Here is a 72,089-nt window from a genome sequence, read left to right as displayed (position 1 = left end):
GTAGTCAAAGATATCTTGAGATTTTGAAAGCTCTCCTCACACTCCTCGGTCCATGTGAACGAAGCACCCTTATGGGTCAATTTAATCATAGGTGCAGCAATAGAAGAAAAGCCCTCTACAAATTAGCGATAATACCTTGCCAAACCAAGGAAACTTCGGATCTCAGTAGCTGATGACGGTCTGGGCCAACTCTGCACTGCTTCAATTTTCTTTAGATCTACCTTGATCTCTTCGTACGAAACTATATGACCCAAATATTCCACTGAATCAAGCCAGAATTCACTCTTTGAAAATTTTGCATATAACTTATGTTCTCTCAAAATTTGATGCACAGTACTCAGGTGTTGCTCATGATCTTCTCGGCTTCGGGAATACACTAGAATGTCGTCAATAAACACAATGATAAAAGAATCAAGATAGTGCTGAAATACACTATTCATTAAGTGAATAAACGATGTTGGGGCATTGGTCAGCCTAAAAGACATCACAATGAACTTGTAATGACCATACCGAGTCCTGAAAGCAGTCTTTGGGATATCTGGATCCTGAATCTTCAACTATTGATAGCCTGAACGTAAGTCGATCTTAGAGAACACTCTGGCATCTTGAAGCTAATCAAATAGGTCATCAATACGTGGCAATGGATACATGTTCTTCACTGTAACATTGTTCAACTAGCGGTAATCAATACATATCCGCATTGAACCATTCTTCTTCTTCACAAATAAGACAGGAGCACCCCAAGGCGATATACTGGGCCAAACAAAACCCTTATCAAGCAGCTACTGTAACTACTCCTTTAATTCTTTCAATTCTGCTGGGGCTATACGATATGGTGGAATAGAAGTGGGCTGAGTGCCCGGTAACAAATCAATGCCAAAGTCAATATCCTTGTCGGGTGGCATACCCAGAAGATCCGATGAAAATACATCAGGAAAATCCCTTACTACAGGAACTGACTCCACGGTATGAGTATCAACACTAACATCTCTCACATAGGCCAGATACACATCATACCCCTTCTCAACCATTCATTGAGACTTAAGAAATAAAATAACTATGCTAGGAATATAATCTAAGGTACCTCTCAACTGTAGCCGCGGTAGACCTGGCATAGCCAACGTCACCGTCTTGGCGTAACATTCAAGGATAGCGTGATAGGGCAACAACCAGTCCATGTCCAAAATAATATTGAAATCCACCATACTGAGTAATAATAAATCAGCTCTGGTCTCAAAACCACTGATAACAATCAAACACGATGATACACGCTATCAACAATAATAGAATCACACATGGGTGTAGATACATCAGAATAAGTGGAGTCTGGATAAAATAAAACTAATGCATCTCTATGACAGACATGAACAATACCTGTGATAACAGAATCAGATGCAACTATCTCCGTCCTAGCAGGAAGGGCATAATATCTGGCCTGGCGTCCCACTCTAGGGCGATATCTACATGTCCGACCTCCACCTTTAGCTGGTTATGCATGTGGAGTGGCAACTGGAGCAGTAATCATGGCCTGTGAAGCTTGAGGGCCCTTTGGAATAGGTGGGGTCTATGAAGTATGTGGAGGTGCCCCCCTCCTGAATCTGGGGCAATCCCTAACCTTATGACGAGTGTCACCACACTCAAAATAAGCTCTCTGAGTACGTGGTTGATGTGATTGGCTCAGGCCTGATCGACTGGACTAGCCGTTAGAAGCACTCCGTACAGGAGGTATACTAGACACTGGCGGTGCATAATAGGGATCTTGGGGCCTAGGAATGGCCGGAGTACTGATGACATCTAGAATTGCTAAATGAACAGGATGACTCCCATAACCCCTACCCCGACGAGTTGTAGAAAGGGCACGAGAACTGTTATACGTGCCAAAATCTTGGGGTCTCTTAGTGTCACAACCCAAACTAACCCTTGTCGTGATGGCGCCTATAGTGGAACTAGGCAAGCCGACTCATTTCCAAAACATACTGATTTTTTCATTTCAAACATAATTTCAATGTTATTTAACATAAAAACCTTCGTAATGGAGTTCAAATAAAAAGAAAAGTGCGGAAGCAAAAGTCCGGCATCAGGGTGTCACTAGTCATGAGCATCTACTATTATCTGTCTAATAATATCAAGCCTAACTCGGCCTGGAAAATGCTAAATACCACTAGAGGAAGATAAGAGGGAGAAGAGCAGGGGCTGCGATCGCCAAACAGCTACTTTGCTATCTCCAAGAAAATCTGCCACTAGAACAATCAATAATCGCTACCGTGTCCAGCTACACCTGAATCTCCACACAAGGTGCAGGGAGTAATGTGAGTACGCCAACTCAGTAAGTAACAACAACAAATAAAGACTGAGCAGTAGTGACGAGCAATAAAGCATATAACGTTCATATAAGGAAATCTCAGTAAAATACCACATGCTTTTTAAAAAATTAGGATTTGAATCAAACATCTCGTTTAAACCCAGTTCCAGTAAAAATTATTTAAAGATGTTTTTCAACAGTTTTCAAACAGAGAGAAATGCAAAGGTGAGCAAAATGATGAAATCATAAACAGCCCTCGGGCAAAACATCACTCATATACAGCCCCTCGGGCAAACCTCACAGTCACTCGTGCCACTCGGGCATACCTCACAATCACTCTTGCCTCCCAGTCACTCAGCACTCGGCACTCAGTACTCGCACTCAGTAGGTACCTGCGCTCACTGGGGGTGTGTACAAACTCTGGAGGGGCTTCTTCAGCACAAGCGCTATAATCTGCACGGACAACTCACGTGCTATAATAATAAAGTATGTTACAGGCGGGCATCCCCGATCCACACTCATCCTCACAAATCAGGCCCTCGGCCTCACTCAGTCATAAACCTCTCAAGCCACTCGGGCATTTTAGTAAAAACAGGGCATTTGGCCCAAAACATTTATATGAATCAACATAGAGTCATAAAACTAAGTTATGCGGTAAAGAAGTATAAACATGATTGAGTATAGATTTTCAATCGAAAATAATGAGAGGATGGTAAGAAATTGCCCCTAAGGGTCCAAACAGCAATGGCGCAAGGCCCAAACATGGCATTTAGCCCAATTTACAGAAATTCTTTCTAAAACATATAAGTATCATATGGTTCAACAAAGAATGCAACTTTACAGTTGCTACGGGACGGACCAAGTCACAAATCCCCAACAGTGCACGCCCACATACTTGTCACCTAGTATGTGCGTCACTAAAAATAGTAGAATGATACAAAATCCGGGGTTTCGTACTCTCAGGACTAGATTTACAAACGTTACTTACCTCAAACCGGTCAAATCTCTACCCCGCAATGCTCTTGCCTCTGGACTCGGCCTCCAAATGCTCCGAATCTATTCACAATTAGTACAATACCATCAATACGTGCTAATGTAATGAATTCCATAAGAAAAGCTACAAAATTAGACCAAAACCCAAAATTGGCTCAAATCCGGCCCCCAGGCCCACGTATCGAAATCCAAAAAAATTTACAAAACTAGAAAGCTCATTCACTCACGAGTCTAACCATACCAAATTCATCAAAGTCCGACATCGTTTGGTCCTTCAAATCCTTAAATTACTCTCCAAATATTTCAAGCCTTAACCCCTCATTTTCACTAATTATAATGATTAAACAACGGAAAATCACCATATATACAAGTATTAAGACTCAAGTAACTTACCTCAACGAAATCCCCTTGATTCCCTCTTCAAATCTCTCCCAACAGCTCCAAAAACCGAATAGAAATGGTGAAGAATGCACCAAAATTCGCGAAGTGTGCAATATGTACCCTCTGCCGAGGCTTCTCGCACCTGCGGCCATTTTATCGCACCCGCGCTACCGCACCTGCGCAAATTACTTACGTGCCCAGGCTCCACATTTTCGAAAAAACCGTCGCACCTGCGAAGGCGCACCTGCGCGTTTTCTCCGCTTCTGCGAAGCCTGCCCTGCATTGCCTTTTTCCGCATCTGCGCCCCAGGTTTTGCACCTACGGGCTCGCAGATACGACCTCTAACTCGCACCTGTGCATCTTGCCTAGCCCAGCGTTGCCCGCACCTGCGCACTCCCCACGCGCACCAGCGGCCTTGCACTTGCGAGGCTTTCTTCCGCAGGTGCGAAAATAGCAGTAGCAGCAGATCCAGCTGCAAATTCCAACTTCGACAAATCCGTTAACCACCCGAAATCAACCCGAGGCCCTCGGGACCTCAATCAAAAATACCAACAAGTCATATATGAACATACAAACTTAGTCGAACCTTCGAATCACTCAAAACAACATCCAATTATCAAATTACCCTCGGATTCAAGCCTAAGAACTTCTAAATTTCCAAATTCGGCAACCGATGCCCAAACCAACCAAACCACGTCCAAATGACCTCAAATTTGGAAAACACATCACAAATGACACTATGAACCTACTCCCACATCCAGAATTCCATTCCGACCCCGATATCAAATTTTTCACTGCTGACCGAAATCGCCAAATTTCCAATTTCGCTAATTCAAGCCTAATTCTACCACGGACCTCCAAATCACATTCCGGACGCACTCCTAAGTCCAAATTCACCTAACGGAGCTAACGGAACCATCAGAATTCAAATTCGAGATTGTTTACACATAGGTCAACATCCGGTTGACTTTTCCAACTTAAGTTTCTACTTAAGAGACTAAGTGTCTCAATTCAGTCTGGTCTCGAACCAACTAACCCGATATAATATAATATAGATGAATAATACAAAAAAAAGTAGAAATGGGGAAAACGGGGCTATAACTCTCGAAATGACCGGCCGAGTCGTTACATCCTCCCCCTCTTAAAAATCCGTTCGTCCTCAAACGGGTCTAGAAACATACATGGAGTCTCGAATAGGCATGGATATCTGCTCCGCATCTCCCGCTTGGTCTCCCAGGTGGCCTCCTCCATAGGCTGACCTCTCCATTTTACCTTCACTGAAGCTATATCCTTTGACCTTAACCTTCGAACCTGCTGATCCAAAATAGCCGCCGGCTTCACATCATAAGTCATATCACCCTCCAACTAGACCGTGATGAAATCCAAAACATGGGACGTATCTCCAATATACTTCCGGAGCATGGAAACATGAAACACTAGATGCACACTAGACAAGCTGGGTGGCAAGGCAAGCTTATAAGCCACCTCCCCTATCCTCTGAAGTACCTCGAAAGGCCCAATGAACCGGGGGATCAACTTGTCCCTTTTCCCAAACCTCATAACACCCTTCATGGGTGATACCTTCAGCAAAACCTTCTCCCCAACCATAAAAGACACATCACAGACCTTCCTATCCGCGTAGCTCTCCTGCCTAGACTATGTCGTGCGAAGCCGCTCCTGAATCAATTTCACCTTATCTAATGCGTCTTGGACCAAGTCTGTACCTAAGAGCCTAGCCTCACCCGGCTCAAACCATCCAACCGGAGATCTACACCTCCTCCCATATAAAGCCTCGTACAGAGCCATCTGAATACTCGACTGATAACTGTTGTTATATGCAAACTCCGCGAGTGGCAGAAACTGGTCCCATGAACCCCCCCAAAGTCAATGACACAAGCACGCAACATGTCCTCCAATATCTGAATAGTGCGCTCGGACTGCCCGTCTGTCTAAGGGTGAAAAGTTATGCTCAACTCAACCTGATTACCTAACTTTCATTGCACGACCCTCCAAAACCGTGACGAGAACTGAGTACCCCTATCTGAAAAGATGGAAACTGGGACACCATGGAGGCGAACGATCTCTCGGATGTAAATCTTAGCCAACCGCTCTGAAGAGTAAGTAGTACCAACTGGAATGAAGTGCGCGAACTTGGTCAGCCGATCCACAATAACCCAAATAGCATCGAACTTCCTCGAAGTCCATGGGAGCCCAACTACAAAGTCCATGGTGATCCGCTCCCACTTCCACTCTGGGATCTCTAATCTCTGAAGCAAGCCACCCGGTCTCTGATGCTCATACTTAACATGCTGACAGTTGAGACACTAAGCCACAAACCCAACTATATCCTTCTTCATCCGCCTTCACCAATAGTGCCACCTCAAATCCTGGTACATCTTTGCGGCACCCGGATGGATGGAATACCGCGAGCTGTGGGCCTCCTTAAGAATCAACTCTCGAAGCCCATCTACATTAGGCACCCATATCCGGCCCTGCATTCTCAGCACACCGTCATCACCAATAGTAACATCCCTAGCATCACCTCTCCGAACCCTGTCCTGAAGAACGAGCAAGTGAGGGTCATCGTACTGACGCTCCCTGATATGGTCATAAAGAGAAGACCTGGAGACCATACAAGGCAATACCCGACTAGGCTCCGAAATATCCAATCCGACAAGCTGGCCCGCTAAGGCCTGAACATCCAATGCCAAAGGTCTCTTTGCTGCTGGAAGATATGCTAAACTCCCCAAACTCTCTGCCCGACGACTCAAAGCATCGGCCACCACATTGGCCTTCCCCGGATGGTACAAAATAGTGATATCATAGTCTTAAAGAAGCTCCAACCATCTCCGATGATGCAAATTAAGATCCTTCTGCTTTAACATATACTGAAGACTCCGGTGATCAGTATAGATCTCACAATGAACCCCATATAAATAATGACGCCAAATCTTCAAGGCGTGAACAATGGCTGCTAAATCAAGATCATGGACATGATAGTTCTTCTCATGGGTCTTCAACTGGCGCGAGGCATAGGAAATCAACCTACCCTCCTGCATCAGAATACAACCAATGCCTATCCTCGAGGCATCACAATACACGGTGTAAGAACCTGAAGCTGATGGCAGAACTAACATTGGAGCTATGGTCAAAGCAGTCTTGAGCTTCTGAAAGCTCTCCTCACACTCATCCGACCACCTGAATGGAGCACTCTTTTGGGTCAATTTGGTCAAGGGCGATGCAATAGATGAAAATTCCTCCACAAAGCGATGATAATAACCCGCCAGACCAAGAAAGCTCCCAATCTCCGTGGTTGAGTACGGTCTAGGCCAATTTTGCACCGCCTTTATCTTCTTCGGATCCACCTGAATACCCTCGCCAGACACCACGTGTCCCAAGAATGCTACTGAACTAAGCCAAAACTCAAACTTGGAGAACTTTGCTTAAAGCTTCTCCTCCCTCAATCTCTGTAATACAATCCTCAAATGCTGAGCATGCTCCTCCTGGCTACGAGAGTACACCAGGATGTCATCAATGAATACAACGACGAATGAGTCCAAATAGGGCTGGAATACACTGTTCATCAAATGCATGAACGCTGCTGGGGCATTGGTCAGCCCAAAAGACATCACCAGGAACTCATAATGGCCATATCGGGTCCTGAAAGCTGTCTTAAGAATATCTGAATCCCGAATCTTCAGCTGGTGATAACCGGACCTCAAATCAATCTTGGACAATATCCTCGCTCCCTGAAGCTGGTCGAATAAATCATCAATACGAGGCAAAGGATACTTGTTCTTGACTGTGACCTTGTTCAACTACCTGTAATCAATACACATTCTCATGGAACCATCCTTCTTTTTCACAAATAGAACCGGTGCACCCCAAGGTGACACACTAGGCTGAATAAACCCCTTATCAAGGAGTTCCTGAAGTTGTTCTTTCAATTCCTTCAACTCCGCCGGTGCCATACGATACGGTGGAATATAAATAGGTTGAGTTCCTGGCACCAAATCAATACCAAAGTCAATATCCCTGTCAGGCGGCATGCCCGGCAGGTCTGCAGGAAACACATCCGGAAAATCATGTACCACCGGAACAGAATCAATGACAGGAGTCTCTGCACTAACATCCCTCAACCCTCAGAATTCCCGGCATAGTCAACGTCAACCCTCAGAATTCCCGGCATAGTCAACGTCACTGTCTTAGCGTGACAATCCAGAACATCATGACATTGAGATAACTAATCCATACCCAATATCACATCAAAGTCGACCATACTGAGCAGCAAAAGGTCCACTTGGGTCTCCAGACCCCCAATAGTCACCACACATGACCGATATACGCGGTCCACAATAATAGTATCACCGACAGGAGTAGATACATGTACAGATGAAACTAAAGACTCACGGGGCATATCTAAAATATGGGCGAAATACGAGGAAACATATGAGTACATGGAACCAGGGTCAAATAATATTGAGGCATCTCTGTGACAAACTGAGACAATACTTGTAATCACAGCATCAGAAGCAATAGCATCTGGTATGGCAGGGAGGGCATAGAAACGGGCATGACCACCCCCTGATCTGCCTCCCCCTCTAGGGTAACCCCTAGCTGACTGACCTCTATCCCGAGCTGACTGGACGGGTGGTGAGGTAACTAGTGCTGTAGTCGAAAGATAACTCCTTTGTTGAGATAGACCTTCATGACGACGAGGACACTGCCTCCATATATGCCCAAGCTCCTCACACTCAAAATAATTCCCTGGTGCTGGTGGCAGAAACTGAAGGGAACTCCTGGCACCGGGATAACTGGTAGAAGAACTTAGCATGGAAGAGCCATGAACAGGTGGAGCACGGGACAAACTCTGAACTGGAAGGGCACTAAGTGATGAGTGGCCCTGATGAGAACTGTAAGAACCATGGTCAGATGATGCACCCCGATGAAATGGCCGAGCTGACCGAGCCTGTCTGAAATGACCACCTCTGCCGTGCTGGAACTGACCCCCAAAAGGAGCAACGCTGAATCCACCCTGACCACGAGGCCTCTTGGCCTCCCTCTCAACCTTCTCCTGACCGCGAACCATCTCAATCTGCCGAGCAATGTCAACAACCTCATCAAAGGTAGCACCCGAAACCCGCTCCCTGGTTATGAGCAACTGTAGTTGATTAGTGAGGCCATCAATAAACCTCATGATCCTCTCTCTGTTCATGGGAACCAACTAGATAACATGACGGGCCAACTCAGAGAATCGCATCTCATACTGTGTCACAGACATATCACCCTGGCGAAGCCGCTCAAACTATCTGCGCAACTCCTCTCTGCGGGATTGAGGCACGAACTTCTCCCAAAAGACCACGGAGATCTGCTGCCAAGTAAGGGGTGTCGTGCCATCAATCCTACGCCTCTCGTAAGTCTCCCACTATCTGAGTGCAGCCCCAGAGAACTGAAAGGTAGTGAATGAGACCCCACAAGTCTCCAGAATACTAGCCGTACAGAGTATCCTCTGACACCTATCCAAAAAGTCCTGAGTATCCTCTCTCTATGTGCCACTGAAAGGTGGTGGCTGGAGTCTCCCAAACCTCTCTAACCTACACTGATCATCCTTAGGCATAGCAGGAACCACATAATCCTGAGAAACTACAACCGGCTGGGCTGGTGGTGGCTCCGGCGTCTGAAGTCCCTGAACAACCTGCTCGGGTGTGCGAGCGACGGGAGTTTGAGTGCCTCCTCTGGCCTGAGAAGTGGTTGCGGCCGTCGAGATAGAGACCATCTGAGCAAGGCCAGTACACGCTGTCAGAATCTGAGCTAGGGCCTTCTGAAGGCCTGGAATCACAATAGGCACAGGTGGTGCCTGAGCTGGTGTATCAACAACTGGAACCTGGTCTTGATCTGGGACATCCGGAGGATCTGCAGGTACTTCCCCAGCTGTTGTACGGGCTGCACCTCTGCCCCTACCACGACCTCTACCACGGCCTCGACCTCTCGCGGTCCTGGCTGGTGGTACTAATGGATGACCCTCTTGACCGGTAGTACGAGTCCTCACCATCTGTGAGAGAATGAAACAACATACGTTTAGTTACTAGAATCAAGAGATTCACACGACAAGAATTCAAGAATGTGGAGTTTCCTAAAGGTTCTGCAGCCTCCTGAAGATAAGTACAGACGTCTTCGTACCAATCCGCAAGACTATGCTAAACCCGCTCATGACTCGTGAGATCTATAAAACCTAGGCTCTCATACCAATCTGTCACGACCCAAACTAACCCCTGTCGTGATGGCACCTATCGTGGAACTAGGCAAGCCGACTCATTTCTAAAACAAACAGATGTTTTCATTTCAAAGATAATTTTAATGTTATTTAACATAAAAACCTTCGTAATGGAGTTCAAATAAAAATAAAAGTGCGGAAGGAAAAGCCCGACATCAGGGTGTCACTAGTCATGAGCATCTACTACAATTTGTCTAACAATATCAAGGCTAACTCAACCTGGAAAATAGCTAAATACCACTAGAGGAAGATAAGAGGAGAAGAGCAGAGGCTGCGATGGCCAAACAGCTACCTTGCTATCTCCAAGAAAATCTGCCACTAGAACAATCAATAACCGCTACCGTGTCCAGCTATACCTGAATCTGCACACAAGGTGTAGGGAGTAACGTGAGTACGCCAACTCAGTAAGTAACAACAATAAATAAAGACTGAGCAGTAGTGACGAGTAATAAAGCATATAACGTTCATATAAGGAAATCTCAGTAAAATACCACGTGCTTTTAAAATAAATCAGGATTTGAATCAAACATCTCGTTTAAACCTAGTTCCAGTAAAAAATCATTTAAAGATGTTTTTCAACAGTTTTCAAACAGAGAAAAATGCAAAGGTGAGCAAAATGATGAAATCATAAACAGCCCCTCGAGCAAAATATCACTCATATACAGCCCCTCGGGAAAACCTCACAATCACTCGTGCCACTCGGGCAAACCTTACAATCACTCTTGCCTCCCAGTCACTCAGCACTCGGCACTCACACTCAGCAGGTACCTGCACTCACTGCGGGTGTGTACAGACTCCGGAGAGGCTCCTTCAGCCCAAGCGCTATAATCTGCACGGACAACTCACGTGCTATAATAATAAAGTATGCTGCAGTTGGGCAGCCCCGATCCACACTCATCCTCACAAATCAGGTCCTCGGCCTCACTTAGTCATAAACCTCTCAAGCCACTCGGGCATTTCAGTAAAAACAGGGCATTCGGCCTAAAACATTTATATGCATCAAAATAGAGTCATAAAACTGAGTTATGTGGTAAACAAGTATAGACATGACTGAGTATAGATTTTCAATCGAAAACAATGAGAGAATAGTAAGAAACAACCCCTAAGGGTCCAAACAACATTGGCGCATGGCCCAAACATGGAATTCAGCCCAATTTACGGAAATTCATTCTAAAACATATAAGTATCATATGGTTTCAACAAAGTATGCAACTTTACAGTTGCTACGGGATGGACCAAGTCACAAATCTCCAACAGTGCACGCCCACACGCCAATCATCTAGCATGTGCGTCACTAAAAATAGTAGAATGATATAAAATTCGGGGTTTCGTACCCTCAGGACTAGATTTACAATCGTTACTTACCTCAAGCCGGTAAAATCTCTACCCCGCAATGCTCTTACCTATGGACTCGGCCTCCAAATGCTCCGAATCTATTCACAATCAGTACAATACCATCAATACGCGCTAATGGAATGAATTCCATAAGAAAAGCTACAAAATTAGATCAAAACCCGAAATTGGCTCAAACCCGCCCCCGGGCCTACATATCGAATTCCGACAAAATTTACAAAACTTGAAAGCTCATTCACTCACGAGTCTAACCATACCAAATTCATCAAAATCTGACATCATTTGGTCTTTCAAATCCTTAAATTACTCTCCAAAAATTCCAAGCCCTAACCCCTCATTTTCACTAATTACAATGATTAAACAACGGAAAATTACCATATATACAAGTATTAGGGCTCAAGTAACTTACCTCAACGAAATCCCCTTGATTCTCTCTTCAAATCTCTCCCAAAAAGCTCAAAAAACTTAATAGAAATGATGAAGAATGCACCAAAATTCGCGAAGTGTGCAATATGTACCCTCTGCCTAGGTTTCTCGCACCTGCGGCCATATTCTCGCACCCGCGCTACCGCACCTGCGCAACTCACTTATGCGCCAAGGCTCTGCATCTGAGGCAAAACTGTCGCACCTGTGCGTTTTCTCCGCTTCTGCGAAGCCTGCCTAACATTGCCCTTTTCCGCATCTGCACCCCAGGTTTCGCACCTGCGGGCTCGCAGATGCGACCTCCAACTCCCACCTGCGCATCTTGCCTAGACCAGCGTTGCCCGCACCTGCGCACTCCCCATGCGCACTAGCGGCCTCGCACCTGTGAGGCTTTCTTCTGTAGGTGCAAAAATAGCAGTATCAGCAGCTCCAGCTGCAAATTCCAACTTCATCAAATCCGTTAACCACCCTGAATCACCCCGAGGCCCTCGAGACCTCAACCAAAAATACCAACAAGTCATATATCAACATACAAACTTAGTCGAACCTTCGAATCACTCAAAACAATATCCAATCATCAAATTACCCTCGGATTCAAGCCTATGAACTTCTAAATTTCCAAATTCGGCAACCGATGCCGAAACCAACCAAACCACGTCCGAATGACCTAAAATTTTGCACACACATCACAAATGACACTACGAACCTACTCCAACTTCTGGAATTCCATTCCGACCCCGATATCAAATTTTTCACTACCGACCGAAATCGCCAAATTTCTAATTTTGCCAATTCAAGCCTAATTCTACCACGGAACTCCAAATCACATTCCAGACACACTCCTAAGTCCAAAATAACCTAACGGAGCTAACGAAACCATCAGATCTCAAATCCGAGATTGTTTACACATAGGTCAACATCCGGTTGACCTTTCCAACTTAAGTTTCTACTTAAAAGACTAAGTGTTTCAATTCACTCTGAAACTACTCCGGTCTCGAACCAACTAACCCGATATAACATAATATAGCTTAATAACATAAAAAGAAGTAAAAATGGGGAAAATGGGGCTATAACTCTCGAAACGACCGGTCGGGTCGTTACACTTAGCTTCCCTCTCCTCTCTCTCCCGGATTCGCATACCCTCCAATCTCCTAGCAATATACACCACCTTATGGTATGCGATGTCCATCTACAACTCTCGGGCCATACTGAATCTGATACTAGGGTGGATCCCCTTAATAAATCGACGAACCCGCTCTCGAACAGTAGCAACCAAGGTTGGTGCATGCCTAGCAAAATCGCTGACTCAGACCGCATACTCTAACACGGTCATAGAACCCTGGCGCATCTGCTCAAACTCTGCGTGCCATTCATCTATAAGACTCTAAGGAACATACTCCCTCAAGAACATATCTGAAAACTGAGTCCAATTGAGTGAATCTGCCTCAACCGAACTATCAAACTCGTATGCCGACACCACTGGTAGGCCGCTCCTCTAAGATGGAATGCCATGAAAAAATCCCCACTGGAATCCACAATACTCATAGTATGGAGGATATAGTGACATTCCTCAAGAAAACCCTGAGCATCCTCTGAAGCTAAACCGCTCTCGAGCCTGTGTTGCTCCCCCTCTGAGACTACTGCCCTAACTTCGGGCCAAACTTGGACAACTGGATGCACTGGTATAACCTCGGGACATGATCAAATTGGGCATGATGCTTTGGGGTACTGGCGGCAGGAGTCTGTGCTCCTCCCCCCGCATGAGATGTGGCAGGGGCAAGTGGAATCAACCCTACCTGAGCTAGAGTGACAAACATGCTCAGAAACTGGGCAAGAGTCTCCTGAAGTACAGGGGTAGTAACTGGCGTCTCATGTGCCTGCTCTCCAACTGGAGCTACTGGTGGCTCTGCTGCAGCAGCTCGTGTAGGTGCTCTAACTGCACCACTTGGTCTCGGCCTCTGCCCCGACCCCGGCCTCTTGCGGCTCCAACATGGGGCATGGGTGTCTGATCATCGGATCCATTTGTGCGTGTCCTCACCATCCGTTAGATAATAGGAAGACAATGGTTTAGAACTTCGAAGTCAACAAATGCGCACGATAAGGAATCTAAGAAGTGAACCTTTTCCTAACAGTTCCATAGCCTCCCGAAGATAAGTACAGACGCCTTCATATCGATCCGCGAGACTCTACTGAACCTACTTGTGATTTATAACACATATGAACCTAGATCTCTGATACCAACTTTTCACGAACCCAATTCACCCTCCGTAGGATATCGTGATGGCACCTAGTCTCTAAGACTAGGTAAGACTAACAAATTGCGGAATAACATAATAAGAGTCTGAAACTCAAACCTCAATAATTGTAATAGATGAAAACTACAAGTCAAAGAACTACAATCTCCCAAAACCCGATAAAAATAAGTCACAAGCTTCTAAGAGAAATACTATGTGTCTCGATACATGGAAGTCTAAAGAAAATAAGGAAGACAACATAATAAGGATAGAAGGGGACTCTGAGGTCTGTGGACGCTGGAATATATACCTTGAAGTCTCCGCGAACGGACTAGCTCACTGATACCTGGTCTGGTAGGAAGTACCTGGATCTGCACAAAAAAATATACAGAAGTGTAGTATGAGTACACAACAGCGGTACCCGGTAAGTGTCAAGCCTAACCTCGGTAGAGTAGTGACGAGATTAGGTCAGGCCCAACTGAAAATAATAGGAAAATTTAAGACAAAGGATATAATAATATAATGAAATAATTGAGGAGATAACAACACAACAAATAGAGGTAATTAACAGGGGGCGCTCTCGAGATACCGTCTCATAGTCCCAAAAGTAAATGCTCAACAGGGGATCTCCCGAAATACCGTCTCGTAGTTCCAAAAATAAATATGTAAGGGGATCTCCTGATGAACTGTCTCGTAGTCCCAAAGTAAATATGCAGTACAAGAGGATCTCCTGAGGAACCGCCTCGTAGTCCCAAAATAAATATGCAGTACAAGGGGATTTCCCATGGAACCGCCTCGTAGTCCCAAAATAAATATGCAGTACATGGGGATCTCTCGAGAAACTGCCTCGTAGTCCCAAAATAAATATGCACTACAGGGGAATCTCCCGAGGAGCCACCTAATAGTCCCAAAATAAATATGCAGCAGGTAATCGGAGGAACAACAAAATTTTCAGCCAGAAATCTTACAGTTAAAGATTTAAATCAAATCGAGAAAAGCAGGTAATTCAGCTAAGAATATTGCACATATTACAAGTAAGAGTTAAGACACGTATACATGTGATAGTAGGCTATTCATGATCACTACATATACTAAGGAAACTCAGTTAAAGAATTTAAAAGAAGATTACTCAGCAAGAACCGATATTTCCAAATTTAGCCCGTGTACGCACTCGTCACCTCGCGTACACGACACTCATATATCACAAAATGTTACAACAATATCAAATCCTAGGAAAATTTCTCCCACATAGGGTTAGACAAGCCACTTACCTCGAATCACGCTTAATCTGTTACACCACATATTTTTATACGTAAAAGTACGCCATAAATAAATTGATGAAAGTTTGAAAATGAAATGTTATATCCCGCATTTTTGTACGTTAGAGTTTCGTCGTAAGTTAATCGACATAAGTTAAGGAATGAGATTATTTTGGGATTATAAGTATAATGCTATTTAAAATAAGTGATGAGTAAATTCGTGAAGGTGAGAGGGTAAGCAAATCGAAGAAAATAAATTTCGTCGAAGTTTGATATTTTGGGATAGAATGCGGCCCGAGCTAAAATACCCGGTATTTATGGATTAATTACATACAAGGTACCACATGACCATAATAGCAAAGTGTATAAAGTGTGTTAAAAGTGAGTAGCATTTTAAATAATTTGAGAGAATTCTTAATTATGTGGATAATTATGTAATTATCGGTCAGTGGGAGATTAATAAGATAATCAAGAAGATTAGTAAATAATTATGATTATGGGATAAGGCCTAAAAGGCCCAAAACGTGGAAGCCACTATTCAATTAGTGATTCATGAATTGAATTGCACCTTTAGAGGGCCTCTTAGCTAAGCCATAAAAGGCTTCTTAAATTCAACAAAAGATATGTAAGAGTTTGGTAAAAAATTCACCAAATAAGAGATGCTCACCTCCTCCCCTCTCCAAGTAATGATCTCCATAGAAATATACATTGCTTCAGCAAAATAAAATGTTAGTAACGTGAGTCACTTCACAAAAGAGAGGTGCTTAATCTAATCTACAAAGTGACGAATTTCCCGCCAAGAAATTCATACGAAGTTATACTATGTAATAGCAACGAAATTTATAATTTTAAGGGAGTACGGTGTAATCTTTATCAAGAATATCACACGAATTTTTTCCTATTTCGATCTGTCGTTACGTGTTGTCGCAATCAACGGGTGTTAAAGGGATTGTCAAAAGAATCGGCTCAGGTATGTTAACGCTAAGCCCTTCCTTCATGTTGGCATGATCTCGTAATTACATGTGTTTGATAACGAGGCATAAAGAGAAGTTCATACTCCTGAATTTATATACATTATCCTAGTCTCATAAATTACAGTATTCTCCTTATCAGGACTTCATATTTAAAGATTATTTTTTATTGATTGTTAATTACAGTATTCTTCTGAATTTATTTCTTTTAAGTTAATATAAATTACATAATTAAAGATTAATTTTTATTGATTGTTACCACACAAACAACTGAAGAACAAGACACCTTAAGATTTGTACTGTAGTTGTAATTGCTAAACATCAATACTTTGAGAACTTGTGTGTATATTGAGTCGCAAGTTAATTAGGGCTCTCGGAAATCTGCGAAGAAAGTTTTAGGTGATTTGCCTATGTGAGCACCTAATTTTTTTATTTATCATAATTGAATTTTTATCACTTTTTAGTATTTAAATAGTTTTTATGTTTAATCTTAATAGTTTAGGTCTTTTTGTAAGAGGGGAAACTCGCAGCCGCTACAACCTCTACCACAGCCTCTGCCCTTCGGATGAGTATTCTGTGGTGATCATTTTGTGCGCACTAGGTAAACTCCCCGTGTAATAACCTGCAAACCACACATATGATGAAAACCGCACTAGACAAGCCCCGTGCGACAAATTCAACCCAAAAGGCATTGAGCGGAAAATCGATCCCAGGTCATCTGTAATATTTTAGTTTTATTTCACCCTTTTATAGGTTTATTTTAGATAAATTGAAAACAACAAAATTAGTCACAATTTTACATATTAATTGTGTTCTCGTTTTCAAAAGAAAGAAAAGGTTCCAAAAAATATGTTTTTAACGGGTCTACTCTATTTTTTTTTTCAAGTTAAGGATTTTAATAAATGAATTTTGAGTAGTTAGCAACTTTTTATGTTTCTATATTAATAAAGTAAGAGTAATATTTTATTTTATTAACTAAAAAGAAAGAAAAAAAATGAAAATCAACAAAAAAGGAAATCAAACAAGAATTGTCCCATGTCAAAGATTTTCTTTTATGCTTAATAAGAAACTTTGGCACAATTCCTCACTTCACCTGCACATACACACGTGACGGGGCCATTCAATTTCTTAGAATCCGCAAGGAAAAGGGCATTCTTAGAGCCAAAACGGGGAACAAAAAGATAAAGGACGGGAAAAGTTCTATAGCCTCTCTTCTCGAGCCATTAACCACCAATGAAACTACACTCATCCCCTCCATTTTAACTTCCAAAAAACCAGCTCGAAAAGCCATGAAACTGTCCCAAACCCAGCTGAAATTCTGCCACTAAACAGCCCTGAAACGAGCTGAAGATTACACCAAAATCTACCCCAAAACACCTCAAAAACTGTCCCAAAACATCACTTAAAAAGAACCCCAAAATCTGCTCAGAAATTAGCCACGAAACAGGTCGAAACTAACTGTTTTTCTCCATAATTAAACCCAGCAAGGTCCGACTTTGTCACCTCATCTTGGTCGAGTTAGAAGAGGTTGTTCCGAGGTCGCCGTTGGTTCTGTTCGAGTTCCAGCGAAAGTCCTTTGTTTTTTTCCCCAAGTTTTTGGACGTCGATCTCATTAGAACGACACAATTGCTGTACAACTTTACACGGAGATTATATTATTCAATCAAAGTCTTTGGCTCTGTTTTGAGGTTCCTCTCTTACCTCGTCTCTGATTTTTCATTATCAGTCTAGATGTGCTTTTATTGAATTTTGTTTAGTTATTTTTTAGCTGATCTTTATTGATTTTCACAGCCTTCTATTAAGTTTAGTTTCAAATGGACATTTAAGTAAATATGTGTGATATTTGTGCTTTATTTAATCATCTTCGTAGTCTCGTGCTTAGTTCTAATGTTACTTTGTATTTCTGAGATTTTGGATAATCTTGGTGATGGAAGGAAAAATGAGATAAGTTGTGTTCGTTCACTCTTGCTTTGCCAGTTACATTTTCATGTGTAATTTTGTTTGTTTCTTGTAACCAACTCCCACAAATTTCCTTGAAACTGAATTCACGGTCCACTGTGTATATGAAAGACTTTGTGGGAGTTGGTTAAATTGATCTATTACAGAATGGACCATCTTACATAGAGTGGACTACTTGGTTTGAAGTATGAATGGGCTGTGGGAGATTTCTTTTGGAAAATAACTAACAAATAGCTAGTATGATTTAGGCGCGTATTAATAAATAATAAATAAATTATCGTGATTATGTACACGCTCGCGTGACATAGTTACTATTTCTAAAATTAAAATAAAGGTATGCTTTCGCGCAACTTTGGGCGAAACAATCTTAATAATAATAAAAGTGTTATCAATTGTGTACACGCACACGTGACATGATATTTAATGTGCCAAACAAAATGAGTACACGTACGCGTGACTCGTTTCAAGATAATTCCATAATTACGAATAATCAAGCAATTAAAAGCGGTTTAAGATAAAATTGCAAAAATTTTCCTAGAACACAAAATGTTTAGAATTAGTAAAGCCAGGTATAATTATTAAAGTGGTCATGCTAGAACCACAGAACTCGGGAGTGCCTCACACCTTCTCCGGAGTTAACAAAATTTCTTACCTGGTCTTCTGCGGCCGCGGACCATAATTCGGAGTCAAAAATTTCCTTGAATTGAGATTTAAATAAAATCGGTGACTTGGAATACCAGAAACAAATAATTCCAAGTGGCGGCTCTTTAAATAAATAAAGGTATGCGTTCGCGCAACTTTGGACGAAACAATCTTAATAATAATAAAAGTGTTATCAATTGTGTACACGCATGCGTGACATGATTTTTAATGCGCCAAACAAAATGAGTACACGTACACGTGACTCGTTTCAAGATAATTCCATAATTACGAATAATCAAGCAATTTAAAGTGGTTTAAGGCAAAAGTGCATAAATTTCCCTAGAACACAAAATGTTTAGAATTAGTAAAGCCAGGTATAATTATTAAAGCGGCTGTGCTAGAACCACGGAACTCAGGAATGCCTCACACCTTCTCCCGAGTAAACTAAATTTCTTACTTGGTCTTCTGTGTTTGCGAACCATAATTCGTAGTCAAAACTTTCCTTGAATTGGGATTTAAATAAAATCGGTGACTTAGAATACCGGAAACATATAATTTCAAGTGGCGACTCTTTAAATAAATAAATAATCTCATTTCAAATAATGTCACTTTAATCATAAAAATCTTCTTTCCCCGTAAAAAGGATGTGTGACAGCCTATATTAATTGTTTATACATGTAAATGCATAGCTAAAATGCAACAATTGCCAATGCGTTATCCTATTTTGATAATTATTTGTGTTTCCTCTTTTAGTCAAAAAATTTTAATCAAAAAACTGAAAAGAAACAAGCAGTGTTGCCGGCGAATGAAGTAGATCTAACGGTAGTCAATTGCTATGTGAGAGAAAAATCAAAGGTTAAATTTATTCATCTCTTTTGATGATTTAACTTCAATACCACACAAGAGGGGTGATTTGTGTGGTGTTTAATTTTTTACGTGCACTGATTATAGAAGGACCTGATTCTTCTATGTGTTTCTTATACTATTGTTGCGGAATAATAAATGCAAAAATTAAAGAACACAAGGATTTTTACGTGGAAAACACCTTACTCAAAAGGTGAATAAAACCACGACCTACTTTCCAGTAGGATTTTTTCAAAACTCTTCACTAAATCAACGAGCCAAAAACTGCATTTACAAAATACTTTTGTAAACCTAGGATTAACTCTAATCACGTTGTGGCACACAACCTCTAACTGTTGCGACAACTTCAAGTTAACTTTAACTTGAATACTCTGAGTACCTATTACAATTCCCTCTAGATAAAGCTGAAAGGTACACTATGAAAACACCTACTACAATTGAACTAGAATAAAAGACAGACACTTGGAACTGGTTCTTCTATCTGGTTCATGTAGCTTCAGGTTCGCACACTTGAATCACACACGAACTGCTTGCAAAATGCCTTGCTATTTTGCACTCAATTCACGTTTAACTTTTGCTTTTGTGCGTTTTTATAGAATGAGAACATCCTGTGATTTATAGAGTTAATAGAGTAGAAAATAACTAGAGTTCTAATGCTACTCTTCCTTGGTAGAAGAGTTCTAGTTGATCTCAACCTCTAACTCTTTCCTTTATCTTGGATAGTGTTCTCTTTGATTAATGAGTCATTATCCTTATCAATTATGCAACCCTTTTCGATCAGGAGATATTAATTAGACCAAGTTAAGTTTATCTCCTTCACGTGCATCCCACATGCTCGAATCTGTCGGTGTCTATGCACACAATGGATGGACCTGGTTCATGCCTGAGCTTCCTTTGTCAATCTTCAAAACTAACCTTCACTTAGGCCAACAAATTCTCCCTTTTTGATGATGACAAACTATGTGCTTTTTATAAGCTTAGGCCCTGTTTCAACTTAGCTCAACATCAACACAATGTTAGAAATATTTTTCCTTTTATCACTTATCATCAAGGGCCAGGTTCATTAGGTTATAAACAACATTGTTCAAGCACAACCTGTACCTGTACCTTTTCCCCCTTTTGGAATCATCGAAAAGTTGCATAAAAAATGTGTGATTCCCAGATTTTAAAACTTACTCATGGGCTACTTCAAATGCATTCATGAATTAATCATCAATAATCAAGCTAAGAATTTAAACTATCAGAGAAATATAAACAGGCAGTTGGAGCAAAAACCAACAAATTTCATTGATAGTTGATATGATTCTTCCACAAAACACAAAAAGAAATAAAAATACTGAAAACATGAGCAAACAAGAAACATCCCAAACTGGGTCACTGAAAGGTCTACACTGGGCTAGGAGTTTAAGGCTTGGAAGAACTAGAGGCTTGGTTTTTGGCTTGGAGAAGTTTCAGCATGTCTTAAAGAATTCCATCATTTTTCTCCTTTTCCCTTGCTAGTTCAGTTCCGAGAGCATCTCTCTCAGACTCTACCTCAGCCAACCGTGTCTTCAGCCTTGCTATCTCAGCCTCCTTTACCCCACTCATCTGCACCAAGGCTCTAACCTTGCTATTAACTGGTGCCTTTTTGGATGAACCGGGTTCATTTGGAGTGGCATGGACCTCATAATCACAAGCAATCAGAGTGTTAGCCCCAAAGTGATCTTTGCTTGTAGCCATTTCCCACTTCTTCAGTGGCACCTTATAGTGTGCAAGCACAGATGTGAGAATGAAACCATAGGGAATGGCATGAGCCTTGAAGCCATTGATAACCCTATCAAGAAGCTCGACTATAAATCCAGGCCAGTTAATCTGCCTCCCACTATCCAAGCATTCCATCAAAACCAAGTCCATGAAGTTGGCAATGTGCCTCATTTCCTACCTTGGAAAAACACACTTGTTGATGAATTCAAATAGCACCTTGTGGGGTGGCTTCATTTCACTCTTGTACACAGCCTTAGGCTCACGTTCCTCCTCATTGTCACTGAATTTTCTGGAAGGGCAGTGGGAAGGTTTTCTAGACTTGGCCATTTCAACTTTGTGTAATCATTGTACCCCTCAGCCAGAACACATAGAATTTCATCCAGCTCCTTTTTATCGAAAAAGAAATTTGCACCCCTTTCAATGTGAAGAATAGAGAAGAAGACATAGGGATTCGATGTTAAGAATATGCAAAGCACAAACGAGTGATCTCTTGTCCTTATTTATAAGTGTTCAAGTGTTAGGACCAAGAAATCAGGCCATCATTATCCAGCGCAGGTATCGAAATGGCAAAGGCACGCGAAACGATGCAAAGCATCGGGCAAACACTCCATAATGACGCATGATGTTATGACATCATTCTGAAACAATGCGACCCCAAAGGTTGCGGCTCACGAAATGTCATGTTGTCACCTCGTCCGAAACGTAACTGCTCGACTTGTTCGCCCAATTTTGCCAACCACGATAAACAGAGTCTGCTCATCAAGGTCGTCTGGGGTCGGCCTTAATAAGTGGAGGGACTAAATGTATATGCCAAAATCTGCCCTAAGGATATTTAGCGTAATATGATATTAAGGAAAGAGTCGGTCGAGGTCGACTAGGATGCAACCAGATTCATGGTCGAGATGTCAACCATGACCGAGGTTGAGTATTGTGTAAAGAACAACAATGACTAGTTTTCGAAATAGAATATTAGAGAGAATATTCTATTGAATATTCTTTGCACTTGTACTATTAGGGTTTGCTAGGGATATGTGTCTGATATATAAGGGAAAAAGAAAAAGGAAGAGGGGCATGTAATATTCATTTGATAAAAACACTTTTCAGAAGAAGATTCTCTCTCTTGTAAAAATATAAAGATTACCTTTTTATCAAAATTCTTGCTCGTATTAATCTACACCTTTCCACTAGATCCGAGGATTGGTCAAGCAAATCTTGGATCTATCTGTCAATCATCATTGTTAGGAGCAGTGTTTAAAAAAGCGCCTGCTTCCTCGCTTTAAGCGAGAAGCGAGGCGAAGCGTGAAGGGCAGCGCTTCAGCAAGGTGAAGCGACTCAGGTCAGTAAAAGCGACCGCTTCTCTGTAAAAAGCGAGAAGCGGGGAAAGCGAAGCGAAGCGAAGAAGCATCCGCTTCTCTGTTTTAAACTACCCAACCATATTTTATTAAAAACGAATTTTTTGGATTAAACACTGGTCTGGACTTCTTCAACAGCAGTGACTAGGGTTCTTCAACTTCCAACAGCAGCGACTTCTTCTTCTTCATCTTCTTCTAATTTCTGAAAGAATCTCAAAGCATCAACTAGGGTTGTTGTTCTTCTTCAACTTCAAGTTCAAGACTTCAAGACTTCAATAGGTATGTTCTGAACTTCTGATTTTCCTTCTTCTTTTTTTTTTCTTTTTCTTTTTCTTTTTCTTTTTCTTTCTGAACTTCCAAAAAGCGGCGAAATGCTAGCGAATTTTTTCCAGAAAATTACTACCCAATTTTTCTAGTTTTTAACAGAGAATTCCTTTAATTTTTTATATTATTTATTCTTAGTTCTTATTGCCTTTCTTATGTGTTATGTAGTTGTTCTTTTAATGGCATCAAAAGAAGATAGGAAAGACCCGACTTGGGCTTACTCTGAAAGAGTTAGCGAGACCAACAAGATGGCCATTAGATATCTTTTTTGTGATAAGATTTCAAATGGGGGAATCTATCGTCAAAAAACACATCTAATCGGTGGTGATCCAAATGTCGCATCTTGTCCTAAAGTTCCATCGCATGTGTGATTCCCAGATTTTAAAACTTACTCATGGGCTACTTCAAATGCATTCATGAATTAATCATCAATAATCAAGCTAAGAATTTAAACTATCAGAGAAATATAAACAGGCAGTTGGAGCAAAAACCAACAAATTTCATTGATAGTTGATATGATTCTTCCACAAAATACAAAAAGAAATAAAAATACTGAAAATATGAGCAAACAAGAAACATCCCAAACTGGGTCACTGAAAGGTCTACACTGGGCTAGGAGTTTAAGGCTTGGAAGAACTAGAGGCTTGGTTTTTGGCTTGGAGAAGTTTCAGCATGTCTTGAAGAATTCCATCATTCTTCTCCTTTTCCCTTGCTAGTTCAGTTCCGAGAGCATCTCTCTCAGACTCTACCTCAGCCAACCGTGTCTTCAGCCTTGCTATCTCAGCCTCCTTTACCCCACTCATCTGCACCAAGGCTCTAACCTTGCTATTAACTGGTGCCTTTTTGGATGAACCGGGTTCATTTGGAGTGGCATGGACCTCATAATCACAAGTAATCGGAGTGTTAGCCCTAAAGTGATCTTTGCTTGTAGCCATTTCCCACTTCTTCAGTGGCACCTTATAGTGTGCAAGCACAGATGTGAGAATGAAACCATAGGGAATGGCATGAGCCTTGAAGCCATTGATAACCCTATCAAGAAGCTCGACTATAAATCCAGGCCAGTTAATCTGCCTCCCACTATCCAAGCATTCCATCAAAACCAAGTCCATGAAGTTGGCAATGTGCCTCATTTCCTACCTTGGAAAAACACACTTGTTGATGAATTCAAATAGCACCTTGTGGGGTGGCTTCATTTCACTCTTGTACACAGCCTTAGGCTCACGTTCCTCCTCATTGTCACTGAATTTTCTGGAAGGGCAGTGGGAAGGTTTTCTAGACTTGGCCATTTCAACTTTGTGTAATCATTGTACCCCTCAGTCGGAACACCTAAAATTTCACCCAGCTCCTTTTTATCGAAAAAGAAATTTGCACCCCTTTCAATGTGAAGAATAGAGAAGAAGACATAGGGATTCGATGTTAAGAATATGCAAAGCACAAACGAGTGATCTCTTGTCCTTATTTATAAGTGTTCAAGCGTTAGGACCAAGAAATCAGGCCATCATTATCCAGCGCAGGTATCGAAATGGAAGAGGCACGCGAAACGACGCAAAGCATCGGGCAAACACGCCATAATGACGCATGATGTTATGACATCATTCTGAAACGATGCGACCCCAAAGGTTGCGGCTCACGAAATGTCATGTTGTCACCTCGTCCGAAACGTAACTGCTCGACTTGTTCGCCCAATTTTGCCAACCACGATAAACAAAGTCTGCTCATCAAGGCCGTCTGGGGTCGGCCTTAATAAGTGGAGGGACTAATTGTATATGCCAAAATCTGCCCTAAAGATATTTAGCGTAATACGACAATAAGGAAAGAGTCGGTCGATGTCGACTAGGATGCAACCAGATTCATGGTCGAGATGTCAACCATGACCGAGGTTGAGTATTGTGTAAAGAACAACAACGACTAGTTTTCGAAATAGAATATTAGAGAGAATATTCTATTGAATATTCTTTGCACTTGTACTATTAGGGTTTGCTAGGGATATGTGTCTGATATATAAGGGAAAAAGAAAAGGAAGAGGGGCATGTAATATTCATTTGATAAGAACACTTTTCAGAAGAAGATTCTCTCTCTTGTAAAAATATAAAGATTACCTTTTTATCAAGATTCTTGCTCGTATTAATCTACACCTTTCCACCAGATCCGAGGATTGGTCAAGCAAATCTTGGATCTATCTGTCAATCATCATTGTTAGGAACAGTGTTTAGAAAAGCGCCTACTTCCTCGCTTTAAGCGAGAAGCGAGGCGAAGCGTGAAGGGCAGCGCTTCAGTAAGGTGAAGCGACTCAGGTCAGTAAAAGCGACCGCTTCTCTGTAAAAAGCGAGAAGCGGGGAAAGCAAAGCGAAGCGAAGAAGCGTCCGCTTCTCTGTTTTAAACTATCTAACCATATTTTATTAAAAACGAGTTTTTTGGATTAAACATTGGTCTGGACTTCTTCAACAGCAGCGACTAGGGTTCTTCAACTTCCAACAGCAGCGACTTCTTCTAATTTCTGAAAGAATCTCAAAGCATCAACTAGGGTTGTTGTTCTTCTTCAATTTCAAGTTCAAGACTTCAAGACTTCAACAGGTATGTTCTGAACTTCTGATTTTCCTTCTTTTTTTTTTCTTTTTCTTTCTGAACTTCCAAAAAGCGGCGAAATGCTGGCGAATTTTTTCCAGAAAATTACTACCCAAATTTTCCAGTTTTTAACAGAGAATTCCTTTGATTTTTTATATTATTTATTCTTAGTTCTTATTGCCTTTCTTATGTGTTATGTAGTTGTTCTTTTAATGGCGCCAAAAGAAGATAGGAAAGACCCGACTTGGGCTTACTCTGAAAGAGTTAGCGAGACCAACAAGATGGCCATTAGATGTCTTTTTTGTGATAAGATTTCAAATGGGGGAATCTATCGTCAAAAAACGCATCTAATCGGTGGTGATCCAAATGTCGCATCTTGTCCTAAAGTTCCGTCGCATGTGAAGGAAGAATTGAAAGCATTCTTTCAAAACAGTATTTATTTTAATTTTTTTTTAAGATTTTCGTTTCACTTCAAAAAAGCGAGCGCTTCGCTTCTCGGTTCTCGTGAAATGGGGGTTGTCGCTTTTCCTCGCTTCACGCTCTTCACAACACTGGTTAGGAGAAACATTCGTTCAATCCATCCATTATTGGGTGAATCATTCCTCCTATTTACTTAAATATCATTTATTGTTATTTATTGCTAGTTACACCTCCATTATTACCAACCCTTTACGGGACCTGTTCTCATCTCCCACACATTTTCAAGATTTGCATCTAGAGTTGTTACCTTTAACTAGATTTAACTCATTATTACTTAAATTTAATAGTTAGCCGAAAATTACACTTTTTGGTTAAACACGACTTACAACTTACTGCTCTTTGCAGATACTACAATTGATAGCATCGCAGACGCTTGAGGATTGAAGAGTACGTATTGTACTCACGGTTTCGACCGCTCGTTGTTATTTTCATTATAGAGAGACAGGGGTCCAGGTAACAAGCACATGAGCTAGAGATCATCTTCTCCATCCATGATGTTTTTGATCGCACTGAGCACCACTATATGTTCGGTGGGCATATATAGTTTATTAGATTCTTTTGCACATTTGGGTTCGGTGGGCATATATAGTTTATTAGATTCTTTTGCACATTTGGGCGACGTCCCTAGGATTTTTATCTCACTTGTGAATTTACCGCACTTCGCACGATCATATTTAAAATACAACGATATTTACTTCTAACTTTACATATACAAACATTTAGTGACAAACATTTTTCTTTTGTAAAAGTAACAAACATTAATCACTAAAAATATTATATAATTAAGTTTGTTTGTCATTCGCCCTCAATAAAATTGTGTTGTCATCATAGTGAGAAAATTATGAACTCCTATTCCTTCTGTAAAATTAATTAACCTCTAAATCACAATAAAAATTTCAAATATCCAACATGTATCATTATACTTCTCCATTGAAGCACCATTAATAATTTTATCCAATAAAAGTTTTTCACTTCTCCATTACTAAAAGGGAAAAAAAGAATTTACCCACTTTGATCACTTTTTATATGCACCTAGTTATTCATATATATAATCGAGGATATGAATTAGGACAATGTAACACCCCCAACTTTTATAAAATATTATATACATTATTTGGCAATATTTTTATTTAAAATAAAATAAAATAATAATAATTCATTCTCTTTGTTTAATTCATATGTATATGTGTAGACACTTTGATTTAGTGAGTTGTAGAGATTTCTAATAGCCAAATAAGAAGTTTGAAAAAATTATCTTGTGGTACTATTGTGTAATTAAGAGACTAATGACTATTCTTTGCACATTCTAGATAATTTGGGTTTATAGTGTAAATTTACAATATTCTTCTATCCTACCTTTTAGGTTTGACAACCTTTTCTTTTTCCCCAAAGCCTACCTTTTTTATTCTTTCCTCTAACTCTCCATTGAAGAAGCTCAATACCCGTACTCAGATTGTAGTGCTTCAAAATTCTGTAGAAAAATAAGACATAGACCTACAATTATTATGAATACCAAAATGTCCAGTTCTGCTGTCTACTATATCAAAAGAAGGCTAAAATACAGTGCAAGATTATTTTTATTAGAATAGTTGTAATCCATTTAATCCCCTTTTGATAATCATCATGATTTGCTTTAAACATCTTTAAATTTCAGACCTTAAGTGAGTGTTGATTACATGTTTAAGATACAAGAGACATTTGTTCAAGCTAAGCAGCACACCTTAGGAAAATAGCTCTTTTCTTGGCTTAGAAGATCTTAAATCCCTTATTGACGTTTGAGCTTTAGAAACACTAAAACTCAAAGGTTTGCACATAAACTTGAGTGTTCCTTTCAATTTAGTTTGTTGAGATATTGTGAGTGATTAAGGTTTGGTAAAATTTTATCTTATTTAAATTTGTTGTCATATTGACTTTGTCGCTACTTTAATAGTTTACTTGATTTGTTGCTTGAGAAAGAATATCTTGAGACACCTTGATATATTAGTTGTCATTGAGGGTATAATTTTGTAATTGAGTTATAAATATGTTAAAATCAAATGGGTGTCATATAAAGTAATTTTGAAAGATAATTTAACTCCCCCATATATACGGATTACTTGAGCATCATTGCATTCTTGTTGGAATTTTGTCCCTCTTATGATGGTGACGTTGTCACTTATATTGGCATGGATTTTGTTTGGATATTGATCCATCTTGACTTTGGATTCACATTCCATCTTAATCATGGACTTTGTCCATTTTGAGTATGGATGGGAAAATCACTTTCAATATGGCTCTTGATTCTCTTGATAATTGGGTGACGACCTACTTGATCTACGACTCCGGTCCTTCTTGTTACTTGATTATGCTTTGATTTAATTGCATGACATATGTGTTGGGTGAATCAACTAATCGGTGGACTTTCTTGGATTATATTTTGAAGTCTTCTTGACATTTAAGATTTTGAATAATGGTATCTTGAACTATTTTGTGATTTGATATTTAGCCCCCTTGAAATAATTGTACCTTCATTAAGTACTTGATGTTGATTTTGATAAGCTCATATCTAGAATTTATTCCATGTATTCATTACATAGTTTACCTTTCTTTTATTATGAAATGTTAGTTACGTTTATGTGCCACTAAGCTTTATGCTTAGCGATAGTTTGTTATTATTGTAGGCGATGTGCGGGGAGATGCTTGAGGATATTATTTGAAGCAGACTCTTTGAAAGATTAGATGAAGATCAAACTTGCATAAACATATGTATTTTTTTTTTTTTTGTAAACTTTTGGAGACTTGTACATGATCCATATGATACACTTAGATATGCATTCTTGAATGATTATTGGGTCATGACACTATTATTTTGGTAGCTTATTCTTGGTGAGTGACTTGACTATTTTGGAGTGTTTATGCCCAAATCTTATAATTTATTAAATTTGGTATCTAAATTGAACTTGGAAATTTTTTGAAGACTTAACTAGCTTGTATTTGATTGAGAGTTGGACTTTTTGCTTGGTGTATAAAAAAGATATTCTTCTACTAAGTGTTTGATAAATTTTAAAGTATTGATTAACTTAACTAGATGTTGCTATTCATGGGCCATTTTTTTCCTAGTTTATTTTATTAAAAGAATATTTAAATTTATAAGTATTACATTAGTGTTTATTTGTGGCATCCTCCTGGGGTTGCTACATGTAATCCCATAATTGACGATATATTGACTTTAAAGAGATTTATCTTTTGCCTACTCCCCTAGATTAACCACAATATCTAATCCTTGATCTTCGCATATTATAGATCATAAATGGGGATATTTAAATAAGAGGACGTGCGTTTTTCTTTTCTTTCTCCCTTTTATCTCTTTTTTTGGTAACTAACTTAATTTTTTTAATCACTAAAGAAATATTTATATTTTCATAGCTAAGATCACACAGCTAGCCATCTCATTAAGTGATTACAGGATACTACATAGCCATTCAACTAAGTTTTAACCACTATCTACTAAAGAAATGCCAGAAAGACAAAACAGTCTATTCAAACTGAAGACTATGTAGATAGGTTCTGGATCCAGGTAGAACTCGTGCGTTGTATATATAAGCAACCTCCTTCACAATAATTTCCCATTGTTTGCTTCTCTGTTCAAATACGTTGAGGTTCCTTTCAATCCAAATCTGATACACAGCTTCTACAAATACTATCTTAAACACTTGTGCCTGCTGAGATTTGCCTTTAGAACATGTGATGATCCACTGGTTATGTTGTTGCCAATCTCTGGTTCTAGGGCATTGAAGTTGCATCCATTGAAGTAGTTTATTCCAAACACTTTTAGTGTACTCACACTTCATAAATAAGTGTTCTCTATTTTCCTCCTTCCTTTGACAAAACACACATTGTGTATCCACATCGAGTCCCCATTTACACAACCTATCAGAAGTTAATAGCTTTCCATGCATCATGATCTACATTGAGAATTTAGCTTTGGGTTACGCTGCATTGCTAAAAAATAAACTTTTCCATTCCAATCGACTGTAATCACCAAGCAGGGTCAAGTATATTTGCATGATTAAACTTTTCTTGTGTGACTGCATATACTGTTGATTCTCTAGAACTTCCTTGGCCTCAAAACTTTCCTAACCATCCAACAAGCTTGTTGTGGTGTTGTCCAATTGGTGAACTTCTTCCCCTTGATATAGTATGTGTGAATCCGTCGAATCCAAAGTTTATCCTGCTTATGTGCCAAATCCTAGTAAGTTTTGACTATTGCTGCACGATTCCAAATCCTTAGATCTGTATATTCCTTCAATTAACTTGACTACCTTGGTAGGTATCACAAATAACTGCGCGTAGAAAGCCTGAATTCCAAATAATACACTATGTACTAACTGCACCCTCCCTGTATAGGATAATGTCTTTGCAGTCCAAGAAGTGATCCTTGTAGTCAATTTTGTCTATAAGGGGTTGTCACTGCAGTATACTGAGTTTCTTTATAGAAAATGAAACTCCAAGATACTTAAAGGGTAATTCTCCAGCTGTGAATCCTAAGTGCTGAAAAATCTGCTGCTTATGCTCTGCAGGAACTCCACCAAAATAGACTTTACTCTTGTTCATGTTTGCCTGCAGTCCAGATACCCGAGTGAATTGTAGAAATTTCTATTGCATTGCTTTTATAGAATTGATATCACCTCTGGTAAATAGTAGTAGGTCATCAACAAAGCTAAGGTGAGTTATTCCCAGCTTAGCACATCTAAGGTGATATTTGATCTCTCTAACTTCCTTAAGACAGTTATGATTCTGCTCAGGAACTCCATTGCAATCGCAAATAAGAAAGGTGACATTATATCACCTTGTCTTAATCCTTTAACAGCATTAAAGGGAGTTGTTGGCTCACCATTAACAATGATAAAGTAGTTGACAGTTTGAATTCATTCAATTATCGATGAGGTAAATAATTGAGGGATCCCCATCTCTTCCATGACTTGTCTTATATATGGCCATTCCACAGAATCATAAGCTTTTTGAAAGTCTATCTTGATCATGCATCGAGGTGAGATATGTTTTTAGAGTAGGCCTTCACTAGTTCATGAGCTAGGATTATACTGTCTACAATTCTTCTCCCTGGAATGAATCCAGCCTGAGCTTCATTGATAACAGTGGGAATGACAATTTGTAGTCGAGCTGCCAGAACCTTAGAGATGATCTTGTATAGCACAGTGCAACAAATAATTGGTCGAAACTCCTTTACAGTTTTAGGCCTGGCAGTCTTGGGCACTAATGTGATGGCAGTGCAGTTGATAGCTCTGTACATCCTGCTTGTAGCAAGGAAATTTAACACAACTTCTATGACTTCCTCTTTGATAACATGCCATGCCTTCTTGAAAAAAAACATGCATTGTAGCCATCTATTCTAGGTACTTTATCTTCTCCAATGGAGCATAGTCCTTCATAGATCTCTTCCTCAGTTACATCTTTACAAAGTTTCATTCTCTGTTGTTGTGAAAGCCTTGGTCCCTTTTGCATTACCAACTTGTCTATTGCAGGTAGTGAGTGAGCAGCAGTCTCCATTAGTGATTTATAGAAATCAACAATCTCCACTTTTATAGCTTCCGGATCAGTTAGTCTTTTAAGTGAATGTAGTTCCTGGATCTACTTCCTGTGGACCCTTTCCTTTATCACAAATGTAAAATACCTTGTATTAGAGTAACCTAATTTTATCCATTTAGCTCTAGTTTTTTGTCTTAAGGCTCCTTCTTATAGCATATTCTATTTTTTTAGGCTTTGGATAAGATTCTTCTCCTTCTCAGTCAGCTCATCAGTACAACTAGCATTAATGCTTTTTTAAACTATGAGAAGCTCAGTCATAGCAGTATCAATCTTTTGTTTGATGAATTTAAACTCTTCAATATTAAGTTTCCTGAGTAATGGTCTGAGTTTCTTCAATTTCACCCAGATGTCCTGCATTGTCCACCTGTACACTCTCTGGTTCCAAACTTGATGTACAATACTTAGGAAGGTTTCATGTTCAGCCCACACATTGAAGAACTTAAAAGAAATTCTCTTGTTGCCCTGGTCTACTGTGAGATTCAAGCTCATAGGAGCATGATCAGATATGAAAGGAACATCATATACAATAGTGATATGTCCATATTGCATTATCCATTCATTGTTGCCAAACAATCTATCGATTCTGCTCCAGATTCTATCCATTCCATCTTGTTTGTTAGGCCAAGTGTAGTAATCCCCTTCCCATGCCAATTCATTAATACCTAAATCTTGAACACACTTTGTGAAGTCATAAACCTCATACAAGTGTCCTGGATTTTCGTTGATCCTGTCTTGAAGCTGCAATACATAGTTGAAATTTCCTCTAAGGATCCATGGTTTGTTGGCCCCATGTCCAATCTTAATCAGGTTATCCCACAATTGTTTCCTTTGCTCAATAGTGTTGTATCCATAGACCACTGTAAGTAGACATTCCTGATCTCCTATGATTCCATTGACTAGGCAATGAACAACTTGTGCTTCTGAGATCCAATATTAGCCAAATTCTCCCATTAGTTGCACATGTGTAATTGTGCAAAATTTCCCAGTCTTGGACAATAAGGAAGCACACTTTCTTCATATTATGTTCCTTAACTCGAGTTTCTATGATACCAGCAAGCATTATGTTTTTAGCTTTTTGATAGTTCTTCAGCTCTTTCTACTTGTACCACTTATTGATGCCCCTGACATTCCCTATTAGCCAAGTCATAGAGTCTTGTGAGTATCCCCACCTCTATCATGAGGTAGAGAGGAGCTCATACTGGTACTCGTAGAACCTTTATGGAGATTATTCCTATTTAATGGAGATGATAGTAAAGAAAAATTTTCTAAGTTCATCATTGGGCTTTCCACCCCTCTGCCTTTACCTGCTGATCTCATTCTTGTAGCCTCATGTACAGAAATCTCATGACTCTTTCTAGTCTCATATGACAAGTTAGCTTCATGTGTCACCACTGCTAAGCTAACATGTTCTTGTTGTTGTGCTATGGGAGTTTTTATCGATTCACTTTGTTGGTAGTTTCAACCCCCACTGGTCCTTTATATCTCCATTCATATGTTACTTTCTTTTGTTCTCTTCTTCGTTTTGGCTTCTCATTCTTCTGCATTTTAGGCCCTTTCTGAGCAGGGCATATGTGCCCAATCATCTGGCATTTGTCACAATAGTTAGGTTTCCAATCATACGCCAACTGCTGTTGGAGTTTTCTGCCTCTAGGATCCATAACAGTTATCTCTGTAGGCAGGGTCTTTGTTATATTGACTTCTATCAGCATCCTCGCATAGGAGATTCTTGTTTGCTTGGTAGTGCATTCATCTGCAAATAAAAGTTTTCCAATTGCACTGGCGATCTTACTTAGAGATTCACTACCCCAGCAACTCATAGGTAGTTTAGGGAGTATAACCCATAGAGGGATATCAGCTAGGAATTCCTGGCTTAAATCAAAATCAGGTGTCCATATCTTTACAATTATTGGTCTATTGTTGATGGTGTGTGGACCATCATAGAACACTTTGTGCATATCCACCATTGATTGGAACTTAATCATATAATAACCCTCATCATGTAAGAACAAGTCAGGTTCAGTAATATCTAGCCAATGCAGTGCAATATATCTCTTCATTGTATTATAACCAGGATTTTCTCCAATTATATACGCAATCATCGCCACATTCCATTTCCCCTCTTCTTCCACCACATCCTGAAGTTCTAGTTGCACTACTGGTTGCCTATCAACAACTTGAGGAGGTATGTATCGAAGTGTCATACCATGTGTAGTTACTCGATTCTACTGAAACAAGTTCACCTAGGTTTTTGGCCCTTCTCTGCTATACGAGGGGATTGCTGCTGGAATTGTCTGTTCATGGAGTTTGAAGTAGCAATGTTTGGTACAGTGGCCTCGATTCTGTCGGTAGTATTAGTCTGCTCCTTAAGGATTTCAGTACCAATTTTAGGATATTTGGTCTCATTTCTATGTTTGTTAAGCTCCTTTGTATTTCCCCTTTCTTTGCTACATTACTGTTAGCATTACTCTATTTAGGGTTAGCCATGGCTACTGTTCCATTGGTTTTCTCCCCATATCTAGCTATAACAACATTATCAACTTGCCATATTATCTCCGCTGCACTAAGATTCAATTTCCTGCTCGCTCCAGTGGCAATTGAAGATGATCCTTCTTCACTCATAATCATCTGCGCCATTTGTTGCTCCGGTGGTATTGTCTCTTTTGCTTGGGGTGGAATTGATTTCCTAGGTTGATAACTAGTACTTACTGAGCTGCCAAAAGCAATAATAGGTAATTTCTTTGTCCTTCCTCGTCCGCGACCTCGGCCTCTCCCCATGGAAGTCGCGACCAGCGTACGTTAGCTAACGGGCGCCGAGAGCATGAGAGAGAAAGCCCTTTTACTCTATCAACCTGTTGCCTATCTGTAACAGCATTTCAGTAAAGCCAACATAAAAATTTTATCTCTCTTTCTCTTTCCTTATTTTGTTCTTTGTCTCCCCTTAACTTGTTACTTCTCCATCACTAAGATAAACTCTTTTTATTTTTTCCTCCTAATTTGTCTTGATAATAAAATTTTGATTAAATAAGCCGATTATAATAACAATTCAAGCCATTATATATATATATATATATATATATATATATATATATATATATATATATATATATATATTTGACGCATATCCATCTCACCTTTTACTTCTATACTCTCATCCTCTTAGTTATTAATGATTTTGCTCACAAAAACTTTTCCCCTTCCGTGTCAACTTTCTCATATTAATATATCTTGCATGATTCAAATGATAATATGAAACTAAGCATTAAAATACAAGTTAGCATGCTAGAGCTAGAGATCTGTAAAAAAAAAAAATTAATAAATAGAGATATTATAGATCTTAACAAATGTGAGAAGCATGTTAATTACAGTTGAGCTACATCCACACATCTGAAATAAGGCCTTTCTAAATTAAAGCTACAACGTCAAGAATTTCACTGTCCTAGCGCCCAAATATTAGGATGTAATTGTGGGGTCCATCCTCATAAATGAAAGAAAGAAAAAAAAAAGGAAAGGGGTCCATCCCTATAAATGAAAGAAGGAAAATAAGAAAAGGGGTCTATCCCCAAAAATGAAAGAAAGAAAAAGAAGGAAAAGTATGTGCAAATCGTCAAATATGGTAGGCTCCAGAGAGTGAGGCTTCGCCTATAAAAAGAGAGCCTTGTTTCGTAGTGAATTTATGGATTTGAATACTTCTAACACTGAATTCTCTTTTGTAAATTCAACTTGACTTGTACCTGGAACAGAGAAAAAGAGTATCCAATTGAAATCTAGTTTTTTCTATTTTTCACTTAGATGTGCTCGGCAGATGCTAAAGCCAGAGCGTGATGGCAAGAATTGATCGAGCGAAGAATCACAGTTCTCAGCTATCACATTCAGAAAGACTACTGACCTAATTTCACTCAATTAACTAAACTATACCCTTACAAAACTTATTAGTACTCCTACACAGTTGTTCAATTTTAATGTCATTCTCAACTCTATTCCTAACTGGGTCTTTGATTTAAGGCCCTTTTGAGGAGGGTATCTTTTTGGTTAATATCAGCCCGGCTCGTATGGAATTTCGGTCTTTCTTAGTTGATAACTTTATTGCAATTTTCAGTACTCTAGTTACTCCTGCACAAGCAACAACAACTATGGATTTGATTGAGGAGCGCTGGGAAGAATGGATCGGGGAGATGCCCTTGAAGATCACTTACCCAACTTTGGAAGGGCATGAGTGGAAAATTGTCACTGATTTGATCCAAAATACACAGGGTGGAGTTACCTTATTGGTGAGTCTTGGCCGAGTTAGTGTTTAAGGAATAAAACCTTATTGTAGGTTCTTTATTATTTAAATAGTGCCAAATTCAAAAATAAAAGGAAAAAGATGCTTGTATGCTCATTAGATTTGCTAACTCAATTGATCTTATTGTGTCTAGATCAGGGTTCCCCGAGATTCGGTTCTCATTTCTACACACCAACAAAGAGAAAGAAAGAGTGAGGTTTCACAGACAGGGTATAAGAAAATAATTTATGAGAAAAATAAAAAGTGAGTGATATTGTAGTGAGTTGGAAATATCAAAAGAGGGTTATTTCTTTTGAGTGTTGTAGTGGTCTTTGGAGTATTTTACTCGGACCTACAAAGTATAAAATTCCTTGCTATAGTAATATCAATTGCTCCTCTCGGGGTCATGGTTTTTTTCCTTATTCAAAAGGGTTTTTCACGTAAAAATTATTGTGTTCTTGTTGTTCTTTTTATTTTTGTTGATTACCATATCTCGGTGCTACGATATTATTCCGCTTTTATTACTAACTCAACGGAAAAAAAATATCCGGAGTAAAGTACGAGGTAGAAAAATTCAACGAAGATAATGGTTTCTCAACATGGCAAAGAATGATGAGGGATCTGGTCATTCAACAAGGATTACACAAGGTACTAGATGTTGATGCCAAAAAACTTAATACTATGAAAGCTGAGGATTGGGCTGACTTGGATGAAAGGGATGCTAGTGCAATCAAGTTGCACTTATTAAATGATGTGGTAAATAACATCATTGATGAAGACACCGCACGTGGCATTTGGACAAGGTTGGAAAGCCTATACATGTCCAAAATGCTGATAAATAAATTGTACGTGAAGAAGCAATTATAGGCCCTACACATAGGTGAAGGTACAATTTTTATATTACATTTAAATGTATTTAACGAACTAATCACACAGCTCACCAACCTCGGAGTGAAAATCGAGAAAGAAGATAAAAGCCATCTTGCTGTTGAACTCATTGCCATCTTCGTACGATAATTTGGCAATAACCATCCTGCACGGTAAGACTACCATTGAGTTGAAAGATGTCACATCGGCTCTTCTACTCAATGAGAAGATGAAAAAAAAGCCTAAAAATCAAGGACATGCTCTCATCACAGAAGGTAGATGCAGGGGTTATCAAAGGAGTTCGAGCAACTATGGTAGATTCGGAGCTCGTGGGAAGTCTAAGAACCGATCCAAATCAAAAGCCAGAAATTGCTACAATTGTGATCAACCAGGTCACTTCAAAAGAGATTTCCCAAATCCAAGGAAGGGCTAATGTAAAAGAGTGGCCAAAAGAACGACGACAACACAATTGCCATGGTCAAAACAATGATAATGTTGTTCTCTTTATAAATGAGGAAGAGAAATGCATACACTTGTTAGGTCCAAAGTCAGAATGGGTGGTTGATACAACAACATCTTACCATGCCACACCGGTAAGAGATCTTCTTTGTAGATATGTAGCAGGTGATTTCGGCACTGTGATAATGGGTAACACAAGTTAATCAAAGATTGCAGGGATTGGTGACATTTGTATCAAGACGAATGTCAGATGCACATTGGTTCTAAAGGACATGTGACATGTACCTGATTTGCGGATGAACTTGATCTCGGGAATTGGTTTAGACCGAGATGGATACGAGAACTATTTTGCAAATCAAAAGTGGAGACTCACCAAGAGATCATTGGTGATTGCAAAAGGAGTTGCTCGTGGCATGTTGTAAAGACAAATGCAGAAATATGCCAAGGTGAATTGAACGCAGCACAAGATGAGATTTCTGCAGATTTGTGGCACAAAAGAGTATGTCATATGAGTGAGAAGGGATTGCAGATTCTTGCCAAGAAATCACTCATTTTTTATGCCAAAGGTACAAAGGTAAAACCTTATGGCTACTGTTTATTTGGTAAGCAACATAGAGTCTCATTTCAGATATCGTCTGAAAGAAAATTAAATATACTTGATTTGGTATATTCTGATGTTTGTGGTCCAATGAAAACTGAATCGATGGGCGGTAAAAAATATTTTTTTACTTTTATTGATGATGTTTCACGAAAATTATGGGTTTGTATTTTGAAAACCAAAAATCAGGTGTTTCAAGTTTTCCAAAAGTTTCATGCCTTGGTGGAAAGGGAGACATGCCAAAAGCTAAAGCGTCTCCGAAGTGACAATGGAGGTGAGTACACTTCAAGAGAATTTGAAGTGTACTGTTTGAGCCATGGGATCAGACATGAAAAGAGAGTTCCTGGAACCCCACAACACAATGGCATAGTCGCGAGGATGAACCGCACCATTGTTGAGAAGGTGAGAAGCATGCTCAAAATAGCTAGACTAGACTGCCTAAGTCATTCTAGGGTGAAGCAGTTCAGACAACCTGTTACCTAAACAATAGGAGTCCATCAGTTCTATTCGAGTTTTACATCCCAGAGAGAGTTTGGACCAACAAGGAAGTGTCATACTCACATCTAAAGGTGTTCAGTTGTAGAGATTTTACACATTTACCAAAGGAGCAGAGAACAAAGCTGGATGATAAATATTTTCCCTGCATATTCATCGGATATGGAGATGAAGAGTTCGGGTATAAATTGTGGGATCCTATAAAGAAGAAGTTCATCAGAAGTAGAGATGTAGTCTTCCGAGAAAGTAAAGTTGGAACTGTAGATGACCAGCCAGAGAAGACAACAAATGGTATAATCCCTAACCTTATTACCATTCCTTCTTCTTCTAACTATCCCACAAGTGCATAAAGTACGACCGACGAGGTTGCTGAGCAGGGGGAGCAACCTGGTGAGGTTATTGAGCAGGGGGAGAAACTTGATGATGATGTCGAGCAAGTGGAACACCCCACTCAGGGAGAAGAACAACCTCAACCTCTGAGGAGATCAGAAAATCCAAGGGTAGAGTTATGCAGGTACCCTTCTATAGAGTATGTCCTCATCAATGATGAGGGGGAGCCAGAAAATCTTAAAGAGGTGTTGTCCCATCCAGAAAGGAACCAGTGGATGAAAGCCATGCAAGAAGATATGGAATCTCTACAAAATAATGACACGTACAAGCTGGTTGAACTTCCAAAGGGTAAAAGTCACGCAAATGTAAGTGGGTCTTTAAACTCAAGAAAGATGGAAATGGCAAGCTGGTCAGATACAAAGCTCGATTGGTGGTTATAGGCTTCGAACAGAAGAAAGGTATCGATTTTGATGAAATTTTCTCACCTGTTGTCAAAATGACTTATATTCGAATAATTTTGAGCTTAACAGCTAGCCTAGATCTTGTAGTGGAGCAGTTAGACGTGAAAACTGCATTTCTTCATGGAGATTTGGAATGAGAGATTTATATGGAGCAGCCAGAAGGATTTGAAGTATATAGAAAGAAACACATGGTGTGCAAATTGACTAAGAGTTTTTATGGGTTGAAGCAATCACCAAACAGTGGTACAAGAAGTTTGACTCATTCATGAAAAGTCAAACTTACATAAAAGACATATTATGATCCATGTGTATATTTCAAAAGCTTTTCTGATAATAATTTTATTATTTTGTTGTTGTATGTGGATGACATGTTAATTATAGGAAAAGACTAGGAGTTGATCGCAAAGTTGAAGGGAGATTTGTCCAAGTCATTTGATATGAAGGACTTGGGCCCATCACAATAAATTTTGGGTATGAAGATAGTTCGAGAGCGAACAAATAGAAAGTTGCGGCTATCTCAGGAGAAGTACATTGAACGTGTACTGGAACGCTTCAACATAAAGAATGCTAAGCCAGTCAACACACCTCTTGCTAGTCATATGAAGTTAAGCAAGAAGACGTGTCCTACAACAATGGAGAAAAAGGAAAGCATGACCAAAGTTCTTTATTCCTCTGCCGTCGGAAGTTTGATGTATTCAATGGTATGCACAAGACCTGATATTGCTCACGCGGTTGATATTGTCAGCAGGTTTCTTGAAAATCATAGAAGAGGACATTGGGAAGCAGTCAAGTGGATACTCGGGTACTTGAGAGGTACCGCGGGAGATTGTTTGTGCTTTGGAGGATCTGATCCAATCTTGAAGGGCTATACAGATGCTGATATGGCAGGTGACATTGATAATAGAAAATACACTACTGGATATTTGTTTACATTTTTAGGGGGAGCTATATCATGACAGTCGAGGTTGCAGAAGTATGTCGTACTCTCTACAACTGAAGTGGAGTATATTGCCGCTACTGAAGCTGGCAAGGAGATGATATGGTTGAAACCGTTCCTTCAAGAGCTTGGATTGCATCAGAAGGAGTATGTCATCTATTGTGACAGTCAAAGTGCAATAGACCTTAGCAAGAACTCCATGTACCATGCAAGGACCAAACACATCGACGTGAGATATCACTAGATTCGAGAAATGGTAGAGAATGAATCTCTAAAATTCTTGAAGATTTCTACAAGTGAGAATCCCGCTGATATGTTGATCAAGGTGGTACAAAGAGACAAGTTCGAAATGTGCAATGAACTTGTCGGCATGCACTCAAACTAGAAGTCTGGTGTTACCTCTTCCAGGTGAATGAGTGTGGAGTGGAGATTTGTGGGGTCCATCCCCATAAATAAAAGAAAGAAAAAGAAGAAAAGGGGTACATCCCCGTAAATGAAAGAAAGAAAAAGAAGGATGTGGCAAAATAGCAAGTACATTTTTAAAATATTAGTCAAAGTTTATTAATAATAATATTGGAAGGCGAAAAATGTTGAATACTCCAAAATAGATTAAATACGTCCTAGATTAATTACTTGGCCACTTATTGTTATTCCCGCCAATATTGCTGTATTTGTAAATAATAATTCTGCAAAATATAAGTTAACGTAATAAAACAATAATAAATTCGAGCCCACTAAATTCACAATGTTTCCTTAAGAAATTTAATCCCCTCCTAGTACCCAAGGTAATGGATTATTTTCTCCCAGGATAGAACGAATAACACACTGGTGTAGCAGTACTTCAAACCCAGTGTTTCAGCGAACACAAAGTTCGGTAGCAAATCACACTTACAGTTGCTTTGTTTGAAGTTAAAAACAATGCAGAACGAAGGAGTATAAACTCAGAAAATCGTATGGAAATGCTGAGAGGAAGGAGTGCAATGTATAGCCAATTTGTTGAGCGAATTGTGTGTTGTGTGTTGAGTGTTGAGTGTCTTTCTTCAACATCTGCTGCACATATATATAGCAGCCAGTGTTGAAGAAGACCAAACGTCCACCCTCCATGGTGGAGCAAGCATTAGCTTGTTTGTGGAGCAAGCACTTCTTGTTTGTGGAGCAAGCACATTCATGGTGGGAAGAGCATTAGGTGGCTGCCAAATGGTCAATACACGGATTGGAAAATATCCGTTACAAATGCGGATAATCTTACGTTAATATTTACTATTAACAAATAAATTTGGTCCAAAAAATTAATCAATCAATCGATCATTTGACCAAATCCAAATCCAAATCCGAAGCCGAAGCCGAAGCCGAAGCCGTAGCCGTAGCCGAAGCCGAGCCGAGCGAGCGACGACGACGACGGTGCGAGGCTTACTTTCTTCTTAACTCTTTAAGAGTTACAAGAAGAGCAATTATATATATACCCACCAAAAATTTCTTCCTCTTCCAATATGGGACAATATCTCATTGTCAAGAGGGGGAAACTTAAAATTTTACTCAAAATTTTATTTTCCCTCTATTTCCTATTCACCCTCATTTTAAGAATATTTCATCTTAAAAATAAAACCTCAACAATCCCCCACATGAATGGGGAATGGCTATATCACGGAAGTATGCATAAAAAAATTGTGTGATTTACAAGTAAGGATTAATCGCATCTGGATAAGTAAGTTTCCCTTTGAACTTTCCGTAGTAAACTTATGTCGGATATACTCGGTCAATCGGTAGATTTGATATCTTTGAACCATCGATCTTTAGTGTATACCTAGACAACCATAAGTTACACAATCAACCCTTAACCGTCTTTGGTTCTCATTGTTGTGTTCGTTTCAGCCATGAACACCGCCTGGTTTCATAAGTGCGTAGAGAACTGGCCTTACAAAGTTCTCCTTGAAGCGGCTAACACTTTACACTTACATAGGTGATTCCTAAATGTGTCATCTTGTAGATACACTATTTGATATACCCCGTATCAAATTTAGAAATCATTAAAAAGCCTTAATGCTTTATCCTTGGTACTGAACATTGTCTCATCACGAGAATGGACTAAAATTTTATTTGACAATGTTGAACCATCATTAATGACTTTGTTTGATCTCCTTGAACCTAGATCTTGGGATCTCCAGTCTTCTAGGTAGAGTTACCGCCACAATGACTTGTTCTCGGCCATAGCCCCATTCCCTTGATGATTTCTCAACTACCTCTCTAGTTAGGCCTTTTGTAAGTGGATCCGACACATTATCACTTGACTTTACATAGTCAATCGTGATAATTCCTCTAGAGAGTAATTGCCTAACGGTTTTATGTCTTCGTCGTATATGACGAGATTTACCGTTATACATAACGCTCCCAGCCCTTCCAATTGCCGCTTGACTATCACAATGTATGCATATTGGTGCCAACGGTTTGGGCCAAAATGGAATGTCTTCCAAGAAATTCCGGAGCCATTCAGCTTCTTCACCGGCTTTATCTAAGGCTATGAATTCAGCCTCCATTGTAGAGCGGGCAATACATGTTTATTTCGATGACTTCCAAGATACCGCTCCTCCACTAATAGTGAATACATATCCACTTGTGGACTTAGAATCAGTTGAACCGGTGATCCAATTTGCATCACAGTATCCCTCAATCACCACAGGGAAATTACTGTAGTGCAATTCAAAGTTCTGGGTATGTTCTAAATATCCCAAAACTCGTTTCATTGCCATCCAATAAGATTGGCCTGGATTGCTCGTATATCGACTCAGTTTACTTATAGCACAAGCTATATCTGGTCGTGTACAATTCATGATATACATTAAGCATCCCAACACACGAGCATAATCCAATTGTGATATGCTTTGGCCTTTATTCTTTGCTAATGCAAGATTCACGTCAATTGGAGTCTTTGCAATTTTAAAGCCCAAGTGATTGAATTTTTCAAGTACTGTCTTAATATAATGAGATTGTGACAATGCCAGACCTTGAGGAGTCTTATGGATCTTAATTCTCAGAATTAAATCAGCAACTCCCAAGTCTTTCATATCAAACTTGCTATTGAGCATACGCTTAGTAGCATTTATGTTGGCAATGTCATTACTCATTATCAGCATATCATCCACATATAGGCAAACAATGACTATGTGATTTGGAACATTTTTAATGTACACACATTTATCACATTCATTTATTTTAAAACCATTTGACAACATTGTTTGGTCAAATTTCGCATGCCATTGTTTGGGTGCTTGTTTTAGTCCGTAAAGAGACTTAACAAGTCTACATACCTTCTTTTCTTTACCTGGAACCACAAACCCTTCAGGTTGTTCCATGTAAATTTCTTCCTCCAACTCTCCATTTAAGAAGGCCGTCTTAACATCCATTTGATGAATTTCAAGACCATACACTGCAGCTAATGTTACTAACATCCGTATGGACGTAATTCTTGTAACTGGAGAGTATGTATCAAAGTAGTTTAGACCTTCTCGTTGTCTATACCCTTTGACTACGAGCCTTACCTTGAATTTATCAATAGTGCCATCATCTTTGATTTTTCTTTTAAAAATCCATTTAGAACCCAAAGGTTTATTTTCAGGAGGAAGATCAACCAATTCCCATGTATGGTTGTTCAATATGGATTCTATTTCACTATTGACTGCCTCTTTCCAAAACAATAATTCCGAAGAAGTCATAGCTTCTTTAAATGTTTGAGGCTCATTCTCCAATAAGAAAGTCATAAAATCCGGTCCAAATGAAGTAGACGTTCTTTGACGTTTACTACGTCTTGGATCCTCCTGGTTACATGTACTTTCTTTTGTTTCTTCCCGAGGTCGTTTAGATCCTTCACCAAATGACTCACATTCCTTTTTATACGGATAGATATTTTCAAAGAACTCAGCATTATCTGATTCTATAACCGTATTATTATGAATGTCGGGATTTTCTGATTTATGAACCAGAAATCGATATGCTTTACTATTTGTCGCATATCCTATGAAAACACAATCAACGGTTTTCGGTCCTATCTTTACCCTTTTGGGTTTAGGAACTTGCACTTTTGCCAAACACCCCCACACTTTAAAGTAATTCAAGTTGGGCTTCCTTCCTTTCCATTTTTCATATGGAATGGATTGTGTTTTGCTATGGGGTACTCGATTTAATATTCGATTAGCCGTAAGAATGGCTTCCCCCCACAAGTTCTGTGGCAAACCAGAACTTATCAACAACGCATTCATCATCTCCTTTAATGTGCGATTCTTTCTTTCCGCAATCTCATTAGATTGGGGCGTGTAAGGGGCTGTTGTTTGATGAATAATTCCATATTCTAAACATATTTCTTCAAAAGGAGATTCATATTCACCACCCCTATCACTTCTTATCATTTTTACTTTCTTGTTAAGTTACGTTTCAACTTCATTTTTGTATTGCCTGAATGCGTCTATTGCTTCATCCTTACTATTCAGTAAGTAAACATAGCAATATCGAGTACCATTGTCAATAAAAGTTATGAAATACTTCTTTCCACCGCGAGATGGTATTGACTTCATGTCACAAATATCTGTGTGAATTAAGTCTAAAGGATTTGAATTCCTTTCAACTGACTTATAAGGATGTTTAACATACTTAGATTCCACACATGTTTGACATTTTGATTTTTCGCATTCAAACTTGGGCAGTACTTCCAAGTTAATCATTTTTCGCAAGGTTTTATAATTGACATGACCCAAACGTACATGCCATAAATCATTTGACTCAAGTAAGTAAGAAGAAGCTAAAATATTATTATTATTTTCCACAACCATTACATTTAGATTGAAAAGGCCCTCGGTGAGGTAACCTTTTCCTACAAATATTTCATTCTTACTAATGACAACTTTATTGGACACAAAAACGCACTTAAAACCGTGCTTAACAAGAAGTCCAGTAGAGACTAAATTCTTTCTCATTTCGGGAACATGAAGGACATTGTTCAAAGTCATGACCTTGCCAGAAGTCATTTTCAGAAATATCTTTCCATATCCTTCAACTTTTGCTGTTGAAGCATTTCCCATATAAACTGTCTCTCCGGGTTCAGCAAGAGCATAAGTAGCAAAAGCCTCTCTAACTGCACAAACATGGCGAGTGGCTCCTGAATCAAACCACCACAGTTTGGGATTTTCCACCAAGTTACATTCAGAAAGTATGGCACATAAGTTATCAACATCATCATGGTTTACTACCATGTTTGCTTGACCTCTTTTCTTGTCTTTCTTCGGAGCACGACACTCCGTAGACTTGTGTCCAGTTTTTTCACAGTTGTAGCAGTTTCCACTGAACCGCTTCTTGCTTGGGTTGTATTTCGGACCAGAAGCCTTCTTCCTCTTTTTGTTAGCTTCAACAATATTTGCTCCCATTATTGTTGAATTTCCACGGCCTCTCCTTTCAGCAGCTTTATTGTCCTCTTCGATTCTCAACCGAACAATGAGATCTTCAAGGGACATTTCCTTTCGTTTGTGTTTCAAATAATTTTTGAAGTCCTTCCACAACGGAGGCAACTTCTCAATCATTGCTGCTACTTGGAATGCTTCGTTGATGACAAGACCTTCAACAAGCAGATCATGAATAATCACTTGCAATTCCTGGACTTGGGTAATAACAGACTTGCTATCTACCATTTTGTAGTCCAAAATTTTGCGGCAACAAATTTCTTCATCCCGGCATCTTCAGTTTTATATTTCTTTTCAAGCGCATTCCACAATTCTTTTGACGTCTCCATGCTACTGTATACATTATACAGATTATCATCTAGTCCGCTAAGAATATAATTCTTGCATAAAAAATCAGAATGCTTCCACGCTTCAATCACGAGAAAGCGTTCATTCTCTGGAGTTTTATCTGGCAGATCAGGAACATATTCCTTGATGAACTTCTGTAGACATAACGTAGTTAGATAGAAGAACATCTTCTGCTGCCAGCGCTTGAAATCAATCCCGGAAAATTTTTCGGGTTTTTCTGCCGGTGCCAACGCCGGTGTTCGGCTTGTCGATGTGTTGGCAGTTACCATCGGAACAGCTTGGTTTTCGCTTTCAGTCATCATTTTTTCTATAAAAAAAATGACACAAACAAACGTTTAATACACGTTTTCAAACTGGAGTAAAAATCACGTAGATTTTAATATCCAACAAAACGCCACGAAGGCTTAACTCTCCAAAACGGGAGTACACAAACCACAAAGGTTTTAGTTTGCAGAATAATAAGAATAACACAAATACAGAAATAAATAATAAATTCCTTAAGATTGTTATTCCCGCCAATATTGTTGTATTTGTAAATAATAATTCTGCAAAATATAAGTTAACGTAATGAAACAATAATAAATTCGAGCCCACTGAATTCACAGCCGAAGCCGAGCGAGCGACGACGACGGCGCGAGGCTTGCTTTCTTCTTAACTCTTTAAGAGCTGCAAGAAGAGCAATTATATATATACCCACCAAAAATGTCTTCCTCTTCCAATATGGGACAATGTCTCATTGTCAAGAGGGGGAACTTAAAATTTTACTCAAAATTTTATTTTTCCTCCATTTCCCATTCACCCTCATTTTAAGAATATTTCATCTTAAAAACAAAACCTCAACACTTATTTCATTCAAATACAATGGCATGAAAATAACAAAGATTTTTGTTTCTCACTTGCCTAACCAAATATTTACAACGCTATTGTAAATTCGTACCTTCCAAATATTTGAGTACGAAACTACCGGTATATATCTCCTAACTAAATCCTAATTTAAGGAACCTCGAGCATTCTAATTGCATATTGACTATATATACTTATAGGGAAGATGATATAGATATATATAGATTGTTCGAAAGAGACAATATAACCAGAAGTATTTTAAATAGTATAACTCCATAGATGCATGTCAGCAGCTTCCACATAATCTCCAACTTCTACGAAGTGAGGTGGAGGCAGCATTAATCCTTCCGCCATACTCGCTAGAAATCCCGGCATACAAAAAAGAGCTTCCTCATCCATAAAAAACTTATCATTTTCTAGCGTTTCAGGAGTAGTGCCAGCACATGATTCTCCTGAAATTGTTTCTGACTCAGATGGCCGGAAAGCCTCGGCAGCCTCCGCCGCCGCTCTCTGAATATCCTTAGCGTCGGTAGAAGCTGGGATAGGCAACTTCCAAACAGAGTCTGCAAAGTTCAAGCAAGCAGAACGACTCCTCAATGCAATAGCTGCCACGTCATGAGCTCTGGCCGCCATTTCTGCAATGGGGTAAGTTCCAAGCCATATTCTTGATTTCTTATTTGGTAGTCTCATTTCACAAACCCATTTGTCTGAGTTCCTCTTCCTCACTCCCCTGTATACTGGGTGTCTAGTTTCGTGAAACTTCTTCCTCCCTGCTCGCTTCTTGGGGTTATTTGAAGCTAACAAAACTTCCTCATCAGAAAGATTAGCTCTATTACATGGGGAGCTGCTGTTATCAGAAAGTGATGAAGATTCAGTAAGTGAGTCGGAGTAATAACTTCGAAAGATATCCATTCTTGATCACTGATATATATATATATATATATATATATATATTCAGAGAGTAAAGAGTACAGTCTAGTAGTGTTGGATGTTTGGTCAGTTGGAGGTTTTTTCTTTTCTGGTCAATATGAAAGGCGAGCGTCTATATATAGGGGAAGTAAGCTATGATAACTGAAACAATAATAAAGCTAAAAAAGGTTGATGACGCGGGCGAAAGAACACGGTAGGTAATTGGAGGGGACAGGCTGGATATTTTTAGAAATGTCCTAAGCCCAGCGTTTTTGGAACGAGTGGATTGGTTTGAGAGAAAAGTAAATTCCAAGTCTTAAGTGTGTCCAACTCCAGTGGGTTTTTGCTGATGTGGCAACTTCTCAATCTTTCTACTTTCTGCTTCTGTTCCTTCCTTCCTTCCTTTTTTGGAATAATATTGCTTATATAGAGTATTAGGATTACTTACGCTGCTACCGACAAATCTTTGACATTTGAAAATGATAAAACTGAAGTAATTGTTTGTTTAAAATAATTAGATTTAAATCATATGCACCTATAATATAAATTCTTTTTAGTATTATTAGTGAATTTTAACTTATTTTAGAATGTTACTAGTTACTATATTTACCAAATTACTAATTAATGCTTTGAGATTTATAGGTAATTATAGTAAATGACAATGATTCTGTAAATATTATTTTTAAACAATGATTCTCTAAATATTATTTTTAAAAGTGTGTAACCACACGCACTTTATCAAACTAAGCAAAGCAAATGTCACGTATATATAAGTTTAGTGAACGATCACATATATTTAAAATATTATTAGTTTTGAGTAGGTTCAAGTGTCTAGAAAAAACCGCTGGAAACCCAATCTCGAACTTCAAGTATCTATTTGTAAATCGGCCAAAGAAAAACTAACATTTCTTAGCCCAATTCATCATCTTCTTTTTTTTCCTTCTAATTGTGTATCCATTCCACGATAAAGTATACCAAATGAAGGTTTACTGAATGATAAATAATAGATCAAAAAGTATATACATCTTAATTAACCTACATGTGTAGAGTTTATTTTCTAGCTAAGGGCACATGCATGTTGAACTCCACTTGTCAAACACGTGTCGAATCAAAGTAAGATGCTCAATTATATATTGTATATAAACTAGTTGTAACTTGAAATATAATATGTTGTTATTTTGACATCGAAAAAGGGTCAAAAATGCTCCTTAAATAATGAAAATAGCTCAATTTTGCCCTCATTTCACCTATTGGGCCATAAATGTCCTTAACGTTAGTTTTTGGACTCAAAATTACATCTATATCTAACAGAAGGGCCAACAATACCCCTAACGTATTGAAAATGGCTCAAAAATATTCTCCGTTAACCTTTTGGTCCGCAAATGCCCCTAACATTTGTTTTTGGGCTCAATCTTACCCTTATATATAACAGAACTAACCTGGTCAATTTTTTGACTTTAACTTCGCCATGTGACATTTTCTTAATCCGCCGCGTATATTATATGTATTAAATAAATCCACCTGTATCTTTTATAATAACCAACGACCCTGACCCGCTCCTATATATTTGGACGGTCGACTAAAAATAATTACATTCGCTAGTTAAATATATAAAAAAATATACATTGATTATATATAAAAATATGTATATTATACATTAATATTTTAATATATATTTTACATGATATTATTTTTAGGAGAAATTATACGGTGTAGTTTTTCCTATTAATTATGATCTATAACTCGAATTTATTAAGCAAATCTGACAATGGAACGACAATTTTTGCTAATATTTTAGCTCTATCGTTATATATTAAAACACTATTAGTTCTCATTGAAAAGATCATGTGAAGTCCATTAATGTGCTAAGCAGTTGGATATGTATATAATTAAAGGTTTTAAATAATTTTCTTTTCATATGTTTCTTTGTTTCTCCTTTAGAATCATATAAATAAAACATTATCATTTTTATGTTTGCAAATTAAAATTTATATTTGTTAAACTTATTAAGATTTGCAAAATTTGAAGGGAAAGCTACACCGTATAATTTCTCCTAAAAATAATATCATGCAAAATATATATTAAAATATTAATGTATAATATACATATTTTTATATATAATCACTGTATATTTTTTTATATATTTAACTAGCGAACGTAATTATTTTTATCCGACCGTCCAAATATATAGGAGCGGGTCAAGATCGTTGAATATTTTAAAAGATACATGTGAGTTTATTTAATAAAATAATACACGTGGCAGATTAAGAAAATGTCGCATAGCGAAGTTAAAGTCAAAAAATTGACCAGGTTAGTTCTGTTATATATATGGGTAAGTTTGAGCCCAAAAACAAACGTTAGGGACATTTGCGGACCAAAAGGTTAACGGAAGGTATTTCTGAGCCATTTTCAATACGTTAGGGGTATTGTTGGCCCTTCTGTTAGATATAGGGGTAAGTTTGAGTCCAAAAACTAATGTTAAGGGCATTTATGACTCAATAGGTGGAAGGAAGGCAAAATTGAGCCATTTTCAATACCTTAGGGACATTTTTGGTCCTTTTCCACTTTGATATTGTGATAATAAATAGGAGGAAGTAATATTCGAAGTCAAGATCAAGAACGGACATGAGCTGAAAGCTACGTAAACATTCAAATTCTTCGAGAAGAAGATAGTAGAAGGTGAAGCATTAATTCCTTTTGGAGTTGTTTGGTAGGACTAAATGACAAATCTTAGTTGTATCCTAGGAGAGTCCGAATGTATTCATGTTTGAAGGTTAAAGTTAGAAAACTGACCTTTCAAATATTTGAAGCCATCTATGTTTACTGACCTACACCCAATCATTCACTCGCACTAACACACGGTTTTGACAGTTTATATCATTTGCAACTCCACCTTTGCAAGAAATGAAAGAAACGAGTGGACCACGTGTAACAGTTTTAGGAAATAGGAATCTTGTTGTTCCCCTCATTTTCTTCTACTGGACTAGGAAATAGGATATTAATATTATTGTACTAACCTACAAATTTGGATTCTTCCGTAAGCAAGAAAAAAAGCTAGTACCAACTTCGACCCAGAAGAAGAATGAAATGATAGTTGCTTTACCAGATCCATGATTTTATGGCCAAATATATGGGGTAAGTAAATTCATGATTTATTCGCCAAACTAGTTATTATATATATATATATATATATATATATATATATATATATATATAATTGGTTAATATTATTTGTCGGAACCCATGCTTCAAAAAGACTAAATGGTGTACTTAGTTGAATGCTGAGTTATTTACCTAGAGGAGCAACGATCAAATTCCATTTAATACACTCCCAACAATCTCCCCTTGAACTAGGTTTCACATGACCCATCGCCGTTTATGGGCTAATTTGAAGATTAACTATGTGTCACCCACATGATCCGAGTATTTACGGTCACCGAAGTCCAATGAGAGATTGTGTATGCTTCTTTGAAGCTATGGGTAAAGGTAGTGAACCGGTCCATAAACGGGCAAAGACACTAAGCCGGGCCCTATGCCATATCCATACTCGTCTCGCGAAACCATTGGCTCTTATACTAGTTATTAGGCTAAAACGGTCCAAAAATACTTTTAACATGGTATGATATTATCTACTTTGGGCCAAGCCTGCACGGTTTTCCCCAAAAGGTCTCACACCATTAAGAGTATCCAACTTCTTATACATATCTTATTTTTCTTTTCTACTTTTTACGTGATACTTTGTTCATACACTCCCAACACTCAAAGGGGAGAACATAGATTGTCCGAAAGAAGCAATAATCAGAACTATTTATATAGTATAACTCCATAGAGTCATGTCGGCAACAACTTCCACATTATCTCCAACTTCTAAGTAATGAGGTGGAGATAACATTAGTCCTTTCGCCATACTCGCTAGCAATCCCGGCATGCAGAAGAGCGTTTCCTCATCCATAAAAAAACTTATTACTTTCTAGTATTTCAGCAGATTCTCCTGAAACTCTTTCTGACTGTTCAGATGTCTGAAAAGTCTCGGCTCTTGCTAGAAGCGGACCCAGAATTTATAGGTGGCGGGGCACCACTAAGGCAAAAAAAAAAGAAATGGGCAACTGGGTAGTAGCTGAATATGGGCCTTTGGGCTGACCATATTCTCCAACTAAAATATGGGTCATTGGGCTATCATATCAAATTGTCCAACTGAAAAACATAATAAAAAAACATGGGAAGCAGAAATGTGTAGTAGCTGAGAATCGAACTCAGGTATTTGGCTTTAAAATAGCGACTCCTACCAGTGCCCCCAGAGTGCTTTTGTGTCTTAAGGGGTCCCAGAGAACTATATATCATATTTTTAAGGTATATATACATATATATAGATAATTTTTTCCAAAGTTACCGGGAGCCGGTTGATGGATTGTGTATAGGTGTTTGTAACATGCAGTGGAAGACAATAACAATCCTATGAAGATCTTTTCGTGTTTAAAATTTATTTACATGTCAAAAATCGGATCTAAGACGTACCTGGTGAAGAGAGCCTCGTTTCAGAATTTTCTTCGATAGTGTGAAGACTCTATGCGTATCCACACCGAGACCGATCCTTACTATCAATTCTTTGATCAATAAAACCGGCGAATGAAATTGAACAAAATATTGTGCTGAAATTTTTCTCAAAAATCTCAACTCAATAATAGAAGAACAAGAAACACTTTTCTTGTAATAATATTTTCTCTCTTGGCTTGTGTTGCACTCTTACTTTCATAAAGTGATTTTTCTTCTCAAAAATTGTTGCGGCCAATTTTCTCTCTCACCCTAATCTATAAAATCACCTATAAACTATTTTTTTATTTGGTTGAGGTAATGATTTACTCAGGGTAAAAGTCATTTCCAAAAATAACTTTTTTGGAATTTTTCTAAAGAAAAATCGGCAACCCATTCTTAATGGGTTTGAGTCTGCCGAATTCTACTTGGACTTTCCATGTAGTCCAACGTCAAAGTTGGTATTGTAATGATACCAAATCCATTTCAATTTTGGATTTTCTTATAAGTCATTAATTAATATTTTGCAAAGTTCAAATTCCATAACCAATGGATTTCATGTAGTCGGCGTCTCTCATGGGATATACAATCCAATTTCAAATTGGATACTTTATTAATATCTATATATAAATATCAATTATGACTATTAAATATATATCATATAAATATTTCAACCAAGAGATACTATTTAATTTTCTATTCTAAATAGAAAACTTCAATTCGTTCACAATATTAATCATATCCTCTGTGCTAACAAAGAATATAATAATATTTCATTTGGACTAATAACTAAATTTATTTAACTAATTAAATTCTTTAATTTAATTATCAAATAATAAAGTAATTAATCCTTTAGCAAAGATCAGAATACTCGTTAGTGTGCGACCCCATAGGTTCATTACTAAGCCGGTAGTAAATTAACCACATCAATATACTAATCGAGGGTGGCGTCTAGCAATACTCCTTAACGACCGGATAACATGAAGTATACAATTTACTCTCAAGAATCCGTAGAAGAATAATATAGTAATTCCTTCTGTCCTTATAGCTCTGGGTCACCCTAGGATATGGTTCAACTGTTAAATCCTAATAGGCGACCAACTATGTGTTCATGTCAAATATAATCGACTATTGAATGACCTAAGAAACTCTTTTCTTCTTTCACTCAATTGCCGTGGCCAAGATCTTAGTTTGGTCGTTTATAATTCATGACAACATGGAGCTTAAACTCATTACCAAGAATTTGACAGATTCCATCTTGACCAATCACTAATTCTACAAGTATTTAATCGTACCCAATATCATTTTAACTATTGTCCTAGAGCCATATGTATCTAGTATCAAAGCACAATAAATAGCTTGTCAATTACTATGACGATCTCAGGTCAAAGGAAACTCTTACATCACATTCTTCAAGAGAATATCCTATTGACAGTTTATGGTAATTCTAACAATTAGAAATTATCCAATGAGTCGGTTCAATAATCATATCTCTATATGCATCATCTATCTATGTGATTTAGTTAATGAGATCAACTAATCTTTATCCAATAAAGACGATCATATAAATATTGATCTAACCGGATTACTAATGTCCAAATTAATAATCCTATGATCAAGAACAAATTTAGATTAAATTATAAGAAATTTCACTCTCATTATCATGATCTCTATCACAATGTCAAGTTTCAAAATTTAATCAAGGACCTTATCAAGTTAATCAAACAATTAATAATAACTATGATAAAATAATATCATATGCCATATATTTTTATATCAAATAACGTTCACAAAAATATGTTCAAATCATCAAATATGAGATTGGATTTAAGGCATATCTACTATATCCCTAACACCGGTGATCCCTCCTCTCCATGTGGGTCCGCTTCTGGCCTCAGCCGCCGCTTTCTGAATATCCTTGGCATCGATTGAGCAGAGGCAGATTTACGTGGAGGGGGTGGGGTACATGCACTCATGCTCTCCTCCCTAGGCTATGTATAAACAGTACTAATTTTATAATTATCGATATAGATATGTTTGTGACTATCCATGCTCAATTGACTACCTTGGTTCATTGGTAAGTTGGTGTCCCTATGTACTCTGAGGTCAAGGGTTTGATCCTCTGTCCTTTTTGCTAAAAACATGGCCCACATTTTTAGGAGGAATTTGGGTATATACTAATATATCAAATCCATATTCCTAAAAGCAAACTTCACAGTCTAGTTTGTTTCCCTTTCCTTTTCTGTATTAAGTTTTGTTTTTTAAAGTTTTTTTTGGCTAAAAACATGGCCCACATTTTTAGGAGGAATTTGGGTATATACTAATATATCAAATCCCTAATTCCTAAAAGCAAACTTCACAGTCTGTCTCCCTCTCAACTCTCTCTCTATCTATCGGCTCTAGCATCTGTAAATGAATTCTTCAAGAAGCAACATTTCTTCTCCATGACCACGTTCCTGTAAAATTCTCAGCCTCAGGTATCTAACTATTCTCTCCTTGCTCTGTATTTTAATTCTCTCGCTGCAGCTTTATTGAATAACTTGCTCAAATCCAAACACAATTAAAGTGTCAAATATACATGTACAGAACTACAAATGCCTAATTTTTGTGCTATAACTTCTTCATCTGTTGACTGACATGCTTTAATATGATTGATTTAAATATAACAATTTATTTGAATTAAGATAGATTAAATAGAAGTATGAATATTTAATTTTGTAGGAACGATCCATAAAATTAAAATGAATAGATTTTTCACCAAGCCGAAAAATAATACACCCATATTCTTAAAATTCTGGATATTCCTCTGCGGTTGAGGCAGGAATAGGCAACTTCCGAGCAGAGTCTGCGAAGTTCAAGCAAACACAGAACGGCCCGTTAATGCAATAGCCGCCACGTCATGCGCTCTAGCCGCCATTTCTGCAGAAGGGAAAGTGCCAAGCCATATTCTTGATTTCTTGTTTGGTTCTCTGACTTCAGAAACCCATTTGTCTGAATTCCTCTCCCTCAGTCCCCTGTACACTGGGTGTCGAGTTTCTCGAAACTTCTTTCTCCCTGCTCGCTTCTTGGGGTTATTCGAAGCTAACATAACTTCTTCATCAGAAAGATCAGCTCTATTAATGCAGGAGCTGCTATTGTTAGACACTGGTGATGATTCGAGCACTTCTAAAGGCCACAAATCAGACTGATGATGCTGTAGGAAGTGGGTCAAAGTAATAGCTTTGAGAAATATTCATTTTATTTTTTGGTAAGAGGGAAACCCACAGCCGTTACAACCTCTGTCACAGCGGCTGCCCTTCGGGTGAGCACTTTGTGGTGAACACTTTGTTCGTATTGGGTAAATATACCCCTGTGTAATAACCTGCAAATCACACAAAAAATATAGACCGCACTAAGCAAGCCCCGTGCGACAGACTCAGACTCAGAGAGGCTTTGCGGTGGATAGATCCGGCGTTCCATGTGAAAGTGGCCAAACCCAACTGGGCTGTCCCTTCGAGACAAAAATATCCTTTTGCGATCAAGAAATATCCATTCTTGATCGCGCTGATATTGAGAGTTACTAATCCTAATATACTCCTAGTAGTGTTATATTATATGTTGTTTAGTTTGACGTTTTTGCTTTTTGGTGAATGTGAAAAGTTGGGTTCTAAATATATAGTGGAAGTAGGATACTAGGATTACGCTTCTATATATATAGACTAGTTTTTGGACGCTATGCCTTATAGAAATAAAAATTTAAAAGCACATAAATAATATCAATAAGTTGGTTTTAGTTTAGAATAAATAAATAAAAAATGATAATATTGATCCTATTTAAGCACAAAAAAGAAAATATTATTCCGCAAAATTATCCAGTGGGTTGTAAGTATTAATCGAAATATGAATAAGCTATGAACTGTTTACCTACTAAATGCATATTGGCAGGACTTCATATCCAAAAGAACGGTTATATTGAAGATGTCAATCCATTTATGATGTTAGACATTATACCAAAAAACTATATTTTGCTTTCTTTCGGCCAAACAAAATACTCAATAATATTTACAAAAATGAAATATGAAATAGTTATAACGTAATTTGTCTAATTTATGAAAACTGTAAGTACGACATCCATCCGCCATTATTACAAGTTTGATATATAAATCACATAGACAATTATAATTAATTCTTGGAAAAGAATGTCATTTATTAGAATGAATTAATAAGAGTTTAGTATTACCTAAAAATCAATCTAAACGTACATATGTTACTGCAAAATACGAATACTCTTTCTTTTATCACGCTAGCACCTACTTGGTGATTGCCTTTTAATCTTTCTGAATTATACTTCCATTTTAAAATCTTTTATGGCAACTATTCTTTGTTAAAAAACTTTAACCGACTGTTACATAGAATGATCAGTATTTTTTAGACATTCCAAAAAAGATAACAATAAATCAATATTTTTTTCTTCCCCTTTTTTCTCTTCTATATATTTCCTTGTTCATTTTCTAAATAAAGGACTGACATTCATTGAAATGACAAAAAAAGATACAGAAACCAAGGCTAAAGACTCTTTCTAGACCGAATGAGTAAAAGAAAGAAAAAAACACAAAAGGTTAATATGTTATTAATTACCTGCTCTCGGTGATAACTGTTGCTCAACGCTATTGATCGATAGACAGGAAAGGAGAACTTAGCCACTTCTTCAGTCTTTGTTATCTAAAGTCCAAACATATAGTTGCAAAAAATTTAGGTCCTAACGTAACAACCAATAACAAATTTTGACAATGATGGAAATGAAATTCAGCAAATTTAGCTATAAAAAAAAATATATATATATATATATAATTCAATTTTAAATAAAAGAAAATCCCACCTTGAAATGGAACTACTTTATTTCGATGTAGTAAGATATTTCGAGCTTTCATATATACCATCAACTTTTTTCTCTTCAATAGTGAATTACTTTGATTCAAGAATTCGTTCAAATGGTAGATATTTTTCTTTTTCTGAATTGTGCAACAAAAACAATGAAAACTGAAGGAAGCCGGCAAATAAGAATTTGTCACAATAATGAAATATGATATACACCTTATAACCCCATTAATTATCTATTTCTTACTTTTCACGTTTTGAGATCCTTATAGTTTTAATGTGTCATTAAATAGCAATGAAGAGTGACTATTCAAATAGACTTTTCATTCTGTAAATGAATCTGGTCTATAATTTATATTGAATACGTTAAAACACTTCAAATACATCAGTTTTGTACCAAGAGAAATTCTTTTTCTAATTTAATATTTATTGTTGTACATTTATATCTTTGTACGAAAATGTTATTGGATTAGTTTTTGATTGAGGGGCAAAAATATCATTCAACTTTATGGCACTTTGAATTTTCCCACTTATGATAAATCAATTATTTGCACACCAAATTAAATAAAAGAAAGTAAGACAAAAATAATGATTACATCTTAAACAAATGAATGAAAATTTGAAAAAAGTAAAATGATAGATAAATAATTACTTTAAAGAGGAACTCTTTTGGCTTTGTGAATCTGATTACTAAGGATGAGAAAAAGGTTAGATGGGATAATATCAAGACAAGAATTAAAACGCCCAATTTTTAACCTTTTAAAAGATAATTATGGAATCAATTTTGGTAAACTGTAATGATCATGGACACTTGCAAATCTTAAAGAGGTTTAAAACTCCATTCCCATAACTTTGCTTCCTGATCGACCTAGTCTTCTTCTCACCGTTCCTTTTTACGTCTTCCACTCCCAGTTCTCCGAGGCTCTGACCCATCTTATATTTCCTCTACTTGAAGCATAGAGTTACTAGCCTCTCTGTTTTATATATTTAGACGATAAGCAAACTGCTGTAGCTTTTGAGCTTCCAAGTTAAAAAATATTATTATTACTTAGTTGAAAAATAAAAATGATTTTATCTTAAGAATGATTATCCATTACTTAGCGTCTTTGAGATTTTAATAAGAGTTAAAGGTGGCTTTTAAAAGTTAATGATGCCACATCACCTTAATTAATACCACAATTATATATAATTATCGAATAAAGACGTAGATTAATGATAATTACCTTTTTATTTACTTTCAGATTTAAATTAATCAAACTTAGTGTGAAAATTCATGTTACTTCAAGGAGTTCAATAACAACGATAGTATTGAAGAGAGAGATGTATGTAGATTTGTCCAAAAATATTATTGGTATAGTATTTGCTTAAAAGGTATAAAGGTCATCTTGTTTTTAAAGATTACTTTAGCAAAATAACTTTACTTACAAGTATTCATGCTTATAATATAGTACTCCCTCCGTTTTAATTTATGTGAACCTATTTGATTGGGCAAGGAGTTTAAAAAAAAATGAAGACTTTTGAAATTTGTGGTCCTAAACATGCATGATGATATGTGATGCAAAGGGGCCAAGAGTATTTGTGTGGTTATAAAAGCTTTTCATTAAGGGTAAAATTGTAAGTTTAAGCAAAATTATTTTCAAATTTAAAAAGAGATCATTCTTTTTAGAACGGATCAAAAATAAAATAGGTTCAGATAAACTGAACTGAAAGGATTATATGATATATGATATGATGGTGACATGATGAATAAGTGAGGCGTTGTAGCTAAATATAGTCCGATAACACAATGGAACATAAGGGGAACAGGCTGGCTGGATGACATGGGTAAGTAAGCCGTAAGCGCAGCAGCTGTTTTATGGGACAAGTGGATTGGTTCCATAGAAGTTATTAAAGTCTAAAGTGTGTCTTAGCTCGTGTGGTTTTCTATTGGCTGATGCGGGCAACTTGCGAGTGTTTCTAGTTTCTGCCTCTTCTTTCTTCCCTCCTTCCTTTCTTAAATATATTTAGTCTAACCCGTTAGGTAAGCCAACTTTTAACTATTCAATTTTAATAATAATTATTAAAATAATTTAAGTAAATAAAGATCTTAATCTTATATATTCCCCAATAACTGATAGTATAAATTATGAGTTTCTAAGAATAGAGTTTACAAAGCGAAAATAAAATAAATACATAGTCTGTTTGAATAGTACATAAACAGAATTTTTATAAATCTAAGGCTACCATGAACAAGAGGCAGCTACAACAGGAACACGGGTACATCTTCAAATCAGGCAACCATCGAGCACAGCAACAACAACAGCCAACATCTGCACGCAATGTGCAGAAGTATAGTATCAGTACAACCGACCACATGTACTGAGTAAGTAACAAACCTAGCTTTAGGTTGAAAGTAGTGACGAGCTTTTACCAAAGTCGGTTCCCAAACCAATAGTCCACAACAGTCCATAACAACGTAAAGCAAATAATACCAGAAGTAACTCAGAGATAAAAATGCTCAGCTAAATCATGATTTAAAAATAATAATAGTTCTTCCTTTCAAGTACATCAGTGAAAACCCAAATCGTTTACAGAAATTTCCAAAAACATGAATAAGTTTGAAAGCAATAATTTTTCCAAAATCCTTTCAATAATAAATGAGATGTTTTATTTTTCTTTGCAGATAACCCGTGTAAAACAAATGCATCACTATACCCATTTGTCAACATGTGTGAGAAATCATGAATGATGTGACACTGTACAGGATGAGAAAAAATACATCTCTATGCCTGTATGTCATGTGTGCATGTCAATGCGATGCAACTCAGTGATAAAATCATATGCATACTCTCAGAGTATCATTTCACTCAGTCCTCCCAATCGCTCAGCACTCGCACTCGGCACTCGCACTCAGTAGGTACCTGCGCTCACGGGGGGGAGGTGTGTGTACATACTCCGGAGGGGCTCAATCATGAGGGGCTCCTACAGCCCAAGCAATATAATCTGCACGGACAACTCATGTGCTGCACGACCAACTCACGTGCTATAATAATATCTGAATCCGCACGGACAATGCACATGCTGCACGAACAACTCATGTGCTATAATAATATTTGGATCCGCATGGACAACTCACGTGCTATAATAATATCTGAATCCGCACGGACAACTCACGTGCTATAATAAAGCCTATAAGGCCTGCTGCAGGCGGGCAGCCCCGATCTACATAATAATCCTCACAATCAGGCCCTCGGCCTCACTCACTCATCAATCTCTCCAGTCTCTCTCTCATGGGCTCACAATGTCATGAAAATAGCCCCAAAATGATGATATGATGTATCAATAAATAACAACAGAGACTGAGATATGATATGTAATGACATGAATATGACTGAGTATGAATTTTCAATTTAAAATAAATAATTTACAGCAATATAACCTCTATGGGTCCCCATAATACTGGCACATAACCTCAACATGATTTTTAATATGCTTTTCAACTCAATTTCTTTAACACATAGAACCGCATGGAAAATGCCAAGATTATTTAATTACAAAATTTCACAGAAATAATTATGTCATAATTTCTATAGTGCACGCCCACACGTCCGTCACCTAGCATGTGCGTCACCTCCCAACAATTCACATAATACATATATTCAGGGTTCATACCCTCAGCTCCAAGATTAGAAGAGTTACTTACCTCGAACAAGCCAAATCCAATGTCGAGCAAGCTAAGCAATGCTCCAGAAATTCCATTCTGCGCGTATCAACTTCCAAACGGCTCGAATCTAGTCACAATTAATTTGATTCAGCCCACAAAAATTATAGGAATTTATACCATATCAAAATACTAATATTTTCCACAAAATCCGAAATTACGCCCCAAAAATACCCGTGGGGACCGCATCTCGAAATTTGACGAAACTCACAAAGTAAGACAACTCATCCAATTATAAGTTCAACCATACTAATTTCACTCAAATCCGACTTCGAATCGGTATTCAAACTCGAAAAATTCGTTTTGTGACATTATAGAAATTTCCTTCTATTTTTCTTGAAGATTCGATAATCTTACACCAAAAATGAAGATTAATTCATGAAATATAATCACAAGGGAGTCAAGAACACTTACCCAAGTTGTGTGAAAAAATTCCTCTCCAAAACCGCTCAAACCGAGCTCCAAAATTCAAAAATGGATGAAAAATGTCGAACCCTCAAATTTAAAGGTTCTGCCCAGTCAATCCGCATCTGCGGAGAGTATTTGCGCACCTGCGCCTCCGCTTGTGCGAGAAAAATATCGCATTTGCGGACTTCACTTGCCTGCCCAGTTTGCGCATCTGCGAGGAAACCATCGCATTTGTGAGGCCGCATCTGCGGGAAAGACATCGCAGATGCGAAAATCCTCAGCTTCTAGCCATCTCGCTTCTGCTTGTATCCTTCCGAATTTGCGGTCACGCAGGTGCTAAATTTTTCCTCGCACCTGCGATCAATGCCTCATAGCCCCCTGCCCGCATCTGCGCTTGCCAGGCTCGCTTCTGCGAGCTCGCACCTGCAATGGAATTTCCGCAGGTTCGATTGCATCAGATGGCAGAAACTTCAGCTTTTTCTTCTAAGTCCGAATTTGATCCGTTAACCATCCGAAACTCTTCCGAGCCCCTCGGGACCCCGTCCGAACATACCAACAAGTCGCATAACATAACACGGACCTACTAGAGGCCTCAAAACACACATAACAATATCAAAACGACGAATCACACCTCAATTCGAAATCATTGAACTTTGAAACTTCAAATTCTATATCTTGTGCCGAAACACATCAAATAAATCCGGAATGACTTTAAATTTTGCACACAAGTCACATTTCACATTACGGACCTATTTCAATTTCCAGAATCGGATTCCGACCCCGATATCAAAAAGTCAACCCACTGGTCAAGCTTCCCAAAAATTCAACTTTCAGCATTTCAAGCCAAATTCCACTGCGTACCTCCAAATAATTTTTCGGACAAGCTCTTAAGTCCAAAATTACCATACGGAGCTATTGAAATCATCAAAACTCTATTACGGGGTCGTTTACACATAAGTCGACATCTGATCACTATTTTAACTTAAGCTTTAAACCTTGGAACTAAGTGTTCCAATTCATTCCAAAACCTCACCGGACCCGAACCATTTACTCCGACAATTCACACGATAACTGTAAAGTATAATTTGAGCAGTTTATGGGAAAACAAGGTTGAAATACTCAAAACGACCGGCCGGATCGTTACAGTTTCCCTCCGTCCCAAATTATTTATCATTATTTAACTCGATACAAAATTTAAGAAAAAAAAGTAGATCTCTAAAATATGTGATTATAAATTATTTCATTAAGAATAAAGTAGAAAATTTAAAGTGAAATTATTTCTCAATAAAAATGTGTGACATTTTGTTTGGACATACTAAAAAGAAATAAAATATGATACATAAATTGGGATATCAAGAATATATTTTTTCTAGGGTACTGGGACTACTTAGGCTACCACTGACCAATCTTTGTCATTTGAAACAAATAAATTAAGAATATTTAATGTGTTGCATATAATTACTCCTATATTACACCACCAATTTTACTAGTAAATCTTTGGGGAATCAACGTACCGGTAGCTGTCAAGTCAAAGGTTAGCATACATACTCAGTACAATTATAATTCTTACTTACTCTCCCTATATATATATATATATATATATATATATATATATATATATATATATAAATTATAATTTAAAACGAACCATAAATATTTGTATGACTATAAATCATCTCATTAAAGGTAAAATAAGAAGTTTAATAAGCTACGTAAAGGTAAGTAGGGACATAGTGAATATTTATTAGGTTACGTAAGAATTTCCAAAAGTTTTGCATAATATGAATTCCAAACATTCATGAACTAGATGTAAATGAGTTGAATAACTTAGCCATCAGTCTATTAGTGAACCATCTTTTCGGGGATTGTGAAAGATGTTCTACTAGAAATATTCTTGCTATTGCTTCGACTCAGATTCCCTAAAAAGTGGATCCCACTCTAATAACTCTCAATAAATTAAATCTGTGCATTAAGATACGAAGGCTTCTTCTTCCACAACAACGAACGCACTTTTTCACTCTTTCATATACTGGGGGATTTCACTTGGAAAAGAACTGGGGTTGTAGTATGTTCCAAGGGTTGGGTTGTTCGCCCATTAAAGCGGTACATGAGCTGGGTTCAGAATGCCGTAAGACAATTCGGTCCATATCCGGTGTGGGCATTATAGCATTGAGAGGACCTTTCTCTAGTACGAGAGGACCGGGAAGGATGCACCTCTGATGTACTAGTTATCGATACAGCTCGACCGATTGAGACAGAGTAGATGCGACCGATGGAAGGGATCTAATTTGAAGAAGTAAGTCATTTGTGGACTGTTTCTGACCCTTTACGAGAAGACGCAAAACAGATCTATTTATCATAAAGAGATTCGTCGTTCCTGACCCTGCTTTACCTTAATTGTTATTTGAATACGTAAAAGTTCTATCTTGGTACGAGTGAGGATAACATTTCTCTTTTGCATGTCCATGGAGTTTTGAAAAATCCAAACATCTCAGAGGTTGTCTTGTACAGTGAAAGAAATTGGGGTGAAGTCCAAATTTCAGCCCAATCAAATGATCGGTGGCTGCCAATATATCTCGTGGTAACAAAAATATATTGTTCTGGGGTATATCAAGGTTCAGTCTTCGGTTCATATTTTGTCGGCCAATCTTTCCTAATTCACATCTTTGTTGAAAGAATTTCTTTTGTAATTTCTTACATAAGGATTCAAAAAATACGTTGCCTTTCAAACAAGACCTAGAGAGGCAAGTAGAGAGGCAAGCCATAGAAGTACCACTAGGATGTGCATTGATTATAAGCAGTTGAACAAGGTCACAATCAAGAACAAGTATCCTTTGCCACGTATTGATGATTTGTTTGACCAGCTTCAGGGGGCGAGGGTGTTCTCCAAGATTGATTTGAGGTCAGGGTATCACCAGCTGAAGATTCGGAACTCAGATATTCTTAAGATAGATTTCAGGACCCGATATGGCCATTATGGGTTCCTTGTGATATCTTTTGGGCTGACCAACGCCCCAACAACGTTCATGCATCTGATGAAAAATATGTTTCAGCCTTATCTTGACTCGTTCGTGATTGTATTCATTGATGACATCCTGGTGTACTCTCGTAGCCAGGAGGAGCATGTCCAACATCTGAGGATTGTGTTACATCGGTTGAGGGAGGAGAAGCTTTATGCAAAGTTATCCAAGTATGAGTTTTGGCTCAGTTCAGTGGCGTTCTTGGGGTACGTGGTGTCCAGTGAGGGTATTCAGGTAGATCCGAAGAAGATAGAGGCGGTTCAGAGTTGGCCCAGACTGTCCTCGGCCACGGAGATTCAGAGTTTTCTCGGTTTGGCTAGTTATTACTATCATTTTGTGGAGGGTTTCTCATCTATTGCATCGCCCTTGACTAAATTGACCCAAAAGGGTGCTCCTTTCAGATGGTCGGATGAGTGCGAGGAGAGCTTTCAGAAGCTCAAGATTGCTTTGACCACGACTCAAGTTCTAGTTCTACCATCAGCTTCTAGTTCTTATACAGTGTATTGTGATGCTTCTTAGATCGATATTGGGTATGTTTTGATGTAGGAGGGTAGAGTGATTACTTATGCTTTGTGCCAGTTGATGCCCCATGAGAAGAATTATCCTATCCACGACCTTGAGTTAGCAGCTATTGTTTATGCCTTGAAGATTTGGCGGCACTATTTGTACGGGGTCCATTATGATATTTACAAAGATCATCGGAGTTTGCAGCATCTGTTCAAACAGAAGGATCTTAACTTACGTCAGCGGAGGTGGTTGGAGGCTTCTTAAGGACTATGATATCACCATTTTGTACCATCCCGGAAAGGCCAATGTGGTGGCCGATGCTTTGAGTCGTCGGGCGGAGAGTTTGGGGAGCTTAGCATATCTTCCAGCAGTAGAGAGGCCATTAGCGTTGGATGTTCAGGCCTTGGCTAGCCAGTTTGTTAGATTGGATATTTCTGAGCCAAATCGAGTATTGGCTTGTGTGGTCTCTCGGTCTTCTCTTTATGATCGTATCCGGGAGCGTCAGTATGATGACCCCCATATGCTTATCCTTAAGGACACGGTCTAACATGGTAATGCTAAAAAGGTCACCATTGGGTATGATGGTGCATTGAGGATACATGGCAAGCTATGTGTGCCCAATGTAGATGGTTTGCATGATTTGATTCTCCAGGAGGCTCACAGTTCGCGGTATTCTATTCATTTGGGTGCCGCAAAGATGTATCAGGACTTGAGACAACATTACTGGTGGAGGAGAATGATTAAGGACATAGTTGAGTATGTAACTTAGTGCCTAAATTGCCAACAGGTGAAGCATGAGCATCAACGACCAGGTGGGTTGCTTCAGAAGCTAGAGATTCCGGAGTGGAATTGGGAGCGGATCACTATGGATTTCATTATTGGACTCCCACAGACTCAGCGGAGGTTTGATGCAGTTTGGGTGATTATGGATAGGCTGACTAAGTCAACTCATTTCATTCATGTGACGACTACCTATTCTTCCGAGTAGCTGGCTCGAGTGTATATCTGCGAGATCGTAAGGCTTTATGGCGTACCGGTATCTATCATCTCTGACCGGGGTACGTAATTTACATTACGGTTCTGGAGGGCCATACAACATGGGTTGGGTACTCGAGTGGAGTTGAGCACAATATTTCACCCTCAGACGGACGGACAATCTGAGCGCACTATTCAGATATTAGAGGATATGCTCTGTGCGTGTGTGATAGAGTTTGGGGGTTCGTGGGATCAGTTTTTGCCTCTAGCGGAGTTTTCTTACAACAACAGTTATCAGTCGAGCATCCAGATGGCACCGTATGAGGCTCTGTATGGTAGGTGATGTAGGTCTCCAGTGGGTTGGTTCGAGCCGGGTGAGGCTAGATTATTGGGTACAGACTTGGTTCAGGATGCTCTGGAGAAGGTTAAGGCGATTCAGGATAGACTACGCACAGCCCAGTCCAGACAGAAGAGTTATGCGGATTGGAAGGTTCGTGATGTTGCATTCATGGTTGGAGAGCAGGTCTTGCTCTAGGTTTTGCCTATGAAGGGCGTTATGAGATTCGGGAAGAAGGGCAAGCTGAGCCCAAGGTTCATTGTTCCCTTTGAGGTGTTGCGGCAAGTTTGGGAGGTTGCTTATGAGATTGCTTTACCTCCCAGTCTAGCAGGAGTTCACCTAGTATTCTATGTTTCTATGCTTCGAAAGTATCACGGGGATCCATCTCACGTGTTGGATTTCAGCTCAGTCTAGTTAGATAAGGATCTATCTTATGTTGAGGAGCCAATGGCTATTTTGGACAGGAAGGTTCGGAAGCTGAGGCCTAAGAATATTACTTCTGTGAAGGTTCAGTGGAGGGGTCAGCCGGTCGAGGAGGCGACTTGGGAGACCGAGCAGGATATGCGCAGCAGTTATCCTCATCTTTTCACCACTTCAGGTATGTCTCTATACTCGTTCGAGGACAAATATTTGTTTGGGGGGGGATGTGAAGACCCGGCCGGTCGTCTCGAGAGTTGTAGCCCCGTTTTCCCATTTCTTTGCTTCTATTATTCTACATCTGTTAGATGATTTACCGGGTTGGTTGGTTCGGGTCCGGAGTGATGTCGGAGTGAATTGAGACACTTAGTCTCTTAATTGGAAGCTTAAGTTGAAAAAGCCGACCGGATGTTGACATATGTGTAAACGACCTCAGATTTGAATTATGATAGTTCCGTTAGCCCCATTAGGTGATTTTAGACTTAGGAGCACGTCCGGAGTATGATTTGGAGGTCCGTAGTAGAATTAGGCTTGAATTGGCGAACGTTGGATTTTTGGCAAATTTGACCGTGAGTGAAAATTTTGATATCGGGGTCAGATTGGATTTTCGGGAATTGGAGTAGGTTCGTGGTGTAATTTATGACTGATGTGCAAAATTTGAGGTCAATCGGACGTGGTTTGATAGGTTTCGGCGTTGTTTGTGGAATTTGAAAGTTTAGAAGTTCATTAGGCTTGAATCCGGGTGTAATCCGTATTTTTATGTGATTTGGAGTGATTTGAGGGTTCGACTAAGTTCGTATTGGGTTATAAGACTTGTTGGTATGGTTGGTTGAGGTCCCGGGGGGGGCTCAGGTTGATTTTGGGTGGCTAACGGATCAAAGTTTGATATTGAAGGATAGCTGAAGTGTTGTTTCTGCTGGTGTAATCGCACCTGCGAGTGGGGAACTGCAGGTGTGAGCTCGCATAGGCAGAGAGGGCAGTGCTGGTGCAGAGCTTGAGGCGAGGCAGCAGATGGCCGCAGGTGCGATGCTTTTCCCGCACCCGCGTGACCGCATATGCGGCAGTAGGACCACAAAAGCGGAAGTGGACTGTGGGCTGGGCTTCGCAGAAGCGGATATTCCCTCGCAGGAGCGAGCCTGCAAGAGCGGGATTTTGGCCCGCAAGAGCGGAATGCTTCGCAGAAGCGGGTGACTTGTTCGCACCTGCGAAGCCGCAAATGCGGATAAATGGCCGCAGGTGCGGAAGGCCTGGGCAGAACCTATATAAGCGAGGTTTCGAGATTTTTCACCATTTTCACTATTTTGAACTCGAATTTTGGAGGATTATAAGATGGATTTTGAAGTAATTACTGAGGTAAGCTCCTTGTGTCCATTTATCTTCAATAATGATTTTTCCCAACTGATTTTTCACCTAATTGGTGAGTTTTTGAGGTGAAATTTAGGGGTCTAGGGCTAGGAAAATTGGAGAGTGAATTTTGGGAATTTGGATGCCTAAATGGTGTCGGATTTTGATAAACTTGGTATGGTTAGGCTTGTGAGTGAATGGGCTTTCGGGTTTTGTGACTTTCGTTGGATTTCGATACGTGGGCTCGGGGGCCGGGTTGAGCCTATTTCGGATTTTGGCTTATAATATCGTGTTTTTCTTGTGAAATTGATTCCTTTAGCCTATATTAATTATATCGTACTGCTTCTGGCTAGATTTTGGGCATTTTGGAGACTGATTCTAGGGGCAATGGCATTTCGGAGTAGGATTTTACACGGTTTGAGGTAAGTAACAGTCTTAAATATGGTCCTGAGGGTATGAAATCCCGAATTTTGGTATGATGTGATTATTTTAAAGGTGACACACATGCTAGGTGACGGGCGTGTGGGAGTTCACCGTGGGAGATTGTGACTTGGTCCGTCTCATGAGACTGTAAAGTCGAATAGCTTATTGTTAATTACATGTTCCCTCAGACTTCTAGAAAGTTGACTGCCATTCATGTTAGAAACCATTCTTAGGCCATATAATATAACGATTAGGACCCACAACGATTGGGTACTTATTGAATTAGCTGCGGTTTGCTGTTTTCTACTCAGTCACAGTTTTACTTGAGTGTCATATCTCCATTTCCTCTTGTTTTCTTGTTGATACTTGTTATCATCTCTTTTGGGATGATTTGTATGATTTCTGAGAGACGAGAGGCTGGAGAGGTTAGTGACTGAGATAGGGCCTGAGTGCTGAGTAGTGAGCTATGTGAGGTATATGGGTTGGGTTGCACGCCGCAACAAGCCTGACTATTTATGGATTGTGGATCGGGTTGCACGCCGCAACGAGCCTTATGGCTATTTATTGATTTTGGATCGGGTTACACACCACAACGAGCCTTATGGCTACTTATATAATTGGATCGGGCTGCACGCCGCAACGATATAGCGCTTGGGCTGAAGGAACCCCTCCGGAGTCTTTACACCCCAGTGAGCGCAAGTACCTATTGAGTGTGATTACTGAGGGCTGAGAGCCGAGTGTTTGAGCTACTGAGAGCTTGAGTGATTGTTACCCTGAGAGGTTGCAATTGTTTCCTTTGTTGCTGCACTTAGCTGAATTATGTCATTGTTCTGAACTTTTGTAAAATATTGTAACCGGTTTATCTGAACTTAGTAAATGTACAACTGACTTAACTTATATTGATGAAATTGAATCATGTCTAGTTTCATTGCTGAAATACTGAAGTGAATGGTAATTGTATAGCTCGTCACTACTTCTCAGTTCCTTATTTATTTTTGTTACTTACTAAGTTGGTTGTACTCACGCTATACCCTTTACGTCATATGCAAATCCAGGTGTATCCGGTCATGGAGGACGTTGATCTCGTGCGTGGTTGAGTATCGGGGATTCACGAGGTAGCTGCCGATATTCATAGTCTTTGTCTCTCCTTTCTTGTTATATTTTTTTTTCTGTATTGGTATTTAAACACAGAACCTTGTAGATACTGTTTCGTAGACTGGTTGTTTAGATGCTCGTGACTTGGTGACACCCCAATGTTTGGGGCTATGTTTTCGCGTTGTATTTTGATTTTAACTCCTGTTTTTATGAAAACTCTGTCATATCAAGCTTTTGGTTTATTTTGTGAAACATTTGAAGTATTTTGAAAAAAATCAGCTTGCCTAGTACCATCGATAGGCGCCATCACAACAAGTTAGGGTTTTAGGTCGTGACAATTAAGAGAAGTCTATTTCTAGGGATGTTTTATCAATATCTTTCCATTTGTATATGCTAAAAATTCCAATAAATTCCAATTCAATTAAATTTAAGTAGAAAATTCTCTTTCTTCCTCCGTTCAAATGTATTTCATACATTCCAGATATGGAGTATCCGGTAAAATTTCCTGGCTGAACTTTGTACGACATAAATCAAAGGGTCGTTCATTAGCCCTACTAGTCAAATACAAGAAAAATAGGGATGAATTTAGACCTTGCTTTTTTAGGTCTTAGGCTTAGCTCATCAAACAAGTGCACCACAAGTGGGAGATGGTTTCATATTATCTTATAAGAGAGGCACGCCTGCTTTTAACTCATAGTTTCACTCTTGTAGGGCGAGTCGTTCTGTTAGGGTAGGGTCACGCCCTAGAAAGGTCTGAGGCAACGAGATCAACTGTTGACCCAAGAAGGTAGGGAAGAGACGAGGAAGGGCTAATCCCCGAGTCAGGGGCATCTATCTTTATTTATGCAAAGCAAAGCTATTTATCGATGTCGATTTAGATCCATCAGCTTTTTGTTGACTTTATAGACACACTTGTTGCCTACTATTGATTTTCCTAGAGGAAGAGAGACTCAATCCCAAGTAGTAAACCATTGTAGTGATACGATCTCTTTCTGTATAGAGATGCCAACAGGGTTGAGATATGGCCTCTGCAAAGGTATCAGGTTAAAAAAAGATGGATGAAATTGCAAAAAAGACTCGTTAGAAGCTTGACCTTTCAGCACTAGGCATGCGTCAGCCCCCATACATGGTCTTACGACTATGCAGATACATGTGTTTTGGTAAACAGTTGCTCGGGCTCTTCAACTGAGATAATGAAAAATTATTTCACCTTTTTAGTTCTTTTTAGTTGCAACTTTAGGCGACACTTTCCTTTGCTACTAGGAAAATAAATAACTTCTATTAGCGCCGGACCTTGAGTCGAATTGATCGTGTCATGTTCAATGTCCATCAATGATGGTTCATTAATGTCCATTGATTAGACTCCTCCCCCCTTCTCATCGTAGAAAATATCGAGAGGGGCCCGAAAACCCCCAAAGAATGAAAATGGAATTTGATTCATTCCCATTCTCTCTTAAATAAATAAAGCTCGCCTACTTCTCCTCCTCCTTCCCTTACTTGCTTCGAGGAGGTTATATAAAAGTAACATAAGGAGACATGTATAGAATAAAATTCCGCCCAAGTCACTAAACCTAGCTGACCAAGCCTTAAGAGCTTTTTCTTTAAGTGACAAGGGGTGAGGTAAGGAGTAGTATAAGAGTGGTTCGGTCATCGATAAGCGGCGCAAGAGCGCTCGATCAATGAGCTATTACACACTCTTTCAAGGGTGGCTACTTCTAGGCAAACCTCCTTGCTGTCTCTGCACGCCTACTATCACGACCCCAAAATCCAACTAGTCGTGATGGCACCTAACCTACCTAACTCAACCCGTTAGGTAAGCCAATTAACAACTATTCAATTTAATGAGATTGACTAAGAGAAGAAATGATAATACAACTACTTTATACAAGAATTTCCCAAGGACTGGTAGTACAAATTATGAGCTTCTAAGATTTAGATTTTACAAGACTCAATTGAAATAATTACAACATCTTTTTGAAATGTAAATGAACAGAATTCGAATCTAATGCTACCAAGGATAAGTGATAGCTATAACTGGAACGCATGTATATCTTCAGATCCAACTCCCGCCCTACGCAGCAACATCAACATCCAACATCTGAACGCAAGGTGCAAAAGTGTAGTATGAGTACAACCGACCCCATGTACTCAATAAGTAACAAACCTAAACTTAGGTTGAAAGTAGTGACGAGCTGGGACAAGGGTCAGAGTCCAACTCTAATAACCAACAACAGTTCATAACAATCATAATAAAAATAGTGCAAGAAAAACAACCCAAAGGTATGATGCTCAACTCGTTCACAGTTACGGAAAAATAGGCATGTTTTTCAAATAAAATAGTAAAATCCAAATCTTTTACCAAAAGCATAAAAATATGAGTAAGTTTGTAAAACCGTGATTTCCTTCCCAAACCTTTTAAACAGGTAAATGTTTCATTATCAAATGGCATGAGGAAAGTACATATCTTTGCCTACATGTCAACGTGTATGAGAAGTCATGAATGACGTGACACCGTACAGCATGAGGAAAACGCATCTTTATGCATGTATGTCAAGTGTGCATGTCGAATGCAATACAACATAGTGAATAAACCATATGCATACTCGCAGAGTATCAATTCACCCAGTCCTCACATTTACTCAGTCCTCACAGTCACTTAGTCCTCACAGTCATTCGGTCCTCACAGTCACTCAGTCCTCCCAATCACTCGGCATTCGCACTCGCACTCAGTAGATAATTGCGCTCACTGTGGATGTGCAGTCTCCGGAGGGGCAATTCCAGCCCAAGCGCTATAATACGCCAATCATGGCATGAATCAA

The 72,089-nt window shown here is 38.7% G+C and overlaps 3 protein-coding genes and 1 pseudogene across 3 annotated transcripts; all 4 read right to left on the bottom strand.

Annotated features, from left to right (window-relative positions):
* Positions 1-31,939: 31,939 nt before the first annotated feature.
* LOC142179968 (uncharacterized) lies at positions 31,940-33,022 on the bottom strand. Its single transcript, XM_075250873.1, has 2 exons — positions 33,010-33,022; positions 31,940-32,625 (listed from the first exon to the last, which is right to left on the bottom strand). Exons 1-2 carry the CDS (start codon positions 33,020-33,022, stop codon positions 31,940-31,942), a joined length of 699 nt encoding a protein of 232 aa, XP_075106974.1.
* A 116-nt stretch (positions 33,023-33,138) lies between these two features.
* On the bottom strand, positions 33,139-33,906 carry LOC107791505 (uncharacterized). Its single transcript, XM_016613590.1, has one exon. The coding sequence runs from the start codon at positions 33,904-33,906 to the stop codon at positions 33,139-33,141; it is 768 nt and encodes a 255-aa protein (XP_016469076.1).
* Positions 33,907-46,772: 12,866 nt separating this feature from the next.
* Positions 46,773-47,775, bottom strand: LOC107816659 (dehydration-responsive element-binding protein 1D-like). The gene has a single exon (XM_016642391.2). The coding sequence runs from the start codon at positions 47,658-47,660 to the stop codon at positions 47,007-47,009; it is 654 nt and encodes a 217-aa protein (XP_016497877.1). The 5' UTR covers positions 47,661-47,775; the 3' UTR covers positions 46,773-47,006.
* Positions 47,776-51,091: 3,316 nt separating this feature from the next.
* LOC107816658 (dehydration-responsive element-binding protein 1D-like) lies at positions 51,092-55,419 on the bottom strand (annotated as a pseudogene).
* Between the last annotated feature and the right edge of the window lie 16,670 nt (positions 55,420-72,089).

The sequence above is a fragment of the Nicotiana tabacum genome, chromosome 4 (assembly GCF_000715075.1).
Source record: "Nicotiana tabacum cultivar K326 chromosome 4, ASM71507v2, whole genome shotgun sequence".
In the NCBI taxonomy this organism is placed as follows: domain Eukaryota; kingdom Viridiplantae; phylum Streptophyta; class Magnoliopsida; order Solanales; family Solanaceae; genus Nicotiana; species Nicotiana tabacum.
Note: the sequence above shows the minus strand (reverse complement) of the source record. Positions and strands in the feature narration are given on the sequence as shown.

Excerpts from the sequence above, each read along its gene's own strand:
- LOC107791505 (XM_016613590.1), bottom strand. The coding sequence starts at position 33,906 with ATGACACTTCGATACATACCTCCTCAAGTTGTTGATAGGCAACCAGTA.
- LOC107816659 (XM_016642391.2), bottom strand. The coding sequence starts at position 47,660 with ATGGATATCTTTCGAAGTTATTACTCCGACTCACTTACTGAATCTTCA.